Raw genomic sequence first — 68940 nt, forward strand, 5'->3', positions numbered from 1 at the left:
GTGGTAATGCATGTGTGGAGGGTAGGAGAGTGTTTTTAATTGCAAATAACACTCATTTCACAATCATAATTTCAATGGGGTCCTCTCATGCCCCTATTTCCGGGGCTTTGCCTAGGGGGGTGTCCAGGTCGGAGAAAAGTGCTGCCCAATAGGCCTGGGTTTGGGCTGGTTTGGCTGGGGGAAGGAGCTGCTGGTTTTGAGGGGTGCTGGGTTGTCTGCATTTCCGGGGTGGTGTTGAGATGCTGCAAGTTCTGCGTGTGACAGCCATTGAGTTTTCCTGTAGGTTTATTTACTAACAGCAGCTAGTTTTCTTTCTATGTTTTATGATTGAACTTGTTAGTTTCTGGTGCTCCTGACAGTTGTTGGCTTTGTCCTCCTGCAGATGGACAATGAATCTATGGCTGACTTGTATTTGCATATGAGTTACATTGTGTTATTTAGGTGTTCCCTTTATTTTTTTTTTTTTAGCAATACATATATATATATATATATATAATCAAACATCAAAAGCAAAGATTGGTATAAGTAACTTACACATTTATGAGGAGTACCCTTTAAAAGAGGCCAATTAAAAGTGTCAAACTTACGTAACATACGTTACATAAGTAACACATCTGAACATGTACTGTGCCAAGATATTAACACAGCATAACTAATGTAGTTTGAAAAGAAAATACGGGCTAAACTGGAGGGCCCAAGTTATCAAGAACTAAAAACTACTTGTACCAACAAATACAACAATGGAAGTCCAAACTAACTTTCTTGTTTAATGATGCTAACACAATTGTAGCATGTCCCGTGAGAGTAGAGCTACCTAGCTTTATACTTAATGTTCAATCACTAGCAAATTAGCCAGTTAGCTTTTGTTTGCCAGCTCTCTTATGTTATGCAGCATCTATGTGAGATTAAGCTTGCTGAACTCTATAAAGTATGAGGCTTGAGTACCAGTTTTAGTCACTGTCACCAACAGTTACATTTTTGCATAAATGGGAAGAGAGGAAAGTTCTTTTAGTTCACATTTGAATTTGCAGTAGTGTGCAGTGACACCTAGCTCATTTAATTGTCACTTCGGTCATGTATAGTCTCTTCTGATCATAATAGCAAAACTGTACTGTTAATGACAAGTATACATTTAAATATACACTCATGCAGCTGCAGAGTTGGCTGTTTCCTGTGTGCCGTTCTCAGTGTGTCCACATTACTGCTCCATCTGCACAGGCATTTCCTGTCCGACCTTGAAATCAGCCTTCATTTCACACACATACACACACAGTCCCCATTTCCCTACATACTCATCCACTGACAAACACAAGAGCTCCATATGTGCACGTAAGCATTAGCAAGGCTCAAGTTAAAGAGCAAGTTGGCAAAAAAGTTATGTTAAATGAATAAATGCAACAAACTTATAATAAGTTATGAAAATGAAATTATATCCTTTGGGGAAAACTTGTGGCATCATTTTCATTAGTAGAAGCTAAAATACAGCAGAAATGACCACTTTACAAGCACCTGGAGTAACTCTAATTTGCCACTTTCACACTGGGAAGCAGTGATGTCATCTATCAGCAACCTAATGCTGGAGCAGCGGCCAGCCTCCCCAAATCAGCCACATGTGTTTTTGTTCAGCAGGAAACTTATAGCAGAAAAGGTTAGGTCACAGATAGTTTACCATAATATTATTCATGTAAGGGAAAGTGGAAATGATCCCTGTATGTGACTTCACTCTGTTTACACAAGCATGCCCCAAATACACTGATATCGTCAGCCACTAAAACTCACCACCTACACACACAAAGAAATTGGATTTCATAAGGTGATGGAAAGGAACCAAGCCAAAGTCCAACAATTAGCGAAGATTTAGAATAACAACTGAGTGCCTGAGGCGCAGTGTTAAAGCAGAGGAGACATATTAAGGGTCATAGTTATGATTCCAACTTACAGGAGAAACAGAGACGCTGTTGTAGTGTTCAAATATTCAATGCCAAGTACTTACCAGCTCTCGCATGGATATACTCTCTGATTCAGTTCAATGCTGACTTGATGAGGAACATTAATTAAAATACACTCATTTAGGTTTGGTTCTAGGTATTTTAACAAATCAATGTTGGCTGAGATTTTACAGAACTGGAGCACAAAATACAAATAAGCAAACCATAAACTAAGATGAATTTAGTTTCAAACTGTGTTGTCCAAATTAAAGTTTGAGCTTATTGTTTTAGTGCAAGTCTTGTGGCATCCATTAATTGTATTGTATTGTGGAGAAAAATCTCATTATTTATTATGAGGGCTTCTTCTTATATTGGGTTAAAAATCTGGCATGTTTAAGGTCAATTACTATAGTTCCAATATGCACCAATAAAGAGGTTTATTGAGCAAATGCACTTCTATCTCTGTACCATGTAATACCCCTACGTCAACAAGCAAAATACTCTGCATGGCTGCCCCTACTAGTCATGGGATTAGGAGTTTAAAGTAACACTACATATGTTTACGACCACAAAACCCCTGCTTCTGACTCATTGTGATGGCACGCTGACATTAATCAAGTTCGTTCCTGAAGCTGTTTTTGCATCTTGAGCATCTTGAGACTGAGACACAACACTTCACAACTTTGCTTTCCAGCCCAGGACATTATGTGGCAGCAAAGTTTTGCTTTACAGCACCACATCGCACACCAACAACTCGATATAAACATAATTGCCATTTTCATCTATACCTTGGATGATTCAGCAAAGAAACACTACAAGACATTAACAGATGAAGCAAGGAGAAGAATTAGAAGAGGTGAAAGAACAAGACATGAGAAGAGAGTCAATACAGACTTTTATTTGAAGAAAAGAACTCAGAGAAGAGACAGGATGAAAGGCATGTGTCTAATTAGCCTTTGTAAGAAGGCACCAAAAGTACATCAATCTGTAAAAGTTTGTAATGCAGATATACAAGTAAATATTTTAAATAAACCCTTTCATGTAGTCATGTGTGTGAGATTTGATATTTACTGTATTAGAGGCTTTTTCCATTACTTTTTGTAAAAAAAAAACCTTTTTATTCTTAGACTTTAAAGGCCTCTAATCCAAGCCTTAATCTTAACATTTTTCTGACGAATGGGCTTCAGATAGCAACATATAGCCAGAAATCATAATTCCTTATTTTCATTTCTATGTTTTTTTTAGCAATCCAATCTGGGAAAATATAGCAAATGTTTTTTTTTGTTTGTCGAAATTCTAACATACTGGAAAGATGTTTTAAGGACCGGATATCGGTTTTCTCTGGCCGCAGACACATATTTTCTTTCTTCTTTTCACGTGGTTTTTTTATTTTTTTGTTTGTTTGTTTGTTTAGTTGCTCTAATCAACAATCCTCGTTACCCGAGTCAGGGGACTTCTTCTTATCTGTGTGTTACATGTATTTTGTCTGTTGGAAGAAATGCAATATGAGATTCATAAATATATTTTTATTATTAGAATCACATCATGATTCAACTAACTGCTTGTCAGAACTTTTAGGTATTGGCTGTAAATACTGGTAAAACATTTCTCTATCATTTTTTGCAACAAACTAGGTTCTCCTACATGCTGGAAAGCGCAGAGCGAGACTGGGATGTTCGGTTGGTTGCCATCTGCAACTTTGCTAGGCATCATTACAGCCTGTCCATTGAGTTAGTAAGGGTTAAAGCTCAGTTAAGTTTTAGTTAATGGCCCAATCCAAATGGCCACTTTAAGGCCTGATTGCTGAACCTTGACAGACTTAACTGATATCACAGCTGTTGTGTTTCAGTGTGTGAGTTCATGAGGTTTTAAATAATATGGAAAAGGGGAACATGGCACCACTGCCTGGAAACAACCCATTGCTACTCAAAAAAAAGGGAAAAAAAGCATTCCTCAGTTCTGTTTCACAATCACCGCTGTAGGACTTGTGTTGCATCTATCAACCATTTCCTCTTTGTAACATTTTGGCTGAACATTATTCATAATGGCAACTTTCTAAAAGTAAAAAAACACAGACTTAATCTTTTATTAATGTTTGACTAAAGATATAAACAACTCTACAAGCATGCAATAAATAATAACAGCCAATAGCAAAATGCATTACCTTACAGATAAATGATTTAGTGGATTTCTTGATGATTCCATGCAAAATATTTTGCAATGAATTATGGGCAAGCCCTGCAGGCATGTCAACATGTGTAACAAACAAAATGGGTGCATAACAGTGCTAAAGACTTCATACTAGAGCTTTTTGACATTTGACAACTTGACATTGGGACATTGCTCATTCCCTTTGCTGGTGTGTGGAAGGAATTGTTAAGGAGCAGCATGTGTCTAAAGGATTGTTGAAAAAAACTGTCCGATCCAATGACAAAATAGTTTTTTGTACATTTTCATGCAAACAAACAAAATGATTTACTTCAAACACTACTGTTGTTTTGTTGCAGTTTATGAAGTTTGATTTGATTTTTTTTATTGGTCTGTTTGCAATGCTGTTTGATTCCATGTTGGGAAAACTTATAGTTCACATGTTTATTCAAACAAACAATTTAACTCTGCAGTCCATATTGTATGTCTGGTTTTGTTATGACTTGATCAAAAGCTGAACTTAAAAAATTTGGAGAGTTTAAAGATAGGCCAAATCCACATTAGCATCTTAACTAATAGATCCATATATGCATGAAATTTTTACTGTTTCCTACCAAATCCGAGTTTGTCTCAGCTTTCATACATACAGAAAAATGGCAACAATCATGTTGTGCATCTTCCTCCACATCCTTCATTTAATGTCCCTGTTGACAACCCTTCTCAGCAAGACATCCACAAAAAATCACTGTTTTGTATTTTGTTTTGTTTTCTTTTTTCTTTTCTTTTCTTTCCATTGAATGAAATGAAGACCTTATATGATAATCTCAAAGAGCTTATTGTTTTATCAGTCCATGTGTGCCCCTCACTATTAAAAGTAATGCAATTGGTTTGACTCCAGTTTTGACTTCCCAATCTGAGGTATATTTCTTAAAGAGATCCAATATACTTAGAAATTGCTCCAGATGCTGATTTTCTCTGCATCCCAGTAATTTAGCTGTTTTTGTATGATGACTGTGTTCAAAGGGACACAGTCACAATAAATCAAAGCAACAAACTGGGTTTTTCTGTAATACATATTGATGAATTCAATTAATAAAATGTTGTATTCCTAATTTATATTTGAACATTTTGAAAGAGTATCTCTCATGCTGATTATGGGACCAGTAGGAAGATAGTAGCTTTGTCCAAACGTTCCTGCAAAAGCTGGAGGTATTCAGTGATTTGCTTTTTTCATTTCTCAAGAATGTCATTATGCTCTTCATTATGGCACATTGAAAATGTGTTCAACACATTACACCCATTGGGATTAGAATGATATCCATGAACTGAAGAAGATCTTTCTTTTGTAACAGTTTATTGAGGCCAGACTGAGGAAGAGGAGGCTAAATTGCTTCGCTTTAAGTGCCTTTCAGTGGCATGGGAGAACAGATGCAGTGCAGCTTCATCCGTTATCTTATGTATTTATATTTTTGCTCCACTCAAAATTTGCACTTCTGTAAGCATTAGACAACAGCTGGCCACTTCATCTGGTCAAACTTTGTTTTAAAAAATGGGTGAAAGGGCCTTTTTCACAAACCCACACACTAATAATAAACAAACCCTTTTCCATAAAAGATCAACCTTATGTCATTTTCCCAGTGGAGTGAAGCATCTGTAGGAGATCAGCTTGCTTCCATCTATCCTTCAGTCCTCTTTTCTCTCTCTCCCACCCACTTGTTTCCTCCATTATTCCTCTTGTGCATTTTTCTCTGATTAGAAACAAGTGTAATCGTAAGAAAAAAATCATTTCTCTCTGCCTATTTAAACACACACAGGCGTACATGTACAAACGCATACACTCTAACCCCTGATTACTCAAATGTACAGGTGTTTATTTTGGTTGTCACACAGCTGTTCCAGCAACTGACCAGAAAAGTAGAATTTTAAAAAAAGGATTGTATTCTTTTAATTGCATCCTCATGGGACATTTGCAGCTAGTCTTATTTAATTGATTTATTTTACATTTAATTGAAAAGTGTGCTTTCATTGGAAGTCTTTGATATCTTTGAAAGTCCAACAAAAGTGTGTAGTTTGTGCAAATATAGAATTAGGAAACAACTTCATTAGTAAGCTTTATCACTGGCTGGCAATCTGTCTGTTTGCCACTATTTAAATTCAGCACATGACTTTTTGGACACCCCAGAAGCTAAAACTCCTTGTTCACTCAGTGGAAGTCCCCCTCTTGTGCATTTTGTTAATGGAGCAAACGTGTCCAAGCTGGGCAGCGGACACAGAGTTTCCCATGGCTGATCATCATCTACAGTCATCGGCGCCTTCCACCCCCTCTATCTCGCCCACCCTCCATCCCAATGCAACAAAGAAGGAAAACAAATCAAACAATTCACAGTTTCCCATTATTCTCTCTGTCAGCATATGGTTCTAATCAGCAATGTGTGTGTGTGTGTGTGTGTGTGTGTGTGTGTGTGTGTGTGACAGAGAAAGAGAGAGAGTGTGTGTAAGTGTGTGTGACACCATGTGAATGTTTTTATTTTCCATACATTAGTTCTCAGATACAAAGCTCTTTGTTCACACTCTTTCTCCATCCCAGGCTCCTCCTTCCTCTCACGCCCTCTCCATCTTCCATCTCTCCATCTCTCTCCAAGATCATGTCTTTGATTCTCAGATATAAAGTCTCTCTTTTGCTCTCTCTCCCTCTATTTTAGTCTTGCTTTTCTTGGCTGCAACTCAGACCTCAGGCAGACCTAGAGGTCTTTTTCCCAAGCGATCTTCAGGGTGGACTCCAGGGAACAGAACACACACTCACAAACACACAGGCTCTGCCCTCACATGCTCTGTCCATTTCCTCTGCTGTCTCCTCTGCTATCCCATATCAGTCCCTGTCTGCACCTCCTTGTTGATTCATGCATTGGTACTATGTGCTAAAACTGTGTTTCACTCACGGTTTCCTGGAAGCATGAGAACATAGTGTTCAAAATGCTTTTGACCAAAATGAACTTTTTGCATTATGTGTACTCATTTATACATTACAAACTTTGGACGTGTTAAAGTTTGATTTTCCAGTTAAATCCTGGTCTCACAACAAATGTAGTTGTTACTGCTGCAATTATTTAACATACATGCAAACCCGCTGCGAATACAAACACACATGGCTGACAAATATTATCTTTTTAGATATTTTAGGAATATTTTATTTTGATGCTGAATGAGCCTCAGAGTTGTGTCTTTTACCACACCGTGGAAATTGTATTTTAACATAAACTGCAAAAGTTATTGAATGGATGACACAGTCTCTTATTGAAATGGTCCGAGTTGAGTTTAATTCTCCGCCGTGATGCCATTCAGATCATTTAAAGTAAATTAGACAACATCCCATAGACAAAGTTTAAACAAACTGGGTAAACCTCAGACGGCAAATGCAGGTGAATGCAGAGCAAAATGTCAATTATGTTTGACATTAACAATTCGGCGTTCTCAATCATAATGCAGCATTTAAACAGCATCATGTTTCCAATATTTGTCTATCACACTGTTTGTATTTTATGAAGGGGATGTAAAAGTCATGAATCATTTTTTAAATCATTTATAAATGTCTTAATGATCTTTGGTCTTCTTACATATCGAACTAGATTTTAAATTATGAGCTCTTGCAGACTCTGAAGTCGCCTCTTGATTGTTCCTAAAGTCAGAAGTAATACCTACAGCAAGTCCTCTTTCCTGTATGGTGGTCTTCATCTTTATAACAGCCTGCCAGAGAGCCTCATGGCTGCAGGGACTGTTGTTGTCTTTAAAAAGATGCTCAAGACCCACCTTTTTACCTTGGTTTCTAACTGAATCTTTATTGTAGTTGTTTGTGATTTATTTATTTAATTTGATTTGATTCATTTATTGTTGTTATGGTTTGTTTTTCCATTGTCATTTTAATTTTTTTCTATATTCCTAACTCCAACCACATCCAGGACTCTGTCTGTCTGGTCTGCAGGATTTCTGTAGCAGCAATTGCTCTGTCTGGGGTCCTGGAGGGGGGGCCCTGCACTGCAGCCCTGTGGTGGGGACCCATGCCGGCCATGATCAGGACAGTTCTTGTAGTGGTGTCTGCATGTTTGTAGATGGGCTGGTTGATTCCTGGTGTGCATGAATCCCTGAAATACCATTTTGTAACAGCAGCGTCAAACCAGATGTTTATTATCATTTATTCGTTCATTATCTGTACCACATAGTCCAAATAAGGTTGCTGGGGAAGCTGGAGCCAATCTCAGCAATCATCAGGCAAGAGGTGGGGTACACCCAGGTCAACAGTCCATCAGAGATGTTTATTTTTTATATTTATGCTTGCATTCAGTTAAGGGAAAGAAAATAGAGGTTAGAGTCATTGTTTGGGTAGAATAGGGCGAGAGGGAGGAATGGGATATTTGGGGGGTGAGGGCGTTCTTGTGTTCAGTTTACCTGTGTGTGCATGTGTAAGTGTGTGAAAGGGAGTAGAATATTTTTTAATGACTTGTTTTATGTTAATGTGCATTAATTGTTAACTATGGAAAGCTCTTTGTGTTGCTTGGTCTCATGAAAAGTGCTTGATAATTAAATGAGATTTAAACTTAAAATTTTTTATTTAAAGCCACCAGACATGAATAAAAGGTAAATAAATAATAGTGCTTAAGAAAAACTGATGAAAGTGTGGGATTTAGCTCAAATCATGTTTGTCTTATTATCAATTAAGTATATTTTTGTGCAGCAGTAATTAATGCCATATAATGCAGGATCAAAAATAACATTGTCTTTTTGCTTTTACAAAAACTTTTTTTAATTAGATTAAGCTGTAAAATCAGTTAATTATGTCAAAATCTCTAGACTCTTTATTACAAAAGTCTCATGTGTGTGTTTTTTCCTGGTCTGTGCTTCTGCCTGGCCCCCAGTCAAAAATGTTCTAGACCTGCCCCTGGTTGCTACTTTCCTCTGCATAACCCAATAGTTTCAGGTCTCAACAAATGCATTTACTTGTTCATTTCTAAACCGAAATTAACTGAGACTGAAAAGTAGACAGAGTGACAGAAAACAGACATCATTCAGAATAAAGTTTAAACATTTTTAAAGTGTTGGCTCAGATGGGTCAAACGCAAATCTTCTTCTTGATAATATGATGTTGTTCCACAAACAAACCCCTCAAACCTTCAATGTGTGGATTTTTCTAATTACATGTCACAATCATTCTTTTATGACTTCTTCATAAACTTTCCATCTATTGATTTACTCATTACTAATCAAATGATTCATTTCTCCATGTGCAATCACTTATGCTAAGGATATTAATATATTGCAGTTCACCAATAAGCAACAGCAGGGGAATATTCTGCTGTATTTGCTCACTGAGAGCACGGCTGAGGATAGCTACAGAAATGTAAGAAAATTCTCTTAAAAATGGTCTTCATTACTTCAGCATTTTTCTCCGCCACAGGAGTTTTTTTGGTTTGTTTTTTTTATCTTAGAGACTTCATCAAAGCTTAGCTCATATCTCAGACCCTGTTTGCTGGGTGCATTGCTAAGGAAGGGTTAACTTTTGACTGTTTGGTCATTTGAATGTAAATCCTTCCATTAGTTAGAAACCATTAAACATTATGTCAAACACTGAAACTGCTTTATAACATCAATAAGCCTTAAACAGTCTTGTCATGTGGACATTAAAGTGGCAGATATGTATGATGTGCCAGTATCCCCACAAGGCTAAAATAAAAGCTCTTTCTAGAGGACAAGAAACTGTTCAGCTCAGTTGCAGGTTGTACATACCACATCCCCACTGATCAGTCAAGGAAGTACCACAAGCAGCAGACTCTCACAGACCTGTACGGTGTGAGCAGCAATCATTAATGCCAAAATTAAAATGAGAAACAGTTTTAAAACCTGCTGCAGATCAGATGGCTAATAAGGACAGCAGGGATTAAGAGGAGAGAGAGCAAATGCTCCTGCAGTCAGAAAGAGCCAGAGAACCAAGAAGCTGGCCTGAAAGCAATCCATAAGAGAAAGGAGCAACTGATTCAACACCTGCAGCAACATATGACTCACGAGAAGCTATAAACTGAAAAGCTGAGACAACTAAGTGCATCTCAATTAAATATAAATAAATAAATGCATTACTTTTCAAGCTGTGAAAAACATGCAAAAAAGAACGAAAGAAGGCATCCAAAAAAGTAAAAGAAAAGAGTAACCACATGAACAACGAAAAGGAGACAAACCAAGTAAAAAAAAAAAAGTAAGGGAGACATGAAACAAAATACAGGATAAAAATGATACAGAATCAAAATAAAATATAAAAACTGTTTTAATAAGCTTTTAAATACATCTGCTCAACAACTAACAAGGATATCCAGATATTTTTTAACAATGTAATGATCTTTGTTTCCAGCAGTAAAGGAAAAACCTGTGGAGATGACTTTAGGATGAAGATGCTACTATTTGGTTAAAAAAAATACAATAACAAAAACAAAGAAATAAAAAACATTAAGGCACACTATCATGAGAGAACAAATATTAGCCTTTGGTAACTTTTGGGACACTTAATTGTTTGCAAGAAACCAGTCTGGTCCTTTACTTTCACAACAGTCCCAAAAACATGTGTCAAACACCAAGTGCATGCTGTTCCAATAACACAGTAAGGGGTTTTGAACATTTCTAAGTAATCAGTTTTTTAGCTCTTGGGATTGCTCAATCACATAAATTAAAAGAAAAAAAAAGAAGACATAGCTGACCAACCTTTTCCTTTCCTTCAACTCTAATGTTTTACTTTGGTCAAAATGCCATTTTTGAAGAAGATGAATAATCCCTTTATTAAACTGATGGAAATCTAACATACAAAAATTACTTCCAAGTTTTATTCATTTGCAGTAAGATTACTTCCACTACAGCCTGAAAGCAATGTTTAGTGACCACTATCCACTGTCCACCAGCGTGTGTGAAAGATAACATATAAAAATGAATTCATAGTTCTAAAAGCATAATGCATGTTATGTTTCATATTGAAAAAAGTCAGCATTTTCTCAAAGCTTTAAAACTGCTTAACAAACTGCTTAACATATTACCAGTCTTGGCAGTGAAATAAAACATTGACTGAAATGTAGAAATAATGGAGTCATAGTGCCTCCTAGTGGTCACACAGGAACTAACTGTTGCCACCCCCAAGTACTGCATTTCATAGATTGATGCATCTCATTGTTTTTATTCATTCTTTTTTCTTGCTTTTTTTTTCACTAAAAGGGAGTTTTGTAGTGTTTAACATGTTTTCTCAAATTTATATAAATAATTATGACACCATCATGTTTATTATAACTGTTTTGCACAGCAGCACTTATAGATTACTTTACTTATAGCTTATATTTTATGTTTACTCATGATGCATGTTCTTCTTCTTAAATTAGTCTATTCTTTATACTTTAAGTATTTACGGCATTAAATGTGGACGGCAATATGAAAATTTCATTGTACAGGGAAACCTGTTTCCTTACTGTGCATATGGGACGATAAAATCTTTGAATCTTAAATCTTATCATATTGTACTTAGGCTGTTGCAACAATGCAGTTTCCCAAATAATAAAGTTTTTCTTATTCTTAATACATAAACAAGAGATTCAGACTGTTTGTTTTGCTTTTTTGCAGAATTGTATAGTGACTGAATGATCCATAAAAAGTGAAGCTAAAGGGTAAACCTTAAAAAAATTAGCGATGCATTGCTACTTTAACTGTTTTAGTTCTGCTTTTTGTTTGTTTTAAACTTGCGTATTCTGGTAATGAATTATCCATCAGTAAATCTAAAGTTATTGTTATAATATTAATCATGTGAAAGGAAGCACCTATCAATATCAGTCTTAAAAAAATGTTACACAAAAATATACATTCTTTATTGGGTTATTAAATTATAGGATCTATTTAGTTTTTCACAGCTTTTGTATTTACTTAATTTTGCTAAATAAATAATGAAACTGTGTCAAATCTCATGTGCAGTCATTCATTTGGTATTTATTTACCATCTTTTAAGAGCTGCTGAAGACTCAATGATTTTGAATCAGGTTCTTTGTAAAACCTTACAACTACAACACATTTGGTTGTTGCTTTTTACAAAGGTTTCGGTGTGACTCCTCTTTGAATCTGCATGCTATGAATGGCAGTGTGTGCATGTAGTGTTCTGTATGCATTTCAATCCAAAGTACCCAGATTTTCTGCATTTAATTTTTTCTAATCAATAGGTTGCCAGAGACCTCATCTGTCTGCGTTTCTTTTGCAGCAACTTGCAAAAATGTGAGTTTCTGACTTTCTAACAAGCTTACGTTCCTCCTCTGTTCTTTTCCATGAGATTTGCATGTTCGTGTGTCTGTTAAAAGTGACGCTGAGCCACTGAACGCATGAACTCCACATCAGCGCTGCTCCAGATAAAATCTTTTTTTGGTCAGAAGGTTTATTTGTGCTTTAGTGTGTAACTGCAATTAAAACAAGAAGAAAGAACATTTACATTCTTCTTCTGGATGACTTGAAAGTCAGCTTGAAAATAGCTGAAATAGCATTAAAGTTTAAATGTTGTGTCTACACAACATTCCCATTCCCCACACAACATTCTATAAATTCCCCAAAACTGATTTGGTATGGTGGGACACACAGCAACACTGAACCAGACAGAAACAACCTAGTATACACTTTTTTCAGCAATTACCTTCATGGAAATTTCCTCCAGTTATGATATGCTGATTGTCTGCATCAAGAGTTAAAACAATTTGGACGGTAAAGACACTCACTGTTATATAAAGCCTTACAAATTAAACATAAAACAACCAAACATCATTTACATTGTGTTGCTCAGTCACAAGGGTCATGTTCCTCATCCCAGCACATAACCTGAGATCACACAGAAATGTGCTCTCGGTTTGCCGTCATACATATTTAAGTGTAAGATCTACTTATTTAGTAAATTAAAGTTCACTGGTTTTGGTCAGATTAGTGCTTTTGCTCTTCATACAGAGGTGTGCATGTTTTAAACTATTCAGTCAGTTAAGTTTAACGTTCTGCTTTTATTTTCCATCTGCAAAAAGCAACATGTGTTTGTGTTGGGGGGGGCATTACGACATTTATTGCAATGTGTGCTTTGTGTTAAAGTTTAAACTGGAGCTACTGGTCATCCATACCATGAAATAAGATCAGTTTGAGACTTGTCTACACAAGGCTAAATGTCCCTTCTGTATCTATGCTTGTAATAGGAGGAAACACTTCACAACAAACCATATTTTATGGCTATTTTTATCTTTCATGATCTGCTTTTGATAAATTTGATTTTATTAAAATGTTAAACCTTATCAGACCACACAGCTGGAAAATAAAAAAAAAAAGACAAAAACACATGGTATTCAAACTCAACAGAGTTTAGTCCCACTAATTCACAGATATCTCCAGTTATCAGCACTATGATGCAAACTACACTGTAAATAATAAAGGTGTTTTAAAGGAACAACCAGGTTGTTGAGTGGAAATCTTTTTACAGTGTAAACCATAAGGATGGAAAAAAGGTTGGAAAAAAAAAGTTCTTTTATTTTTCTAAATTACAAAATGGCTCAAGCTGTCCAACCCTCCCTACCTCCTCCCCCGCCCGCTCCAGCATCACTGTCCTGGTTGATTTCCACAAGGTACTTTGATAGCAGCGTCTAGGCTTCCTCATCATCACTTCCTGCCAGGCTACTATCAGTCGAGTCCACTTCCTCCTCCTGTTGCTGTTGCTCTGAGGACTGTGGTTCTGTTTGTGGCGGCTGCTCGGGCTTCGTGGTTTCTGTGGCCGTACTGCTCTCTGCTGATTTGCTGCTGTTGTTTTTCTGTTGTTCTTTATCACCTTCTTCCAAGAAAGTGGACCACCCCTTTAGCCGCTCCTCTCGCTCACGGGTTGTCTCTTCAATCTGCAAACCCAGAAATGAAATAAAAGATGTTCATGTTTTGTTATTCAACAAACAGGCTTCAAACCACCAACAAAACATTAAATTGTCTCCAACAATCAAAGATGATATTTACAGACACACATTTATTACACTTACGTTATTTAATTATTCAGCCTCAGACTGGGCTCATGTTGTTTGATCCAAAATTTGTCAAAGATGTTTGGCAACATAAAAGCATCTCACAGCAGTGCAACATTTAGAGGCAGATTTTTGCTGCAAACTGAGACTCAACAACTTCAAACGATGTTTCTCTGCTCATTTTTTACAGCATAGTAAATAAATCTGTCACGCAAAGCAGATTAAACACATCAACGTATGTAAAAACTTTGTTTTGTTACCACATTCCTAGAACACATTTTACCACATCTCACTGTTTACATAGTGACTATGTATTCACAAGAAAGTCTCACCTGATAGTCTGTTACTCCGTCCCAAAGCAGTGCAGACAGCTGCCTTCCTCCAAACCAGCGACCATTGAAGGAAAGAATACAGGCATCAGCTTGCTCAGGCTCCTTGAATGCAACTGATGCAACGCCATCTGGGTGTCTCTGAAGCACAAACACAGCCAACTCTTTGTCATTCAATTAAAACCATTCGACGTAGCCTTCGAAACAGCGCCAATTAAACTCACATCAAAAAGGATGACCTTCTTGACTTCTCCAAACTTCTCACACTCTGTCCGCAGATCGTCACGATACTCATTCAGCACCAGAGGGTCTTCCTGCAAGAGCCAACCCGCAGGGAAAAGAGGTCAGCACCCGCAACATAAAACTATGTGTAGAAGAGTGTGTGTTCACGCATGTGTTCCTCATTGCACCTCAAAGTCACTGGGATGGAACATATTCCTGATGATGACAACTTTTTCATGCCTCTTCCTTGCATCTCCTTGCTTCTCAGGCCTCCAGTCCAACTGTCTACATGAACAAAAGCACAGGCAAGAACTCTTCATTTAATGAGTGTCCAATTATCTACCAACTCACTCTGAATATGCATGTCAGCACCACCACACAGATGTTGACTTTCCGTTTTTATCATCAGTTATTGAACAAGTTTTAAAGGGTTTTTTGAAGAAATGTGGTATTCTTTGACTTAAGTAACAGATGTGCACAGTAGTTACAAGGCTCAATATGGCACATTAAAAGGATTAATCAGCACCTTGTATCAGATGCACAGCAAAGAATCACAACATCCCAAAGTCACAATATTTTCTTTCATTGTGAAATCCCAATTCAGCTTAGCTCAATATCTTTGATACTGAAAACACTAGAGGAAGTTTTAACTTGAGCTGTTGGTACACTTCACATTTTACACATTGAAAAAGTTTTCACCATAACATAGACAATGTGCTCATGCATATGAATATAATTTAAATAAAATATCATTTATTTTATACTTTGGAGAAAAAACAAAATCACTGTGAAATCTGAATTAGTAGTTTCTGTGCAAATTGAAATAAAAGTTTTTACATGAGATACTAAATAGCCAAAATCACGTATTTTCAGCTGCTGGTTAATTTAGACTATGGGTTAATTAACTATTAGACCATTTCTTTTTCTTTTTTTTTTAGACTAATAACATTTTGTTGTTTATTGTCCCCTTATGCAACATGATTACTAAGAACACCTCATTTAATATATAAACCTATCTAAACGTAACATTTTCTAACATATGGAGTATTGAAAATAACGGTTTAAATGTTAAGTAATCAACTGGGAAAGTTTCATCAGGATGAAAGCTTTAGACTGTCCACCAGCATCTACCTTCACCTTATTATTCTTTAATATTTTCTTATAAGTACATAATTGTTCATTGAAAGGTCAAAGGGTTTACATTTATTTATTTACTACTTCATTCATTTATTTGATAGGGACGATGTATATTAATGAACATCTTTTAAAGGGGTGGGCAACTCCGGTCCTTTAGGCTCATGTTGGGAGTTTCCCTGCTACAACACACCTGACTGAAGTTAGTGGGTAATTAGCAGACCAATGCTTAGATGGTGACAAACTGCACATGACTATAATTAAGTCTAATGTGAGTCCGGTGTGTTGCAGCAGGGAAACTTCCAACACTTGCAGGACTGCAGCCTTTGAGGACCAGAGCTGCCCATCCCCGATCTATAGCAACAGATGTAAAACATGCCTGATTAGAGCTAACAAGCTGTAATCCGTAGTCCCGAGGCAGGTAAAGACAGAATATACATTACAATAAAGAAATAACATTTTTGTACAATACCAAAGAATAAAACATTAAAAATAACATCAAGAACATCAAGAAAAAGTATTGAAATGCTAAAAGTGATCACAAAACTGGTTTGTTTTTTATCCAGTGTTGATGTTTATTTATTGTTTTGTTTGTTTTGTTGTTGTTTTTTGTTAAATTTACACTTTAAAGCTGAGGTAGATAATGTCAGGGAGCAAGATTTGAAAGTGGCACCCTGTTTTGGCTCCTCCCCCTCTGGTTTTGATCCAAAGCTTTTTTCTTACCTCTGCCAAGGAGGTTATGTTTTTATCCGTTAGTGTTCAAGATAATTCAAAAAGTTATGGATGGGTTTTAAATCATTTTTTAGGAGTTGTTGAAAACGTGAAAAGGAAGAACTGGTTTCATTTTGGAGGCGATCCGGATCACCGTTTGGATCCAGGAATTATTTAAAGGCCCTGGTGGAGGTTTGTGCTTTCAGAGTGCTTTTCTAGTTCTCAGCTTTTTCCACCAACGATTTTCTCTTTCTCGGCTGTTTAGCGGGAGGAGGCACATAAACCGAGTGGGGTCGGGGAAATCCTTCCTGCATTTTCTCAGCCATGTTTGCCTTCCAAGTTTCTTCTTCACTACTTTGTATTTTCATCCTAACATGCTATTTACATGCAGGGTGTGGCTATTAGGTATGTGCTGTGGGAAGGGGAGGAGGAGAGCCAGGTTTGATTGGTCACAGTTTTTACAGATTTACAGTAAACTGAGGAGTCTAACTATATTTCTTATTGTTAATCATTACAAAATGTACAGGCTATTATCAGGACATAAAACCACTTCACCCATAGTTAAAAAAAAAAAAAAAAAAAGAAAAAAGAAATGTCTCTGAGCAAGATGACCTACCCCAGCTTTAACCATATTATTTTAGCAATGACAATACATGTACATACATAAATATGTATGCATACATGTATGTACTCATATAAATGCTTTATAGTAGTCTTTGGTGCAACTTGGCAGATAAATCCCACATTGTTCTTTTAGGTAGAGTTAAGTGAGACAACTTGGATATACTTTAAAATATTAACTAAGATGCCAAGTGAAAGGTTAAATAACAGAACAGGAAATTGAGTTTACCTTTGCTGCTGTTGCAGCTTCTTTTTGTAATCTTTGCTTTTCTTCTTCTTCTTGCTGGCATCATACTGACCCTTTAACTCAAACCGCGCTGCTTCCACATGGAGTCTGTAACCTCGAACCTCTGACTCGTCAATCAGACGCATGGCCAATGCCACTGATTCTTTCTGCAAGGATCCATAAACCCACAGACAGGGACATTGTCTGGTTACTGGAGAGTAATGTGACATAAAATATTACTTGTACTTCAAAAGAAAGGCTAACCTTAAGATAGCAGCAGAGGCCATCTCCCTTCAGATTTCCTTCCTTGTCCTTGTAAAGTTTGATTTTGTACTCTTCTGTGATGGGGTCCCGCATGACAATGCCACATTTAGACATTAACTCAGCAAACTCATCAGGGGTGATATCTGGAGGCAGGCCTAGTGGGAAAAATCAGGAGAGAAAAAAAAAAAAAATCAGAAAATAATTGGACAGGCTAATCCAAGTAAAATATTCCAATAATAGAAGTACAAACCTGACACATAGACATTTGTGTTTTTGTCATCATCAATGTCAAACCATCCTATAAGCAGAGAAAAAGAAAGGAAGCACTTATTGAAATCACTGCTAATTTCAATTTAACCATAAATCTATACAGCTTAATGAACAAGGACAGACCTTAAGTTTGCTAATATATTTCTTACAGCACTGTTTTGTTTAGTGTTTTGCATTTGCATTGGTTGTGGGTGTCGGTGTACCTTGCTCTGCTTTCCTCTTCTCCCCTTTCTGCTTGGCTTCTTTCGTGAATGTCTCGTGCTGGTCTGGGACTGGATTTCTGATAGACTCTGTGGATTTCTCCTTTACTTGTGGTTTGCTGTTTGGTTCAGGAGCAGGTGGATCTGAGCTGCTCAGTGTTGCCTTGTTTGCATCTGAAGCTTCTTCCTGAGTAAAGCCATAGTTGGCCTGGTATGCTGCAATAAAGTCCTCAGTTACCTACAGAAACAAAGCAGACCTGCTTGAGATGAACAAAAAAATCAGATTTGACTAATTTTGCTTCATCTTAGAGGAGCTATTAAAATGTAATAAAAGTAAGGTTGAAAGCTAAGAGGAGTCATTACTTTAGGAAACCAAGCTTTCTTTTCAGGATCCCAGTCATACACCGTCCCATCCTCTGAATCAGTGTAAGTGAATGGATCAGAACCATCTTCATTTCTCCGTCCATAGAGTTCCTGCATCCGCAGCTGCTCCATAAATTCCTTGTTTGCTTCTGATTCACCACTCATCTAAAACAACGATGTGAAATATCAGCTCCCTCTTGTAAACAAGCTATAGCTTTTGATGTAATATTATTTAACAATATTAAAATAAAAAATGTGGAGCATTTAATTGGGCAACCGTGCACACATCAAAAGTAAAGGATATAAAGAAGAACATAGTGTATTGCTAAACTCTAAGTAAACTTTTAAAGTTGGTCGAATACAATTATATTAATTTAATTTATATATTTACTTGGGTATAAAGACGATATTATATCGTAGCTTACACTTGTTGTATGCTACAGTCATACAGTCATTTACCAGGCAGTGACTTACTCGAAACTATGGCTAATAAATATGACAATTTGGCCCAAACTTAGTTAAATTTAAGGAATATGTGGCACACTGTGAATGTGCTGGTTAATTTCTAATTGTAATATTTAACTCATTCACATTTACAACCCATGAGCAGAGAGGTTAGTAGGATAGTTTATGTTAGCCATGCGGCTATCGGTACCTTTAAAAACAAACGAAGCAACCTGCGATGAGGAAAAAAAATCCCCTCTAGTTCGACTCCGTCACAGATCCAACTAAATTGTCGGGTGCGTTTTGCAATGGTTTAGAGTCTGAGGAATAATGATAAGATTTTATTTCCAAAAACGATTTTATTTACAGCCTGCTAACGTTTGGATTCGCGACCATACTTGAATTAAGTACTTCCGAGGTCATATTCTAAATGCGCATGCGCAGACAAGACTGAAACGTTAGATTTGTTTACCAGAATCAACCGATTCAACTCTACTGATTAAACTCTAATGTGCGCGAGTCCAGCTCTCACGTCGCAAGCAGCTTGTTGTGAGTTATGAATCGACTGCACATTTCGTACGTCTGTTGAGCTAGATTTCTGTCAATGTAGCTTAGCAGGTAAGCAAGCAGATATCCAGTTGGGCTTGGGATGGCGGAGGGAAGCGGTAATGTGAACGTGAATTCGTCCGGCCTTCCTCCGGGGGACCCGCAGCTCATCGCGATGATCGTGGAGCATCTGAAGAACCGGGGGCTTTTTGATGAGTTCCGTCGGGACTGTTTGGCTGATGTTGATACGAAGGTATTCAACCTTTGCAACGGGAACATAAGATGCTCCTTATTCGCAGCTGTATCCATACACCTACACAAAAACAGAGCTTTAATTATTGATTAAAAACACTTGACTTTGTTTTATCTGATAACTTGTTGCTGACTGAAATTGGAATTTAAAAATCTCTTTGCTTTCCTCTGTTACTGTAGCAGTATGATGACTGCATTGACACAACTGTTGCTCTTTTCCAGCCTGCCTATCAAAACCTGAGACAGAAAGTTGATAACTTTGTCACATCCCACCTGAGCACGCAGGACTGGAACCCGTCCATCAACAAGAACCAGATGAGAAACGGACTGAGGCAAAGTGTTGTCCAGTGAGTGATACCCTGAACAGTCTCTACAGCTTTTCTGAGCTGGTGTATCTAAATAAGGGCTCTCCAGATGTTTAGCATCTTCCTGAGCATAAACAGCAATATAATGCAGGTTCAGTGTTGTGATCTGCATTCAAGTCTAATGATTGCAAGGCACCACAGACTCATGGTTGTTATTTATTGCTGTTGTACCTCAGATGTCACTACACAGATAGTTTTTGTGAATAAATAAGTGACACATGAAGTGCAGTTTTTCTAACAACTCATAACTTATTCTATCTTGGATAAGACATGCCAAATTAGGTGCAGATAGTATCCCTCATTTTGTGGGAATGTTTTGAACTAAAGAAGGTGTGTTATTTGTAGATGAAAAACTAAGACTGTGCTTGGCGTGTGTGCACTGTGAGTGTTCATGTGGTCACTGCTGGACCTTTTTGTGACAATAGGGAGCTTAGGAAAACTAGTGCACGACAATATCTTTATGTGGCAGGTTGTTTGCTTCTGCTTTCCAGTTTAAAATCATGTAAACTGGAATTTTAAGACCACTTCTTAAAAAGCCCACTTTCCCCTGATTGTTGAGCTGGTTGGTTAAAAAAAGAAGTGTGAAGGACAGTTATTTATCTTTTGTTTGACCTACTTAGTTAGCCAATTGGCAGGTATTAGTATAATGTGTTAGCTGGTAATGCCAGTTCAGTAAAAGGAAGTACAGGCCGGTCTAAAAAGAAATGGCATTTAGATATTTTGGGAGCAGTATCTTCTTTTGGAGAAATTATCCCTACTGTGTTCTTTTGGCTGTATAACCTATAGCTGTTTAACATGCATAACATACAAAAAGAAAGAGAGGAAAAAAAAAAAAAACATCTTTAGCTATCAAAGATTTGCGCAGGGCTTTCTGAATATCACCCTAATTTTAAAAAGTGGATGCAGTGTAAATAGAAATAGAATGCAATTATGAGACATTCTGCTTGGTAAAATATCAAACTTTCAGCACATTTTGCACATTCTGTAGCGATGAATGATAAATATTCCTGAAATTTGGAAGTGATTGCATTTTGCTATTGCACAGAATCCCAACTATTTGTTAATATCCAGTGTATACTCATATTTTATGTTTTTGAGTACCTGTTTTTGAGTCTCTTAGCACCGGTTTGTTTGTTTTTACTTCCAGATCAGGCATGCTGGAATCTGGTGTGGATCGAATCATAGCTCAGGTTGTGGACCCCAAGATGAACCACATTTTCCGACCACATATAGAAACTGCCATTCACGATTTCCTTTCAGGGGAAAGGAAGGAAGAAAGCACCTCAAGTTCTAACTCAGCACCATCTGAACAGACCGACACTCAAGAGGCCCCTTGTCCCTCTGGCCCCAAAACTCCCTGAGATGTGTCTAAAAACTGACATTATTTGTAAGTTAACAATTGACGAAGAAATGGAGTTTAGACGTCTGTATTTTCCCTCTTGCTACAGGGACAGACTGCTGTTCACTGGTGTGCACATAATTCTGTATGACTGCATTGGCCTTTTGAAAGTTGCAGCATCAGAGAAATGGAGGATGAAGAAGATGAGTGTTTCCTTTTGGCCTATCTTGAATTGATTAGAGGCAGGGGTGTTTCATTGCCCATGTGTGCTGCACAAGGCTACTGCTGGAGGGCTTGTACTATGCCAAGAGGTGCATTGTCACTGCACTGCTCTACCTTTTGTATGTATCTGACTCATACATTTTCTTGTACTGGCCTTTTTTTGTGTGTTATTACACTGATTTTTTTTTTTTTTTTTTAGTTGTCAGTCTTGTTCTTTTTATGCGCATTTTCCATGAATATGCTGGCTGTTAATATTTTAGGCTTACAATTTGTATTCACTGATTGAAATGACAGCGGAAGTCGATTGGGTTGCTGATTTTTCTGTCTTTAGGATTAGAGTGCACTCCAAACAGGGTGTCTCAGATTCAGCTAGTGAAATGTTTGTCAGTAAGTTTTCAATGAATGAGTACAGGTCTCATCTTCCATCACACCATTTCATGTTTTTATTTTCGCATGTATTATTCGTAGAATTGACTGTGCATCCTGATGGCTTTAATAAAATTGGTGAGATCATGTTCTTCTGTTTTCTTTTATTTATATATATGTATATATATATATATATATGTATATGTGTATATATATATATATATATATATGTATATATATATGTATATATATATGTATATGTATATATATATGTATATATATATGTATATGTATATATATATGTATATATATATATGTATATATGTATATGTGTATATATATATATGTATATGTGTATATATATATGTATATGTATATATATGTATATGTATATATATGTATATATATATATGTATATGTATATATATATATGTATATATGTATATATATATGTATATATATATATGTATATGTATATATATATATATGTATATGTATATATATGTATATATATGTGTATATATATGTATATGTATATATATATATGTATGTATATGTATATATATATGTATGTATATATATGTATGTACTTGGAAAATAATTGATGATGATAATGACATTAAATTAAAGTTCCACATGCCTTTGTTTTCCACTCATTCAAGACATGGACGTAGCAAAAGTTTTACTGTTGGATGTCAGCATGTCACAAACTGGTTTCAGAGATCGTTGACCATCAGTTTTTAATCATGAAGAAGAAGATTGTGAGGTTTACTGGAGTTTCAGTAGAACCCAGTTAAACAAAAGGACAGAAGTATGACATGGAGTTTCTGTGAAGTAAACTGATGTGACGTTTGTGGCAAAGGTGAGCTTCTCCGCTCATAAGTCAATACATGAACCGATATAAGTCTAATCTTTCCAACAGAAGTTTGTAAAGATGTTACATCTTTGGAAGAGTTGCTGATGTTCTCAGAGTTTAGTGTCTACCCAGTATCTTGCTGTGTGTAATGACTAACCCCTCTTACCTCCCAAATTACACCTTTTTTTTTTTTTTTTTACATGGAATTAATACTAGATGCGAAAACAAGTGAGTTTTAAACACACTTTGTAAAAATAAATTTAAAAAATGACAATAGAATCTAAAATACAAATGTGACAAATTCATTTTGTCTTATCTGTTTATTTAAATTTTCTACACAAAATTTTAGGACTCTTGTAAAAGTAGGTTTTCAGGTTATATTTATGTGTAAATATAGATACTTCCCTATTCTAGTTTGTCCCGTTTTTTTTTATAAAATTAGTCTAACCAGGAACACAAAGAAGGAAATATACCATAAAAGGTGTTAAAGCTTTAATGTATGTTTCCTAACAGAAAATCATCTCTGGAGAACTGACCTTCTGTGTCCCCATTTCAAGTATTTCTGTTTTTCTTTTTTTTTTTGTTTAGGATTATTTTGGAGAAAATCACCTTCTGAAAAAAACAGGTTTTAATTAATATGTGTAACATATTTAGCCAAAGCTATTTTAAGTTTCTTATATTTTTCAACCAGCAGTAACGTTCAAGATAATATGCACATTTGGATCTCCACTTACGCTCAAAGCTGCAATGCCCTTAAAAACTGATACCATTAAGACTTATCATTTTAAGCAGATGAATGGAAACACTCCCCCTCTCCCTGGTGGATGTCACAGAGGATGTAATTAACTCCAGAGGGCAAAACATGTGCCCTCTAGATACATCCTCTGAAAACATACTCTAGAGTTTGAGTTTTGCAGCTTGTTAGCTTGTTGCAGCAGAGGAGGCAGCTGTTCATAAAGGCAAATTGTACTGTTAATGTTAATGTGTGTTAACTTTCTCACAGCAGATACTTGGGAGTCTGTTATGTGTATGAACATACAGATACAGACATGCAGAATGTTGTTTACACAACATGAACATGTGGAGTACAAGAAGGTCCCCCATATGTACTGTTTGCACATTAGTGAGCTATTTGGGGTGTGTGAGTGTGTGTTTGTATAAGTGTTAGGTGAAGGGTCATTGTGTGGGTGGTCATTGCAAGTTGTGTGACTAAAGTTGTGGGATGTTTTGAAGCAGGAGGAGGCTGAACAAGCGCAAAGAAAAAACAAATCTTTCAACATCCAAACATTAGCCCCCATACAAGTATGTCTTCCCTGACTGGGCCTCCATATGAACACATAAATGCTCCCTGTCCCTCTACCTTGACCTCCCACTGACACTTACACATACAAACATACACACTCCTGCTTTCAACCACAGTCACTGACGGCCCCATAAATAGAGGTAATGATGACGGAGAGGACAAATAAGATGAGGCTTCACTGTTGCTTCATCACTGTCTGTGTTGTTCAGGTTTTTGAAGGCTAATAGTAAGAACTCTTTATATCTACATTAACATGGTTACATTACTGATGTTTCCTCATGCTAGGAGTGATCATACTTAAATATTTCCTAAAAATATATATAAAATTAGCTACAATTTCTGCAGTTGCAACATAGAGCAGGAACTTCCTCCAAACATATTTATAGGAATGAACGCTGCATATTAAGAGTTTCTCCATCACCATCATGAGTAAGATTGAGTTGAGCCATCACAAATACTGTATCATACAAAATATGAATGACTGAGTGTTGTAGTTTTACAACTGATGAAGCCATTAATGTGAAGTGTCAACTTTCTATGACTGACACAAATTAACTTTGTGCCAACTCTACTGGTTGTCTTTTTATTCCCTCGTATTATATCTATTAATGAAGTATATGAGCAAGAAGCACCTTCAGTCATACATAGAAATCTTCACAATGAGCAGATTTAAACCTGGCAATACTCCTTTCAGACTGAGAGATGGGACAGCTCAGTCTGGGACGACGTACGCTACTTCATGTCCCTCACACTGGTAAAGTTCCAATTCTTAGGTAAGAGCTTTAAAAAACACATGTAAAAGGTGTTTTTCAGATGATTGGAAAAAGTTTTTGGTACAGGCACCAAAAAGATGTGAATATTCCTCCACTATCTTTAAGTATTGTGAAAAAGCTCCAACTGGTCATTATGACACTTGTTTTGTCAACCATTAGAGTTTTCCCCTTTAGACCTCTAGATTGATTGGAATTACATTCACTTCTTCATTTGGTTTCATTTTGGAGAGTGCAAAACAACAGCCATCTTGTATGCATAGTTAATTATTAACATGTTAAAGGAAAGAAGACCCACGCGTGGCATTAACTTGGTAATATACAGCACAATGCAAAGTTCAACTTGCCAATAAATAGTCTGGTAGTCCTTTTACATCAGCCATCATGAGTTTCCATTTAGCATCAATAACCTCAAGTAATAGGACTCAGCTGCTTGGCGGCTGATGACTTAATTTGAAAAGAATCTAACATTTAAAAAATGTCATTAAACCTCATAATTAACGTTTAAACTGAATCATTTCAACTGGAATAAAAGTTTTGGTGCAAGACATTCAAATTTAATCTATGATTGAGGTAAGAAAAAACGGTTTAAAGCATAAATTTAAAACCAACCCTAATTTATGGATAGTTTTGTGCAGTTTAATCTAAAGATAATCATCATAGTAATACTGTAACCGTGTAAAAGCTGGATGTTTAACGTAGCCTTTGCTTCATAAACACTGGAACATGTCTTTGACGAACATAATCTGACAAACTTCAGAAACATTTTGGACAACTGGGGCCTACTGGTATACATTTCTCTGTTTGTCTGCATCTTACGTTCTGCGTTGCACGTCTCATCCCCTCCGAGAGCAGCTGCGAAACATCAGAGGGGCGCGCGCTCTCTCGTGGGTTAATTAAGAGTAGCTTTTTTTTTTTTTTTAAGTTAGACCTTCTTTTCTTTTGGGTAGCTATGTTTTTGAGAGCCTCGGCCTCCCACTTGTCGCGTAATAAATCGCAGTAAAATTACTCAGAAACCTTCGTTTTTGCCACTGTGTCACACAGTCATCTGTTTCCCCTGCGATAAACTTTCAGCTCCACGTGTGCTGCGCGTTCACGTGGGCGTGCTGTGATTGGTGGAGGCTCCAGGTCTCACTCCGGTGAACGCGCAGCTCACTTGGGGGTTTTTATGTCCCAGTTTTCATGTCGATGCCACATTGTACGGCCAGACTCCCGCAGATTCATCCCACTAAAGCAAGCTACCAAGAAAACTAAGTTTATCCCACAAAGAGCCAACGATCAGCTGATATGCCGGTGTGTGTGTCCGCTGGTTTGTTGCTGCTGGCGTGTCATCAGGTGCTGGCTGTGGATCTGCGTGATGTCCAAGAGAAACAAGGCAGCCAAGTAAAAAAACGTCTCTCTTTGCAGAGCACAGGTAAGTTCAACCCGCAAAATCACCATTAAAATAAAGATGTCTCTTTTATTTATATATATATATATATATATATATATATATATATATATATATATATATATATATATATATATATATATATATATATATATATATACAGACAGCGTGCTAATAGAATATGATGAAAACGTGTCAGAAGAACAGGAGGAGTTTTAATTGTGTGCATGCTTCAAATGTCTTTTCTTCATGCAAAGTTTAAGAAAAGGCTTTCAGAATCTTCTCACGCTTCTGTCCGCCTTTTAAACCCCACGAAGCGACTACACACTCTGAAACCGTATCGCACCGCAGTCGTGCGCCTGACCCGGCCGTGCCGTGCCGGGCCGGTGGCGCGCTCCTCTCTGTTTGCTCTGCCGCTCTGTTGACGACTCCGCTCCATGCAGCTCCTGCAAGCTGTACATCAGTAGGATAGTATAGGTTTGGAACAGGAATAACGCGGTTAAAGCTGGTTATAGATGAAGTATATGACCTCCAGAGATGATTTGTTTAATAGCTGACCCGTGTGTGCAGAGAGCAAGTCCTCAACTTGCATATCTGATGGAGTAAATGAAACATAAAACTTCCAGGTTTCACCCTGATGTGATGTTTGTTTTTTTTGTTGTTTTTTTTTGCATTTGATTTCTCAAACGTGTTAGCTGAGATTCAGAGCTGCCTGGTGAGTTCAGGGGATGTCGGCTGTGGGATGTTTCAGTGTTTCAACAACAACTCCTGTGAGATCCAAGGCCTGCACCATATATGTCTCACTCTGCTTCACAACGCCGGGCACTATGACTCGCAGGTGGGAGGATCAGCACAACAGCCACTCTTCATTACACACACTTAGATCTCAAAGTGAAGACCTTTGCCATCAGGTCTCTCTGCACTCAGTGACCCCAGGGCCTGAAAGAAAGTTCAGAAGGAACTTTTGGGGTGGGTCAGAGAAGACATATCTGGATACATATCTTTATTTCATTTAATCCCTATCAGTCATTAAGGTCATTTGTGAGGAATGTTTCTTCTATAAGGATCAGTGTATAGTTATGCATGGTAGCATTAGTTACAGAACAATCTGAGACTGGATGTGAAATGAGAGAGGGAACAGCTTGTTCACTTTACTAGAATAGAAATGCGCAAGAAAGAAATGCATGATTATAAGTCCAAAGAGTGAGCCGGAATAGTCGATGATGTCCTGTAAGGATCGTTGAGGGATGAGATTTGTGCTTTCCTATTAAAATAAAAAATTGTATGCTTGCTTTGGATTTACCAGAATCTTTTTAATGGATTGCTTGATTTTTATCTGGAATCTGAGTAAAACAATAACATTATCCCAGTGGATGAAAAATAAGTAGACCTCAGTGCTAACAAGTTCTCCAAAGGTTTGCTGGAGTCAGCTGCTCAATCCATGACTAAAGATATAATCTTCCATTTTTAAGAAGGATTAGTTGGTGTTGAAGATGCCTGAATAACAACATTTTCACATGACCTTCGAAGAAGACTGCATAGTGATGAACTGACCTAGAAAAGGCTACTCAACCATTTCTAGACATCTGGTAGTTTGTGCCAGATGGTGAAATATTCTACATGTGCTGTATAGTTGACGTCCTGTAAATGTTTACACCCACTGCTCGACATGCAATTTTTGAAAGAGTTAAAAAAAAAAAAAAATTAAAACTAAAATTCAAAATCTGCAGAAATCTCTAGGCCATCATAAACCCTGTTTTTATTTGTACACTAGTTCCTCTGTCTAACTTCTCTGTCCAAGAAGTTTTTTTTATAGATGGAAACCACAGATGGAAGCTACTAATGCAAAGGCAATGACTAATTACATCACATCGTGTCATGGAGGCCTGACACATATATACTACTAGTCAAAAGTTGAGACACACTTTTCCATCAAATCCTATGGGAAAGTGTGTCCAAACATTCGACAGGTGGTGTATGTACATGAAGCCCAGCCCCCTTTGCAACCGTCGCACATAAGACAGCTGATTCCACTGATTTTCCTCATCTCATCCCCAAACCTTCCAGGGCAAATCATTTGTGAAGGACGCGTTGCGGTGTATGGCATTGGGACTGCGTCAGCGCTTCAGCTGCGTGAGCCGGCGGTGCTCTGCGGTGAAAGAGATGGTTTTCTTGCTCCAGAGAGAGTGCTACACCAAACACCATCTCTGTCTCGCGCTGCAGGACCACATGGACACAATGGGAAGCCTGGTGCAGTTTCACTTGATGTTTCCCACAGGGTGAGAAAGACTCACACACACACACACAAATAAGTAAGTGCATAATGGGTTTTTATGAGGATTTTAGAGACAAAGAGGCCAAAGTGAAACCAAAGCAGAAACAATGCCACCTCTCTATGATAAATCACAATCTACTTAATTCCATTTTTTCTTTTTTATTAATTAAAGGTTTATCCTGTCAGAGATGGCATCATAAGTGGCGTCAAAGCCTCTATAGTATCATCCAGTAGTAATGGTACCTTATGCTAAACAGTTTCATGTCCTGCATGCTTTACTGCACGCTCACACCATCATGGATTTTAATCTGTGTGCAGATACAAAGCTGTATCTTCCTTTATCTTCAGCATGCTGGAGCATTTCTTATTTCCAAAAGCAATTTCACATTGTGACTCTTCAGCTCACACAGTAGTTTTCCACCTCTCCTCAGTCCTTCTCTAATGAAATCTGCCTTTAAAAGGTGGCAGAATTTCTCAGTTTTATTCTTTTTTACTCTATTTATAGATGCAGCAACAAGTTGAGTTCACTGACAGCTGTTTTCAGAAGTCTTCTTGAGCTTATGAAAGGATTTCCACCCATCTTGCCTAGTTGCAGATGTTAAGATGGGCCTGAACAGTTCTGCAATGAAACAAAACGGAGTGCTTAGCCTAAACATTGTAGATGTGTTGATTGTCAACCTTGTCTTTTACTCACACACTTTATTAAGATATAAATACATTTTAGTGATATTATGTTGTGTAAATGTTCAAATCTACACAAGTTTTATGTAAGGTTAAGAAAGCCCATTCAGTTTGTTACACAGTAGGAGAATTCCTTCTCATCATTGAGTCATTTTATGTACATTTCTGGTTTTATACCCAGTTGGGTTCCTAACCTGTGTCCAGTTAACAAGTTGAGAGATGTTTCATCAGCCCTCATCTTTCTTTAAAACATTTAGGCTTGCTGTCCCTGTCCTAACTTTTTTCTCTTCCCTTTCATGTGCCGTCATGACTTCCTTTGGAAACAGGTTTGTCTCTAAGCACTTTATGTTCAGCTCGTTTTCTTTTTCACTGGAACTCAGATGAGTCCCGAGTCAGCTGTCAACTTGTGCTCCAATCCCACCAGGCCGTATGTGGAGCTGATGAACTTCCTGCTGAAATGTGGAGACGAGGTCAGGGCGTGGGTCGGACGGCGGCTGCGGGGACAATGTGAGCAACACTGGGGTGCGCTGTGCAGCAGCTTCACCAACTTTTGCCCTCACAGTCAATCAGACGGTCTGCAGCACGCCACGACTCCACAGTCTATTGTGCCGTGGCCTCTCACTGCTCAGGGATCCCTGCAGCTGCCCGCCAGAGGGGGTGAACTAGAAGACAGGAGCGAGGTCAGACAGATCGACAGCACTACTCCATCAGGTCTCTCTCAGTCTGAGCAATCCAACACCACTGCTTCTTAGACAGATGAGTCACACAGAGGTGCACACAGGGTAAACACACATTATGCACTTATTACATTAGAAGTAGAAATAGTAATAGTAGTTGTTTAAGAGTATTTAGTGTAGAGTTGAAGGTAAAAGCAATGCAGCATAACTTATTCAGTTTGTTCGATATTTATCTCATATTTTTCTGAACATATGACTTCAAGCAAGAACAGTCATCTACCTCACTAAGTATTACCGTTAACTACAAGGACTTTATCCCACACAAGTCAAACTTACAGAGGGTATCTATAGTTCATGTGCAGCTGATGGCACTAAATCAGTATTCTACTTATTTAAGTCTGGTTTTGTATTTATGAGGATTGTTATATTGTGTACCATGCAGTCGACATGCTCCGACAGTTCACATGCAGTCTGCAGGAAGGGAAGCACTCTTTGGTCATGTGTGTTTTGTAATGTACTATTTTAATGATCACAATTCACACCACGGGTTTAATTTAAGTGCATCTTTTAAACTCAAATGTTAACCGTTTTAGATGGTATTAAAGTACAATTATGTAATTAAGCAGAAAGAAGTGTGTTGAGACAGTTTTATTTATTCAAAATGTCTTCTCATAAATTCACAGTTTTGCATTTGAAATTGTGATATGTTCGATATTCTGAAATCTCCAGTAATGCATCCCTCAGTATGTTCAAAACTTTATTCAGAAAGAAGACCTTTACAGACGTGATCTGGGTGTCATCAGGATCCAGTTCAGGGGTTTGAGGAAATGAGAAATCCTCATTTCCAGATTTGTGACATCAGTCTGTAGGAAACTTCCGTGTCAGATTGAACTTCAATCCTTCTCTTCAAGTTAGCCTTCAATCGCTTTGTGTCTTCAATGTGCATTTAAAAATCAAAGCTGCTGGTAAAAGTAACAGTTTCCAAGTTGAGGAAGAAGAGCAGACATGAAGAAAGTTAGCTTTTTGAAAAGCATCCTGGATGTGAGACTGGAGGGAAGACGGCACGTCGCCAACTTTAACTGCATCTTTGCAATAATCATCCAGAGCAGACTCGACATGTCCAGTCCTGAGCACACAATGAAATGTAACAAAAAACTAAATAATTAAATAATTAAATCTAAGGTTTTTGCATACTCTGGCTGTAGTCAGTAAGCGTCAAAGTGCTTCTCCAAAATCATTTCCTAATAGCCACAATTTGGCAGGATCTGAGCTAAGCTTCAACTTCTGTAACACTCTGTCAAGATGGCAGATCCATCCAAAAGTCCTTTGGAACAATCAGGCAGTGATTAGCTTCAGTTTGTGTAGCTGAGGTTTACTTTCAAAATAAACTTCATGGCTGAATTTTTTTTTTTTTTTTTAACTTAAATTTTGCATGTGGTACAACGTAAACGGCTTTCACTGCCTCCAGTACTCCATGAGGTCCAGGATTTACTTTATATCGTCACATGGTGACTTCTTACATGCCAGAGATGGACACAGCTCTCTAGATGAAAGGGAAGAGGCGTTTCTTGAGGATGTAGAGGACAGTAGCAAAGAAGAGAGCCAGAGCCAGAAAGATGAGCAGCTTGTCTGTAAGTTCCCGTCGATTGTACTTGAGGATAAGCTTCCTTCCCAGGTGAATGGTTCCTGTCATGCTTTTAAACTCCTCGTTAGTTTCTTGCACTGTTCTGGAAGAGGTGGCTGTGTGGGAGAGAAAGGTGTGAATTCCTGGTTTTCATTGGAAGGTCAAATTAGATTAAGCTTGAAACCTGCTAAATATACATGAATGCAAACCAAATAAAGTTTCTCTCACCCAATGTACCAATGGTGTCCTCACTCTGCTTCACCTGCTCAGACATCATCCTACAGATAGACATCAGACTCTCTGTGATGTCGCTGCTGCTTTCAACTAGACTTTCCTTGGTTACTTTCCTACACACAAATGAAATTGTAATTTAGAGTCCAGAGATGTACCAGTAATTATTTGTTTTTACTACCAAAGATTGCAGGAGTTTAAAAAAAATCTATTTTGTTCAATAAGGGATAATACAGTAGAGACAGAAACAAACATTTCTGCTCCTCTCTCACAATAAAGATTGTTATCCAGAGCCACAACCACTGTCAGGCTGGGGATCAAGCTGCAAACTGCGATTAAGACACAACTTGCTAACCACCTGAGCTACAGCCCTCACTACTGCTGAGCTTTGTATTATTTTAAATACTAAAGTTACTAAAATTGTATTAAATATATACAGCTAAGCACGTTTTTGCCTTGTAACATCAAAAAAAGATTATCAAAATAATTTCTAACTTCTTGAGTTGGGGACAATGAGCTTTAAAAGGCAAAGTGAAATGGGCTTAATACATGCAGACAAACAACACATTATAGCTGTAATAATTAGTAGCACAGTGTTTCCTTCCGACATACAGCCAGACTTCAGTTATCAGAATTTGGCTGAGTAATTAAACGGCAAGCAAGAGCTGTAAATAATGCATACCGGTTCATTATTGGGGCATTTTGGGGGGGGGGGTGTAGGTGAATCATCGCCTGCTTTTCAGCAATCCAGTCAAAAAAAAAAAAACCAAAAAAAAAAACATCCCAAAATGTAGAAAAATCTAGAAATGACAAAAATACCAATACTCTGGCAGAAGATGAGCTTGACGCTAACAAGGTAACATTACATCTCTTTCTAAAAGCCCAGGCGTGTCCAAAGTCAGAGGGCTGCTGTCCATCAGGGTTTTAATGTTTCCTTCTTCAAACACACCTGACTCTAATTAAATGGATCCTACAGCCTATGAAGTTTTGCACAATTACTCATTAATTTGAGTCAAGTGTGTTAGAAGAGGCAAATGTCTAAACCCTTCAGGATTGTGACTCATTCATCAAACTATGCGTAGCAACGATGACTACAGGTGGCATACGTACAGAAAACAGGAAATGTGGCGCAAAACAACTTCCCGATTTATAAACCAGTGCACACGTACATCCCACGCCTGTTTCGCTTCATAAATCAGAATCAATACTAAATTTTGTTCATGTGAGGGAACATTTTGTGACGCCCACATGTTGGCTATAAAATGTCAGGCGAACGCCCCTGATAAATAATAATTGATCTCATTTCTATGACGGTTCAGCAGAGAAAGAAGCAAAAAAAGAGGGATTTTCTAGAATATGAGGCAGAAATTCTAAGGGATAAAATATGTTTACTTTTTACAACCTTATTTGGTGGAAGCGCAATGGACATCACCACCGCCAGAAAGGCAGAGGAGCGTCAGCAGGTGACAGATGCTGTCCACGCGTCTCATCAGACCATCGCGCTTGTCCAGAAAGTAAAAATAAAGTGGTCAGACAATAAAATGTAGGGAGAAGGTGCATCGCCGTCCACAGGAGGAGGATGTGCTGCTCACTCCCACATATTAGAAGCTGGCGGAGAAAATGAACAAGCAGCCACACAAATGCGCCAAATGCTCCTTTGTTTTCACAAAGGAGATGTCTCTGACTCCAGTTTATTTATTGTTAAAGTACTGGTGTTCCTGTGAGTCTCAGCTGGGTAACAGCGCAACAACTGTGGTTGGAGAGGGGGAGGCCAGTGATTCCAAATTGTGCCGACTCTCTACCTCTATTGTGTTGAATGACTCCTAGACGCTGCGTAAAGCAACAGTTTGGTTCCAACATGAGGATGTGTTTGAGATCCTCTCAGGTGAACATGACATGTTCCCATTTAGTACCATGTTATGTAGCGCCTCCACTTTCTTGCACACATTTGCAGCTGTACAACAGGTTTCCTCCCGTGCAACGAGGCACCTCCACCTGCACTTCATCTGCCCGATGGCCGCTACACCACGGTGTGTATGGCTGTGGCGCACAAAGTTCTGTTACTCTGCGCTCTGGGTTGGGAAAAGGAGTGAGCAGCCCCGTGAGCTGTCAGTCATTTCCCTTTGGAAAGTGTCGGGCTCGACTCCAGAGTCTCCATGCGCCATGTTCATCATCAGGGGCAGATAAGCCACCGTGCGCCTTTACGTATTTGGGTGCATTTTATATCCAACCATCACTTCATGTTCTGTATCTGCAGGTGAGGGAAAAACCCTGATCATAGCCTAATGATGGGCGACCATGTTATTTTAATTGCAATTATTCATTTAGAGCTTTATTAGTAAGGCAGCTTCTGTACGACTTATTGTGGGAAATCGCTTTTATAATACGTAGAACTGCTTTGTTTCAGAACATATATTAATGGTTGACGTTTTAGTGGTGGAGTAACAATATCAAATACACATTTTCTCAATTTATTTAAGTGTTGTTAATGTACAACATTCTGTGTGAAAGTTTATATTTGATTTTGAACAAATGCCTCAAATTTGACATAATTTCTTCGGTTTTATTTTTTGCCTTTAGTGTCGCCGTTTCCTGTTTGTTCAGATGTTGTGCGTACGCCAGGGTCGGAGTTGCCATGGAGATAGGGACATTTTACCAGCAAGTCGTTTTTAATAATCCCAAAAGTTGACGATTATTGGCGTATGCTGGGTTTAGTGCATGCAACAGCTTTATAAATGAGGCCCCAGAGCTGGAAACACCTGCTCTATACCATGAAAACTGTAGCTCAGCCAATTTTTTCCACTTTGATATGAAGTTTTTTTCAGTACCAGCAAAACTGTTCAAACCTCTGTCTGGTGGTCTGGTTTTCTCCACCATGAAGCAGCTCATTCTTCTCCATGTTGTCTATGGCCAGTTTACAAGCCAAGTTAGCTTTCCTCCAAGCTGTCTGGTTACTGAAGTCATGAAAAGTACAGCAGAGAGAATAAATGAGTGAGCTGCAGTTTTTGTTTTCATTTTCATTTGTCTGCATGTTATATATGCTTACTGCTTACAAATATAAATCCCAACACAAAAGTTGTGCTTATTTCATTTTAGCACTTAAATTTCTAAGGTTCAAATATACTTTTCTTGATATACAAGATACTATTAAAATATGTATTGAAATAGCTTCCTTTAAGATTTATAGTAAGTTACATGCACTTAAAATTGCTCACAAAATGCAGTAAAAAAAATTAATTTCTGTATTTTTAATCTAATTTATCAGTGAAATATGTACAGTGATTATGTTGTACCAGCAACAATTAATACACATTACTATCATAATCATAAACAATATCCACCAAAAAAAAAAAACATACACCATTAAGTCGCTCTCTTGGGATTATTGATATAAAGGAAGTCAAGAAGGGAAGTAAACGTGTAAATATCCAGGCACCTCAGCATTTCCCGTCGCTGGCTTTCTGTCTCTGCCATGATGGCCAGTCTGTCCGACTCTCTGTCCTGCTCTTTGGCCATCTGCTCCAGATCCTGTCAACAACAAAATTAGGCATATCAAATGCCACATTTTATGCAAGAAATAAGTTAGATGCAATACAGCTTTCATGTGGGAAATGGTCCAACCTGTATCCTCAGTCGCAGCTCACTGAATTTTTCTTTAACCAAATTGTTCAACTCCAGGAGAGCAGATTGTGGTCCAGGACAATCTCTGATGTCCTACAGATAACACACACACACACACAGATAATCAGATATAATTATATTAGAGTTATAAGTACATGTTTTACAACAAAAAGAAAAAGAGGGAGAATGAAAAACATAACTGTCTCAGCAAAACTATCTATAGAAAGGGCTTCTCAGGCCTAATGTACAGAAATACATCTTGTAATTAATTCAACAATATAACAATAAATTACGTTTGTGATGTAAACTAAAATGGACAGTGTTTTACTAATTACATAGGTTCTGTCCTCTATAATTAGTAGCGAATTTTAAAATAAAGTTTTATTTATCCCCCGATTTGCTCAGATGAGCACTTAATAGATTTTTCTCTAGTTTTGAGAATATAAAAGAAACGCTCACAACCTTTTAGAAAGCCTAATTAATTTTTCACTCATTATTTGGTCTGGCAGATCGCTGGCATACTGCCCCTGCATATTACATAAGAAAGAGTAACTACAATGTGCCATTTTATAGCAGAATTTAACGGCTTATCACTGATATTTTTATAATAAAATAAATTTAAAAATAAAATTTTTTAAAAAGTTGCAAGTTTCCTCTCTGATGCTAAGCTAACGTTAGCTCCACTTCCAGACTTCCTGCGTGTTCCCACGTTTTCTTCTCTACAATACTGACAAAAGAGCATTATAAGGAATGTAAAGATAATTTATAATGACTCGTACCTGTATGAGAGCCTTTATTTGCAGGTCATATTTTATTATTTCTTGTCCGCATATTCTTACATGAACAAGTGCCGAAGACGCCATTGTTGTTTGTGTACGGCAAGCTGGGAGGTCAAAATATGACTTGTCAGAGAAGGCAAGGCAGCCAAGGTAACCTCAGATGAGTAACACCCTTACCGACAATTATAAAATGATTTTATTATCTCTAATAAGGAGGTGTTTGCAGAGGAATAAAGACAGCGTTTATCTGTTTGTTTGCATGTTTGTTAGCAACTTTATGCAAAAACTACAGTGTGGCTTTTTGTGATTTTATTTCTGGGTATTGGTCTTGGTCTGAGTTAGATTTCATTCAGTTTTGGGAGGTCTGGAAGGAATTGTGGACACAGGAACTTTTAGAAGGATTCTGCACAGCATGGCTGGAAATGAGCTGCTTGGTGAAGATTGTGCTCTGTGAGTGCTTCCCTGTTGGAAATGGAATAAATTGTGACCACCAAAGCTGATTTTAATTCATTTCAATTTAAGTTCATTTTCAGCATTGTTCTCTCCATTACCAGTGTCAGTTAGTGGTCTTTAAAAGCCTTTTTTAGAGTAAATTTATACAAAACAATTTTTCTTTGACAAAAATCATCTTGTTGTTGTTAATTTAGTATTGATATTTTTAAAGATTATTTGTTGTTTAACAGGAGATAGTGTTGCTGTACATTAGTTTACATAAAAGTGGCACATTGTTATTTTCAGGGCCTTTTAAATAATGCTAACTACTTTTATATATAACCTATAAAAATATAGGTTGCTTAAGTTGTAAATGTATAGATAGATAGATAGATAGATAGATAGATAGATAGATAGATAGATAGATAGATAGATAGATAGATAGATAGATAGAGTTTAATATATATTTGTTGTTCTCAACCACATTTTCATTGTCATTGTCCAAACCCTTACAAATCTAAAGGATCAATTGAATCATGATTCTAGCATGTGCAAGGTTTTTAATGAATTCCTGAAGCCAACAAAGGCAATAAAAGAGGGAAAACATAAACCCATACAGATATAGTTAGGAAATGTCTGTAAGTTTTAGAACTCAGTCTGTTATGCTGCGTTGCTCAGTCTTTAAAAGTTTATAGTCTTTCAATGGAAAAGATCAATGATCAAAAGTCTTGATTAACAGAGATAAAAATTTTGAACATTTAAATGTGACATGTATAGTACTTTTGTTTCTTTTTGCTTTCTCATTTTGAGCAGATTTACTTGAACATAAAATAAGCAGGAGTAGCTTTCCAGCCAATGCTAGGGAGATTGTTTTTGCTCTGTCTAATTCTCTTTAGATCAGAACACTATACTATCAGCAGATATAGTCAACAGGTATTTCTTCAATGATGTATGTAAGTACCTGTCGGATCCATCTGGAACCAGCACTGATCAGGCTTTCCTAAAGATTATGCCACTATTCTTCTTCTACTGAGTGGAAGAAGAAATGTTCCACAATGCAAGGCTCAAGAGGGAAAATGAGCTCAAATTGATGTCATAGACTGGATGAAAGGTGCAGTATTAAGTGTCAGTGTCACACATGTACGGAACTGTTCTCCTCACTTTATCCCCCTATATCTAGGATGTCAAACTCAAATATAGGGTTGGCCAAAATATACATTTGGAAAAACTACTCATGTGCCAACTTTGATATAGGTTTTTTTTTTTTTAAATCACTTAGACAGGACAGTGAACCTCAGAGTGGTAACTAAATCACATGTGCGTTCAGCTAATGTGTTTTTGCTCAGGCTTTTGTTTGAAAATGCTTGGTTTTTTTTTTGGTTACACAAGCACATAAACTTTCATCATGTACTTTTTCACAAACACTCCCTCATTGAAGACCAGGCTTATTTTGCCATCTCAGCTGCAATAGCTTGAAGTTGCTATGACTACTGTCAACTGAGGACAGGGTCTTTTCCTGATTGACGTACCAAACCAACACCATCTGGGGCTTATAATATTTGCAGTACATGTACTGTATAGTACTGGCAGGCCAGCTCTAGTAGTCATTTGGTATTACCTTGTGTGCCAAATATAAATACACTGCAGGACCAAAATTGGACCAGAGTTTTACACCAATGCTTTATATCACAGTGTTCAAATAAAAGGGACAAATATTTATCATTTTTATTTATAAGTCATTAAGTCAAGTAAACAAACAAGAGTCAGCGTGGGGTGCTAATGGTTTTATTGTTTTGATATTAAAATTAATAAACATAATCAGACTAACATGGTTACAAGCAGAGCTGCAGTACCAACTCCCGGCTGATACAACAGAGAAAGAATGATTACAAAAAAAAAAAAAGAAAAAAAAAGAAAGTAAAATAAAGAGAGGCACAATAACACAACAGAGATTCAGGGCATTTGTCTGTGGGATGTCGAGCAGCCAGAGACAAAAACTGTCAGAAGCTCTGAAACAGAACAGACTGTTACAGTACAAACCAAGAAAGAATGGAAAAAAAAAAAAAAAAAGACTGACATCTCAACGTCTGTGCATAAAGCCACCAACTGTGCCTCCAAGAGGAAAAAAAAACATAATGTAAAAGAAAGTTAGTCCAAACAAAAGTATAAACCCAGCACAACATTTATTACACAACATAAATATAACAACTGTCAAGATATTGTATTTGAACAGGCATATATGTGAACTACAAATATAGACGTCATTGCTAAAGAGGATCAAGTTAGTTTCAGCAGGATACACTTTCTGCAGGTTTTGCTTCTTTATGAAATTAGAATCACCAAGAGATCTATTATAGAGCACTTAGCAATGAAGTACAGCCTTCCTACTGAGACTGGGGAGAGGAACACACACAGGACTAACTACAGAAAGATCCCATGCTGTTGATCTCGTCAAATAAGTTACCATACAAGACCAGAAGCATAACAATAGCATGTAGCTGTGGAGCTCAGGATGATACCGATACCTCCCACATCCTCTACATGTTTGGGCTTGTATAGATTTCCTATAAAATTACTGTCTGTTATCGTTTGACTATTAAAAAAAAAAAAAAAAAAAAAAAAAAAAAAAAAACCGAAAGAGAGAGAAAAGAAACCAAAAAGAGATTTTAAGATAAACATTTTGTTAAATGCCTCTTGCTCCATGCTTTTTGGCAAGTCTGGAAGAAGATGTAGATGATGGGTTTGACATGTGCAGAAATAGAAAGAGGAGTTTTGTTTTTATTGTTATTGATAGTGGGTTGTTGTTGTTGTTTGCTTTTGTAAGATCAGTCTGCAGGAGAGGAAACACAAGCTTCCCTCATCATTTACTGCAAGGGAAGGTGAGGGATCTCTGCCCACCAGCCTTTAATGACCCCTGGCTAATCTCAGGGGCTCCCTGACAAGACAACTTCAAACCAAAGCCCTTCTACGAAAGAAAAAAGGAAAAAAAATAAAAACAAATTAAAATAAAGCACACAGAAGGGGAGGAAAATCTGTCGCAGTGAAGTTTTTCCACACAAAATCTCCCCACAGAGGATCAAGACAGCATTCGAGCCGACTTCTAACCTGAGCTTCAGAGCTACGATACACCTAAATCTCAGTCAAGAGTTATGATGTAAGAGTTGTGTTAGGGTGAGATTCAGTTTGGTGAGCGTATACACCTCGGACTATATCAAACCTCAAATCACAGAACATTTCATGGGTCTCACAGACAGGAATCACTCAAACCCAGTTGTAAATCTCCTGATTTCAGTGATTAAATTTCATTCTGGGAATTTTTTGGTCTCTGCATTTGTTAAAGAGCAGACCCAAAAGAACCACGAGGTTCAAAAAAAGCAGTAAGTCCTGCCAGGAAATAGTCTGGACCATAGTTCCTTCAAGTCTTTGGACAACCTTACCCTTTTCTCTTTGTCCTTTGGACTAAGCTGAACTTGCTGACGGCATCAAGTTCATCCAGCAGCAAGAAATTGCATAAAGGAATTCCCAAAACATTACTGGGAATGTCAAAAAGAAATAAGATGACTTGTTTAAAACCTTACTGATTAGTTTATCAACACTTTTTCTGGTGAACATAAATTTTTGTGACTGGTTCCGTTTTCATTGTATAAATATTTAGTTGATCATATATATATATATTTTGTTACAAGTTACATTTGATGATGTTTTTAAGATTTAACATTTTCATTGTAATTTTCATTGTTTAACAGATCAACTTAAACTACTCACAAAAGTTAAGCATATACAACTTTATGTATGACGTCAGAATGAACCCAAAATGCACTAAATCTTCTTAACTTGCTCTTAATGCTTGAAAGCACATGTCCAAGTGTTCAATGTTAAATTATTTTTTTAAATAAGGTGAATAACCTAAAAAAAAGTGTCCGAACCACAAATCAACAAGTAACTGTTCTGGTTACATAATAACTTGGATAGAAACGGTCCTCTTCACCTCTCTTAGCCAGAGACACATTCCTGGGACATTGACATTTTTGTGTTGTGGCATCCTTAGTACTGTGGTTAACTTTTCCCTAATAAATAATAACAATAAATACTTTAATAACCCCCATTGGGAAATTCTCCCTCACCATTTGGCCTGTCCTAGTTGGACAAGGAGCAGTTTGCAGACACTTTTTTTTAAAAATTTATTTATTTTAATGGCACCCAGGAGACAAGATAAGATTAAGGGCCTTGTTTGGGAGGCAATTGTGGTCTTTCCTTGTTAACAGTTTATCAAAAACTAGTTGGAGATTAAGGAATTATTTTGTATGACTAAACTAAAATACCCTCCATCTGTGATAAATGATCATTGGAGCATGAACCTTTTTACATTATCAGTAAATTTCATCCAAAAGCTGAATATACAAAACATTTAGTGAGTAGTACATTTTATTCTGCGATGCATCAACATCACAGACACTAGAACCAATGTATTTGCATTTTCATTTAAAAATGAAACTGAAAAACTTAACTATAAATTTGTGCAACGAATAAAACTAGAAACATGATTTTGATTTCTGTCTGCGAATCTCATGAGAAGTCTGGCTCGTGAACACCTGCTTCAGCGGAAAAGCTGTTTAGATTTAATAACCTGTCTCCTTACAGATAAATCCTAGGACTTCACAAATAAATAGCAAATAACGGTATGAACACAGGGATCAGAGAAAAAAAAAAACATAATTTAGGGGGAATAAAAGAAAGAAAATAAATGTGCAACATTTTACAGAGTCAGAGCACAAATATAAATAATATTAATAAAAAGATGTTTAAACATACAAGCAAAGACAGCAGCCATAGAAAGATTCACAACATTCAAGATCTTTCTGGATCCTGATGACCAAAGTCTCCCTCCGAGAGCTCCGAACAAACTCAAACAACAGGGGAAAAAAAAGCTCCACCAGACACTCTTGTCTGTCTGTGTGATCCTGCTGAGGAAGACTAGTCTACATTCATCAGCAAAGCAGCAGCAGAGTTATACCTCGCTACGTCAGCATACAGCAGTGCAGCAGTCAGAAACACAAGACTGACCAGTCATCAACAGAAAAAAAACAACAATATGGCTAAAATTCAACACAGCCATGTTACTGTAGCACCCAGCCAACGGACAGATTAGCACCACAGTTTACCTCCATGCTCAGTTTGTCGCTTCATTCGCAACCTGCGACTCAGTGCCAACACTGACTTCAAGGAGGGTCTGGCACTTCATTATAGCAAAGTTAAGAAATGGAAAGTTCTTTACAGATTTTTTTTTCTTCTTCTGTAATGAAAAGGTCTCAAGAGGCAGCAACACGGTGCTCCACAGAAAGAGAATGCATTGTTATCGACCAGTTATAAAGCACGTCCAAGTCTCCCTCTGTCACAGACACAGTGGAAGTTTTTTTTTTCATCTTTACACAGACACACCAATAGTGATAGCAGCAGCAGCCTATACAGAAAACACAATAATGTGGCATAGTGGGCAGAGAGAGAGTTAAAAACAGAACCAGGTTTCCCAAAACATCAAGTTCGAACTGCAAGCCGTCTCTTCTTCTGTAATACTAAAGGGAAAGTATTGTATTATGAAGACATGACGGCTCTCACCTGCCGTTAAGGACTGATTATGATAGAAATTGGGGTTAAGGTGAGTTTTTCATCTCAGAATTGTTCTTCAAGCTTCCGTTTTGGGAAACCCAGTCCCTTGTTTCTGTAGGGAAACCCCTCCAGACTGACAGAAGGTGCAGATTTGTGTTCTCATATATTTGATTAAGGCACCTGGTTCAGCAGGCATCGTATCTCAAAATATTGTTTTGGTTTTTTTTTGTTTGCTTTTCTTATTTTTCCTGGTAAGTGTAAAAACCAAGTGCAAGGTGAATAACGCTGTTGGTCATTTGACTGTGGTAGGAAAAAGATGTGGAAAGAACAGGAGAGGGGAGTGTGTGGGACATATATATATACTGTAAATATGTCATGGGGACCCTTAGACCAAAATCTGAAGTCTTTTTGTGCTCGTTCAATAGCAGCAAGTTGTGAAATCATGTGACTGAGAGTACAGAGAGCTCCAAAAGCCATGCAACAACTTTGTGACAATTATTTCCCTAATCTCCAAGGGACTCCAGATGTCACTTGATTCTCTCAGCACTAATGCCGGGAATCAGCATGCAGAAACAGATCTCCTGCTGCTTTCTTTTCTCATGGGGAAAATGTGGAGGGGAGGGGGGTAAGCACACAGCCTCTGAGGATCAGGTGTTTTTACAAGCAACGAGAACATGGGTTCAAACAACTTAGGAAATATTTCAAATGATACAAAGGATACTCAAAGCCAAACTCAGAGGTCTGACAACACAGCCAGCAAGAGGTCTTTGCAAACCAAATCATTAAAGGATACTTGGTAACATTTTTACAACTGTATGCTATCCTAGGAAGTTTCCTGAAACAATCGCTGTTTGTAGCTTGGTAACAATTATTGTTCAAAAAGAAAAATAAAAGTCCTTCAATTGTCCTTATCCTTCAATTTAAAAATCTCTGTCACACCAACAACTGTAATCCCAACACAGACACATCCTTTTAGAAAGATTTCACAATTGTGAAATGTTAGTCATGTGGAGCAATTCCAGCTGATAACACATTACAAGACGGTGAAGCTGGATAGGGCTCTAAGTGCAACTGATTAAAAAAAAGTGCCAATCTATAATACACCAGCTTTCTCTGGTTTTTACTCAAGTAGCAACTCTGTTAGACTGTCAGGTTGGGTTTTACAGTCATAGTTCTCTGTGAAGTAAGAGAAATCATTTTCCTTTTAGCTGTAAATAACAATGGTTTTTATTGGCTTTTGCTCCTCTTTTGTTTTTAAATGTATCAAAGAAAACTTTCACAAGTTGGTACCAAGATACATACAGGAAGGAAACTCCTGGAGGTGTTTCTATTTTAATGTTTCAGGTGTTTTTTCTGCTGTGACCATGGCCGTGGTGTCAAAGCTAGGAGACTGGCTTTTACAAAAGAAGTTATGCTTTGCTTAACAACAGCGATCATACAGGTCAATAAAACAGAAATCATCACTCTATTGTTGTTTAGAGCAAGAATCTGTGTAATTCTTCCTCTGATTGGTCCAACAGTAAAATCCTGCCATTAACCAATGAAAATGACCTGGGGGAGGGGGGGGCACTACTTCCTGTGTGATGAACAGTAATCAGCACCATGTGACAAACCCCTGTTGGATCACTAGACATCAGTCAAATCCTTCATGAGGGGAAGAAGTTGCAGATTTTTTTTTTCTCCATGTTTTCAATGAATTTTTACGCGAGTCTGTTGGCCTTTGTTTTTACTTTGTGTAGAGCATTGCACCATAGTAAATGACATTTATAATTCATAACACAAACACACAGACAATATTTTGTACAGAGTAAAGAATGGCGACAATAATTGGAATACATAAATATATTTTCTTTTTGAATGTCACCACATATGTCCGATAGAAGAACGATATTACCCTGATTTGCTGAAGAAGAGCTTTATGGATCCACGTAGCTTTTATTGGACAAGAGTAGCACAAAATTACACACTCTATTAGCTTAATAGATGACTGTATAGGATTAATGTAATCAGAAATAAAAAGAATAAGGAATAGTTTTACTGGCGTGGATTTCCACTCATGTCCTTGACTGTTAAAATGCCACAGAGTCTCCTGGTTTCAATGTAAAGTTGCACAGCTTGCGCCTAAATGCAAAAAAACCTTTGAGGACTCTTTCTTGAACCAGCCTTATGATCGACAGCAAAACACGCACAGCTCATTCATCAGCCGGTCATCAACCAGCGGCCCTTTAACCACTGTTGACCCTCTACCAGACCTGGTTTCAAATCATAGCTGGAAAAAAAATGCTTCAAATATTATCCCAAAAGACGCACATCAAGTAGTTCGGACCTTTGAAGCCATTTTTCCAGATACGTTTCACCATGTCTGCTGCTTCGGTCAAGGTTGTTTTGAGCCAATCAGGCTGAATGGTTTTGTTGTTGTTGTTGTTGTTGTTGTTTACCGTACTGGCAGAACAATGTCATAAACACAGGGCATGCCCATTAGCTACAAACCACGTCTGCCATGTTGTTATTTTTGTTTGTGTGAGTATGAAGTTATTTCAGAAGGCAATAAGTGTCCGGATTGATTCTCCATTTGTAATTGGCTTGCCATACAGTACAGTGATATAGTAACTTCCCCCAAGGCAGCCAGGAACAACATCTTTCAAGCGCGCTCTTCCTGGCCGCCCCAGGCTACACCCCTCCTCATTAAGTCACAAGTAGAAATCAGTTTACAAATGATAACAATATAGCTCTCTGAAGAAATGTGTCTACACTGTACATCACCCTGAAGAGGAAGCCAAAGCAGAATCAGTTTTTCCATAGGAAACCTCTACTGAAGGCAAATGATTCATGACGCCAAAGGAGTCAGCATCAGGATCAACGTAGGGGCCCTGGAATCAAAACCCTCTTTTTTTTGTGTGTGTGTGTGTGTGTGTTTTTTTTTTTTTATGTCATGTTTTTGTTTTAAGACCACAAACATTCCATCACACCATCCCTGACCAAGACATAGACCTATCCTGTCAAGACACTGGGCTTCCCAAAGCCAAGCAATGATGCGCTCTCACACAATAACTCATATCATTTCTCAGCTCCAGAAATCTGTAGATCTAATCCTCGTCAGGCCACACACCTGCTCCTTGCTAGCTCATAGACCTAGCCCTGTCAGGTAATAGACTTATCCGAGCAAGTAGTCATCAGGTACACTTGCAGCATTCACACGAGGCCATTTAGCAGCAAATGGAAGAAAAAAAATGCTTCTTTTTGTTTGTTTTTTTTCTTTTTTTTTTTTTGGACAAAGTGCTTTGTTTTTAAACATATAAGATAGAATAATCTACGCATATATCTAACATTTAGAAGATACATGTTAACTCATAGTTTATTTACAAAAATGAATCACTACTAAGAAAAATAGCCGAGGACAGCAGGGGTGAGCAGGTCTTTAGGCTACAACTAGTCAAAGAAGTTATATAAGAGCTGCGGATACTTGTCATTCTAGTTTCAGAAAAAGCACCATTTCTCCCTTTTTTTTTTTTTTTTTTTAGATGGAACGGATAAAATACAGACAGACAAAACAAACCAAAACCTCGCTGTAATCAGAAATCTTTCTGTAAAAGGAAACGTTCATCACTTCAAACTATCTGGAATTCAGCCTCAGACTATAGTCCTGATTATTTTTGGCTGTCAAATGACTGAACCTGGGTTGAATTTTCACACTTCCTATCACTTCCTCTGAGCGGGGACAACGGGAAAATAAAATACCGGGCATGTTATTAGGTTGCACAGTGTGCCACTTCATGGCCTGAACCATGTATTTGGAGAGCTGTTTTTTTTTTATGCTGTAATCAGTCAGAAAGGCTGCAAAGTTAAAGGCAAAGTGAGGCCAGACAGGTAGATTCAATACAGCAATGCAACCCCAGAGAAAGCAATTCCTGGAAATGCAAAATTCAGCTGGCTTTATGGTTAACTAGATAAAGTATGGGAAACCGATATGACAGTGCACAGTGCTGCTGGATCCAGATCAGTGTGGGACAGACTCAAATAGCTTTGGCTTTCTTACAGCATCTGAGGCAACACAGCAGCTGGTTCCTCATCTGCACACACATCTCCACGGTGTCTGTCCTCACTAAAGACAACATGTCCTCATTCTCCTCACGAACCGAGGCTTTGCTGCACTGTTTAAAATAAAACAGCCCTGGTTCCCTGTCTTTTACTGTTAGAAGAACAAAGGGGTCACGTGTCTGTATTTGTATCAAACTATCAGATTTGGATCAAGAAATGTTTTCTTTTCTTCCTCGACGTCTCCCTCTCTGACCAGTAAATGCTTCCAAACTGACAGGATAACTAGCAGGCAGCTAAAATACAAAAATATAATGAGAACTTTTTTTTTTGTTTGTTTTTGTAATTTTTTTTCCCTCCAACTTTCTCAATACAAGGATAGGCTTTAGAAATGTGTCATGCTTCAAAATGAATAATTGTCATGAAAAGTGGCATTTCACCATTGATAGGTATATCATTAATATCTCTATATACAGTACTTTAAACACAATTCAGTTAATATTTTGCTGTGAACTAGACCTTGTCTACATACAGAAAATCAAACAAGTGACACAGGAACATTTTGGTTATTGTTGGTGACATTTTGACAAACAAGCAAAAATGTAACATAGCTTATCTACTTAGCGCTGTTGGCTTTTGTCCTAGCTAGCGCCATTAATACACTCATCATGTGGAGGGAGGAATCAGTTCAGGAATGAAGTGCTTCCTAAGCAACAAATCTACAGGAGAAGCCCATCGACAGGGTTAATTTTCAGATTCAAAAACACAAATGAATGTTCCTTTTCTATACAGAATTGGACCCAAGCTAATTTCACAGTTCTATGAAGTTCCCTGACCCTCCCACATTCCTTACATTCAATACGGCGTCAGGTAAGCTGTGCAAAACCTTACTTTAACTGGCTGGTCGCCATTTCGTTGCATGTGTCTTTGGTACAAAAAAAACAATCAAAATATAGTGTGCAAATATTTTTTTTTCTAACTCTGAACAAAAATTTTTGTTAGCCCAGCCCCCGATCCCCAAACACAGAGTACCAAAAACCAAAAGTAATCTATTGCAGAGCCCTCCTATATACACAGACTCTGTGGCATCACGCAACAAGAGCTTCCATTTGTTTATGTACATTCAGAATATCTTTAAACAACTGAAACACACACCAAACCCCACAAGTTTGTCTCTCCTAATATTCACAAACACGAACCTCTTTTAAGCTGGACCACAAGGAGTTCTGATCAATCATTTTCTTCTTGTTCAGCCCTTCTCACACACACTCACTCAGACTTACAGAAAAACACACATACATACACAAGGCACAATGAATAGAACTCTGATCAAACACTAGTATGAACACACCACACTGTCATCACCAAAACTGCCTGGTCAACTCTTCTGTACACAAAAGGGGAGCCGGTGCCTGGGAGATGCTTTTATATACAGTTTCCTGGAGGAAATGGATCACTGTTTAAGTCATCTTTATCATTGTCATATTCCTCACAGTCTGTCTGTTCCCATTACTGGCAAAATGCCCTGTTGTCACCCAGTCCAGTTATAACCAGCACAAGGTTATAAAGCACCACGCTACAATCGCTTGCTCCCCACATGGTCAACCACCTCCTCTTGTTTAAGGTAACATTGTCAATATCAGCCATGAAAGCTTTCTCCTACCCACCACAAACTACAAAACAGCAGGATGTCTTTCACTCTGATCTTTTTAACTGACCATTTTCTTGTTCCACCACTTTTCTGTTTGCGTTGAGCATTGATGTGCTCAACGTATTCAGTCGAGCTGATTGGCAAACGGGATGGCATGAACATATTTAGGCCATCACCACAAAATATCTCCTGCCAGCCAGCTTTTTTTTTTTTTCTCTGCAGCTTTCTTGGCTACCAGAGCCAATTTTATCAAAGTGCTTAAGTGAGTGGGTCAATTTAACAACCTGGAATATTTTTTTTCTTTTTTTTTTTTTTTTTTTACCATTTGGGCTGAGTCTCCATAAAAAAATGAAAACTGGAACTTAATGTTTGACAGTGTCTGGCATGTAACAATCTTTCCTCGGTCATCATTACCACCTGGAACAAATCACGTGAAGTATTTCAGTGGTGTAACCAAGTCCTGCACACCAACCCAACACAATGCTATGTTAAATACACCTAATATTCACCAGTGGATTTAAGGATGTGCTATTAGCTGTACACCTAACCATCACTTGCTTTTAGACGTGCTTCTCCCAACAGGCGGTCATGATGGGTTGGGAGACAGTGATGCGCCGACTCTACACGCAGCGTGCAGAGACAGGAAGCTAGGGTGTGTGCCATACGGGTGCATGGCAAATAACAAGCACACATACATACACACAGGGAGTGGTATGTGTGTTTGTATGACTAACAATGTGCATGTACTCTGGGTTGGAGGGGCATGCAGAGAGGACCATAGTTACAATGGGACATCACGGTGGTAATGTTTAGTCCACTCCTCTCAGTGGGCGGTGGGTTGTCTAGATTTTGGAGGTGGGGACTCGCAGGCCGACCAGTCCGCCGGTGGGATCGCCCCGTCCTGTGTTCTCCAAGATCTTGTTAACAAAGTCTGAAGTCTGCCCAGCAACAGGTGATGGCACTGAACACAAAGAAACACAATGACAGATTCAGGACTACTATTTGTTCAAGTATTTGTTTTGGGGGTTTTTTGTTATGAACACTCCAAAATTTGTAAAAAATTAAATAAATAGATAAATAACTAAATAAATAATAATAATAATAATAAAGAAAGAAACAAAATAAATAAAATAATGACACAATATTAGATTATTTTGATTGACTACTTTTTCAAGTGCATCTATAAGCATAAGCACATTTTAGCTGCACAGCTATGTTGTTTACTTCTACTGAGGATGTCTATGTAGGCATTGTTTATCAGAGGACAAGCTGCAGCCCTCCACAAAAATCTCAAAGTCCTACTAAAGTAAGTTATTGTTGTTTAGAACATGCAGAAAAAGAGTTTGAACAGCTCTGTCATTAATACAATAATGCCATCTGTCTGTGAGGTGCCTCTAAACAACTGATCACAGGTCACCGTGATCCATCTCTCCTTTGTGCACCTGCCCATTAATTTCACTGGAGCAGATCACACATACTGTGTTGAAAGCAACACTTAGATCTAACATAGTCAGTTTCTAAATGTAACAGAAAAGCACAAAGAGCGTAATTCACACATGACAGCTGCATGTTCTTTTGGCACCAGGTTAATGGGAAGCAGTGCATGTGCAAAAAGGACTAAAGGAATATTAGAACTAATGAATAGTCAGCATGTTGTTTGCAGACAGAGTGCTTTCTGTTTGAAATATCAGATGATTTTCTAGCATTTGATCTACAGCTTAAAGCTATTCAGCCAAATCTCCATAAAAGAAAAGTTATCACTGTCTGAAACACCTCAAACCAAAAGAAATTCATCTTAGTTTTAGGTAGGAATAACAACAATGTGGATATTGAAACGTCCTCTGACTGCCGATTCCCTGTACTGCAGTTAATATACTGACTAGTTTTTACAACCCCACAAATAAAGAAATAAATAAATAAATATGCTTACCAAGTGTCTCCTGGATGAGGTGCTCGAGAGTGTCTGTCATGTTGGTTGCACGCGGAGAGGAGTCCTCCACTCGCATCATTATCTCCTCCTTGATGGCATTGATCACAAACAGCAGCTGATCTGCAGGATGACATGTTTCATAACCAAACAGCCACAAGCAGGAAAAAAAAGACTGATTCAATATACAGCTCAGGTCTCAGACTGGTACCTACCATACTCTGTACTGAGTCCCCATAGCTTCACCTTGTTGGCCTCATACTGGGCCTTCTTTTTTAAACGACAGGCCCTACAACATGAATGATGTTTTACTTATGGAAATCTAATAATCTTGCAGCTCTTATCATGAACAGATGAGTGAATGCCTTACCTGGATGCTAGCTTGTTCTTTTCCTTGCGGGACCGCGGCCTTGCGGTCAGCGGCAGCTCACTGACTGGGGTCAAGTCACTTATCACCTTGTTCAGTTTGCGTAGCTCTGTGCCAATCTGCAGCAGTTTCCGAGGATTGGGAGTCAGGTCTTCCACGTCGGTGCGCCGAGACTTCTTTAGCATGTATTTTCCTTCAGGTCAAAAGACGAAAGAAATGTATAATATTTGACTCATGTTAGATTTAATTTATCAGCACACATTAAAAGCTCTACAAACTGAAGGTTCTACTGCTCTGTGAGACTGTAGCACTAACGCTGACGAAACCCATGATGAATGAGCCGGGCTGGCTGCGTTTATGGGGTGGCTGCTATCCTAGGTGATCTAAACACTGTGCACACAGAAGCATTCAGCAAAACCAGCTGTTTTCCTGGTCTTTTGTTTGTCATGATGTGCAGCATTTCTGTGAGGGTCTAGTAATCGTGCTGCTGTGGTCTGTTGACTCCACTATCAGTGAACACTCCTACAGAAACAGCTAATACTTTTCTACTTCAACCTCCAAACCAAGATCAGGAGGTGAAGAAAAAGAGATTACTCCTGGGTGATGCAGCAGCAAGGTGTGGGGTAAACTCCCTTCACTTAGTCCAGCAGTGGTGAAGGAGATACAAGACTGTTTTTACTAGAAGAGCTGCTTTTACAGCCAAAGCTTGCGGGAAAAGATTCACCACTAAACAGACAGTTTCTCACGGCCAACTTTCTCTGCTAGCTTGGGTTCTCCTGCTATGACTCAGACCTGTGTTGTGGCAGACCATCTGACGAGCTGTGTGACCCCCCGCCCCCTTTCTAGCTCAACTTTAAAGGGGCCACGCTGTTCTTTTAATACAGTGCTGTAAACAGCACCATGTCTCTACAAACGGACACGTAAGTGTCGCATCAGTAATTTTTTTTATTATTATTATTATTATTATTATTATTATTATTATTATTATTATTAATCTTTTAATCAATATAATCTGGCAGCCAAGTATTACTGGCGTCAAGTCAATTTTGGCCCAGCCGATCGGCAATTATTGTTATAGAGTTTGTAAAATGATGTGTTCGCATACGTACCATGGAGAGGCCCGTTCTTCTGATACAGGTTGCTAGGCAACGTGTGCCTATCCCACTCAGATGGCTTCAGCATACGTTCTTGTTTGAAGGGGGTGAGCTGCTCGCTGTATTCCCAGAAGTAGCGGCGCTTCGCTCTCTTCCGACTGGAGACCCCAGCTGTCAGGCCTTTAATATCCTCCATCAGCTCCATTTCACAGCCTGGATGAGGTTGAAAAAGAGGGCAAACGGGGAGGAGTTGGAGCATCACAAGGAAAAATGAAAAAAGAAGTATAAAATTAGGGCAACTACCTGGTTCAGAGAAGGCATCACTCATGTCGTCATCTTTGTCTGCCTCATAGTCTTCATCCTCCTCTTCTTCTTCCTCCTCCTCATTTTCAGACAGCTCGTGCTCACTCCCGAAACCCTCATCGTGGTCTTCATCGTCCAGCTCCAGCCCATCGCCCTCACCCTCTTCCACCTCATCCTCATCATCTTCATCCTCATCTTCCTCTAGCTGGGAATGGAGTCTGCTAGAAAGTCCGGTTCGGGTCAGGAACAGTGAGTAGTTGTGCTCCTCCTCCTTGCTCTGCTCCGAATCCTCGACTACCAGAATGCCAGCACTGCTGCTACCGTTAGCCCCCGCCACGCCATCACTGCTCACCAGTCCAGATGTGCTGCCCTCCAGAGCCTGGCTGCCCTCGACCAGTTTAGGAATAGAGGCAGACCAGCTTACAGGCACCTCTCTCTTCACCATTCCCTCTGCTTTCCTATCGAAGCTCACCAGGCTGCTGGAGCTACTGGCTGCAGCAGAAGGAAGTCCCAACAAGGTGGCACTTGCTGAAGTGGAGGCCTTCTTAATTTGAGGCTCGGAGAGAGACAAAGAGGGGTCTGACCTTTCAAACTCTGTCTGAGGAGGCATGTCAGCTTGAGCTCTGTGTATCGAACTCACACGCACTTTAGCTTTCCGCACAAAGTCAGAGCTGTGAGAAGTCGGAACAGCTGTCTTGGTTCCTCGCCCAAGGGGTTTGGTTTGAGCCTTGTCCTGGGTGGGGCTGAGGTGGTACTGGGTCATAGCCATAGTCTCAGTGCTGGAAGGAACAGGTCTGGTTGCTTTCTGGAAACCTTCGGGAAAGTCTGGAAGGAGGCTTCGGGAAGCACGGGAGGAGGTTGTCGGGCTTGGGGAAGGCCGTACAGAGCCAGGGCCTGATCCTTGACCAGGGACCAAAAGTCTCTTGCTGTGAGAGGGGAGCTGGGGCGACTGTGGCCGAGGCTGGGGAGCAGGCATGCTCAGGTCAACAGGAGGGTAGAAGGCCTCACAGACGGGCAGCGAATCCTCACTGTTGAGCTGTGCCAGCGTTGGGGTTCGACCAATCACTTCCTCATCTTGATAGGGACTGGAGAAATCATCCAATCCAAGGAAGTCCACCTCTTTGGTTCCCCAGATGTCACAGCTGGCCAGTCGCGTGTACCTGGTAATGACAAAGAGATGCAGTTGTCTCAACAGCGAAACATGCCATTGCTGCATCACTAAACATTATTATCCTCTTTATCAGAATATCTGCAACATACTCATTGAAGAAAATAAAATTTCTCATCTTGTTGTTTTTTTTTTTCCATTTGAAACTCACGGGACACATCAATGCAAAACAATGCCTACAAATGTTTATGTCTCAACAAGCAAATCGGCTGACAAGCTCCGACTGAACAACTCACAGGGATGCTCTAGTTTCAGAAAAACAAGGGTTTGTTTTGCTATACACATCTGTAACATGTAGTGGAATATTTGGGCTTTGGTTGGTGAGATAATTTAAGACATCGCTTTAGACTCTGGGAAAATGACCAAACTTTTCATGTTTTGATTTTGTTGTACAAACCAAATCAATAACTAACAAACTGATCAGGTTCTCAGCAGTCAACAGTAAACAGCTGTTTGCTGTAGTATCAACCTGCTTGCTCCTGCGCCCTGCTATTAATCGCTACCCATGCACCAGGTTGCATAATGACACCAATATGATAATTTACACCACGGCTCAATGCAGAAGGTTTTTAAGTGTTCAAAGTGGGGTTTATGTCAAAACCATTATTAGTAAACATAAGACAATGTCTAAATCTGGTAGCTACAGTTTTGACAGAGGCAAACTGAGGCCCTGATCTCTAAATACAAGAAGCTTATTGGGTGAAGAAAAGTGCAGTTTGGTAAAACAACTGACTGCAGCTCCATGCACAAATAAATTGCACAACAATTACAGCTCTATCTCTTCATTTAATTGTCCCAGTATACAAGTACTGGAGGAGAAAAAAGTTATTTACAAAACTGCAACACTGTAGACTGAAAATAAATTCCAGACATGTCATTTCAAACTTTCTCTTTAAATGTACAAAGATGTTTACATGTTTCTATTAATGTGTGTACAAGTTCTTTTTCTTAAAAGATGTCTTGAAGTTGCTAGAATGGGGATTTTGTCAGATGATGCTGTAGCAATAGAAAAAGGGATCTCACTGGAGTTGGGAAAACGTCTGAAAGTGTGTAGATTGTGAGAAGACAGTCTCAACCTTTTGCTTTACAGTCACAGATAAAAAAAATAAATAAAAAATTGGTATTTAGGATTATGCTCAACGTGCCTTGGCCCATTCAAGTCTAAATGATTGTACACATGCAGGAAGGCTACAACCTCACACCACAATATTTGGGTGTGTTATTCCAGTTTTACAAGCTTTGATTAAGTGAGTTTTACTTAAACTCACAAGTATACACGTGTGGTTGCAGCAGGTAGGTTTTGCAGACTGTAGTGTAGTTCTTCAGCTTTCCATTGAGGTTTCCACCCGGGCTTTATTTCAAAGTTCACCGGCTGGGCTTATTTTTTAATCAGACCTACATCCGTGTTATGTTTTACCACAGCACAGATGGAACTGCAGAAAACCTCTCCTGCATGAGGTTTTCTGCTGATTACAGCAAACAGATGGGAAAAGTAGATTCACAAATACTGGCTGTCATACAATACATCTTCACTCTCCCACACTGCTTAAGTCTCTGTGGGAATGAACTTAACTTTTTGTGACTCCAAAATCGTAGGTCAAAGATATTTAGAGTCAAAGTCAGAACTGATTAGTAGACTCACATGCAGCACACTTTCAGAAACATCATATAATTCATACGTAGTCATTGATTTAAACTTCCATTGCGGCTATTTGCTAACCAGTTATGAAAGCTTTTAATTTTAGCTGTACCTGCTTTGGCTGTCCCTCTAACAGCTCTTCAGCTGCTACAGAGCATTCAACTTTAAAATATTTAAATGTCTGGTTTGGTTAAGGCTACAAAAGCTACAGAAAATGGCCCCAATCAGGAAACCACAAGTGTACTGTATTTTCTAATCGGAGTAACAAACAAGCAATGAAGTCTTCTCAACAACTGTACAGCTGACTGGTGTCGAGGCTGTTCCTGCAGTATTGAAACCATAAAAAAGCACTAAATAGTACTGATAGAGAATATGGTCAATAATGAATAACTGTTATTATTTTTAAAGAATCAAAGATATAGCTTACAATTATTGTTACACCAATATAACATTTGAAATTAGATTAAAATCTAAAAGTGAATAAGCTTTCTTAGTACTACTACTACTACTAATAATAATAATAGTAATAATAAGAATAAGAATATTGATGATAACAAAAATAATAATAATAATATATATCTTTTTCTTTTAATAAGCAACAACTTAAACCTTCCTAAAGCCACCATTTTTTTGTTCACATATCCAATAAAATCAAATATAAAATGAAAAAGTTTTGTAAAAAGACAATAAAACAACATAAATGCAGCAAAACGTGAGAAGAACCGATTTGGAAACTACAACCTGGTCCTGCAGTAGAAGGATATGTTTGTTTTGTTTTTTATAATTCTTTTAAGAAGCCACAACACCAAATTCTCAAACAAGATCTGAGACAATCTGAAAGAGAAGAAAACCATAAAAGGAAATTCTGCAACAAATAAACTTACACACACATATGCACACGTCTCACCCGGCTCGTAACACAGCGTTTGATCATCTGAAGTAAAAACTCTCAACCTCAAAGTCCCACCAGACAGTCCTGCTCGTGGCTGTTTCCCTACCCCTCTGAGTGACCTTTACCCAGCAACTGAGACAAGAGCCATACACCTGCGCAGGAGGTGTATTTGCGCAGCAAAGATGAAAATGCCTGTAACGCCATATATGTGGTTGCAAAATGCAGCTTATTTGCTCAGATTGAATAACAGAAAATCTAGGAAGACAAGTGAGCACACCGGACCCAGGATCTCTTCCTTTTCTACCACCTGATCAGGGCTGACAACAGTAACTAAGAGATATCAAGCTGTGGGTCCAAACTCAGCTCTTGCAACATATTTATACGCGGTGCTCTACGTCACTTTCAGACATCCTCCCAAGCGAACACAGGGAGCTCCTCTTCTCCAAATATAGACATTCTTCCTGCTTTTCTTGATATTAGTCCAACTTCTGAGCTCTAACTGCGCCATAAGGCCTACTCTCTCCCAGGCCTGAACGACCTCAGCAAACAACATAGGGGTGCATAGTGGAGAAAAGGTTTCTTCCCATTAACATATACATCTACTACACATGCATTTAAAAGTCCAGTTTTAGTTTAATTAACGCAATCCTTTTTATTTCTAATGCCACGTACAAATATTGTAACAACCAGAAGTTCTGCAAAGCAGAATGTGACTTTCATCAAACCAGAGGGACAAAACACATCAGATCAAGCAAACAGCAGTGTGCAGGACTCACTCTTTATTACACAAAAGACAAAGAGCTTCTATCTGTTTCACCACAATCACCCCTGTAATCAGCAGAGTCCTTGAAAATCGCCACCATTCCTCATCAATTTAAATTGCCTTCAGCTTTAACAGTCTGACCTCAGTTGACACTCCGCACTGTGGGAAACATTACAGACAGCTTTTCAGAAGTACTCTGGCAGCAACACATCAGAGTAGCTGCAGGAAAAACAAAGAATCACCTGAGACCCCAAGAGACTGCGGCAACTAGTCGTCGTGTTGTTCTCTGGCATCTTCAGCCACATTCAGAGTAAAACTAAAATCTGCCTCCACTGCTTCATGGTGACCTGTCAGTGACAATAAACTCACCATGTAAACCTTTGGGCAGCTGTCCTACCTTGTAACATTCACAGACTTACTTCAGGTCCGATTCCAGATTTCCTTTTCGAAAAAATGTCACCCCGATCCTACATGGTGCAGAAAAAAAACCACTACAATCTCCTTCCAGTTTTATTTTTTTAGTTGTGTGTAAATGGATTATTTCACATCTGGTGAGGGACAGCTATATAAAACTAGACATTTGGCCAAAACTAGCATGTGAAAATAAAAGTAAAAAATGCTCAGGGACATTTGTATCCAATATAATATATCTGGTCGATAATCATAACAAAACAGTCTAAAGAAACAACTTTCTGACATTTTGAGACCAAACTGTTATAAATAAAAAACAAATGTATTAGTATGGTATTATAAGCAAAATCATTATTTGTCAGTTTAACTGGTGTCAAAAGTCCGACAATCAGTGATTGTTTTCTAAGAATAAAAGTTCTACTATTACATCAATTTCTAGTGTAGGAAAGATTTTACATGTCAAAAATTCATGGAGTTTATTCACATTCCTGCCAGTTTACAGAACCAACTCATCCTGCAGACAGGTGTCATCGTCAGCAAGTTTATGACTTCGTTACTTTCTGTTGCGTTTTATCCTTTAAAATCTAATATGTAATATTTGATTCGTACACAGATTCTGAGGCCCACAGCATTACTTTCTGAAATTTTATCATGTTAAACTCAGCACACATGTAAATTTTTTTAAATGCAAATTTTGAAGTATTATTTTGAATTTTTATAACATTATTAGTCATTTTCCATCCTTGAAACTCTACATCAAGGTCCACAAAAAGACAAATCAAAAGTCAAGATAAGACTCTCCTTTACTGGATGAATATAGTTTACAGAGGTAGGATGCAACGAGGATGCTGAATTACCCGCTGACAGGGGGCGTGTCACTGGAAAATGGCAAAAGTGTGTCTTTAAAAAGACCAAATAAAGTTTTCAGGTTCTAAAAATTAGAATGTTCTGCTTATTATTTCTTGCACCAGGTTATATAAATGGTTAAGATCAAGTAAAAAAGAAAAGGCTATGACTTATAAATAAATAAACCCGTACCTGGTGAGGTCCTCCCAGGAATCCCACTGTTCAAATGCTGAGCTGCTGCACACCGTCTCACACTCTCCCAGACCCATGAGCTGATCAACACCTCCCTCTACCTCCTTGCCAGCATCTCCGACCCCCACTAGGCTGTCCCCACAGGGACTCTGCTGGTGGGTTATGTCTCTGTCCTGCAGAGGACAGAAAGAAAAGTGAAGATGAGTCAAGCAGGTGTGGGGTTAGAATAAGTTTTGTCTTGCAAGTATAACTTTTATTCCTACAAATGCAAAAATGATTAAAAACGCAAATCTAATCGCAATAGTCCAAATGAAACATTCTAAAATATGTATATATTCTAGATCATTAATCCCTGAGCCTGGTCCATAAACCCCACTATCCTCCATGCAGTAGATGTTTCCCTGCTGCAACACACCTGATTTAAATTAAATGGCTCTCCGACAAGGTCTGCACAAATCTATAATTGATCCATTAATCTGTGTGAGGTGTGTTTAGACAGGGAAACATCAGAAGTCTGCAGGACAGTGGGCCTTGACGAGTGACGCTGTGGCTCTCTGTACTATAGTACAAAAACTGACCGGTCATGAATGCATCATGGACTCAAATAACTTTAGACACCTTTCACATCGATACTGAACATGTTGCATCAGCAACGACGTGTCTGATGAGCAAAACTGCAGCAGGATATAAAATCTGGTCACAAACAACAGATGGTATGGTTTCCATGGAGACCTGATCTAATCATCATGTTATCAGTATGAGATTACATGAGTAGAACAACGTTCTTCAAAATGCTTCAAAGAATCCATGTCTTTAAAACATACTGTGGCGAACCAGAGCAGCTTTAAAGTCACACATCAAATGAAAACTACCCAGAAAACCAAATAAGATAACACAAACACTACTACTATGTTGTGGGGTGGGTGACTCAATGACGTGGCAGTAAATCACTATTGTTTGTTTAGTCTACAGCAGACAGTAAATTGAGGCACCTGAGTTTGACAGCATGTGTGGTCACAGTTTTCTGTTTAAGGCTGCCTATGAGACAAATGTAACAAAGATGTCAAACAATAACAAAGTAAAATACAACCTGCCTCATGTATAGAGACAGATAGTACTTTAATATGACATCCGAGGTTTCATATTTAGCCAGCTTCCCCAGCTTCTGGTCCAAACAGAAGCTTTGGAGATCACCCTTCCCACCATTCCTCATCAGAAATATAATAATTTCATCTCAGATTAATTGTTACATTAGAAAATGTCTAACTCTTTTTCAATACATGATCAAATCGCTCTGAAAGGACCCACAAAACACCTTTTTGTCATTGTTGGGCCAGATATTTGCACACAGGAGCTGTGTAGAACACAGCACATACAAGCTGACGATGGTTGAATAGAATCTCAAAACTAAACAAACCTCTGCATGATGTCAATTTAGTTTCCAGTGTGATTTTTACCATCTTACATAATTATCAGAGCCAAAACTAAAACACATGTAAACTTTAAGTAAATATTTTTCTTCTTAAACAAATTATTAGAAACATTCTGCTGAGTGTAAAATTATGCAAGTTCTTATAAGGCTTTTTTTTTTTTAAATTAATTTACTTCTACCCTCATTATGTGTAGTTTACATGAAGTCATTTCTGTGTTGCTGACCCTGCAGATTTTTTACTCTGTCAGTACAGAAAACTCAGCTGTTACTGCCAACATGAATGATATCATTGTTTTGTTTAGATGTCCCAGAAAAACAAATCGTCTTCCATTTTTTTGTTAAAAGGCAAATCCCTCCATGTTTGAGTCATTTAAATGCTCTGTAACACAAAGTGACACATTTAAGCCGTTTTTGTAGTATTGTGTTTCTGTTGTTGACCTTAAGTATGAAATAAAAAAAATGAATAAAACACCAGAGTGCTATTAGCTGTACTTGGTAAGGTGTGTAGTTCTTGCTGGGGAAAGCTGTGTATCGTGTAACATAATATTGGTTTTAGATACGGGTGGGGACATTTACACCAACCTTGAGCAGCTGTGAACATTTAGGCCACGCCAGTAGAGTGCAGACTCAAGTGTTTCATACGTCAAAGCAGGGGAAGGTAAAACACCATGTTTGTCTTCGATGATGTTTGGACGATGTGTCTCAACCTCCAAATGCCACTTAGAGATTTGTCTGTTAGTATCTGTCACTGTTTCTGCTTGCTGTGTACAGCGCTGCGTGTCCATGCAACATTTAATACTATGTGCTGACCAAGTACGTTGCAGAAATCTGGTTGAGCAGACCTCCTTTAGCATAACAATAACACCACCAAGAGAGCACTGTAAACATTATAAGTTAATAATTGCATTTTTTTTATGACTGTTTCAACACTTACTGCTGGTTTGCTAGTGGAAATTATTTAGGGTTTTTTCTTTTCAAATGTTTGTGGGGTTTTTTTTTTGTTTTTTTTAATGAAGTGGGGTTTTCAGAACATGTTTGGGTCGTTAGTGTCTAACCCGCATCAAAAAGCAGTCACAGTGTTTTCCATTTGGACAATCTAAGCTAAGCTAACAGCTGGTTACAGCTGAACAGCCAGTATGTATTTTGTGTTTTCTAGCTGAGAAAATTGAAAAAAAAATCTGTGATGGACTAGTGACCTGTCCAGGATCTACCCGCCTCTCACCCAAAGACTGCTGGAATAGGCTTCAGCTTCCCTGCGACCCTTAATCGGACGAAGCGGTTCGGATAATGAATGAATGAATGAAAAAGTTTGCTCAGATCACTTTCAAAACACAATAACTCGTTAATGTGAACTGGCAACAGTAGTCACATGCAATAACATAGCCTACCTCTAAAACATCCATATGAAATCAGGGTGGATAATAAACTAAAACAATTTAATGTATGAGGGTTTACCTGCATTTGGTAAACAAACCGGCACGTCTCATAACTCTCGTCTTTCTATCTGCCACACATAGCACTGTTCTTTCAGAGGATTAGTCTGTGAGGAGAGCCGAAGACTTGATCATTCATGGTCTTATAGTCTTATATATAAAGGACATCGCTGAGAGCAATACAATATCTTTACTATCAAATCTGGAAGGCTTTAGAAGACTTTTGTAATGTTTTCCTAATGTCTGCTTCAGTAGGACCAAAGATACAATTTCCCTCGTGTCCATGTTCAGTAGGCAGCTCAGGTCTTAATGGATTCCACTTCATTTAGATGTAACTCAGGGACAGCTCAGTGTGAAGCTGTAACTAAAGATGGCAAACTCAAAGGATGGTTAATAAGGCCTAATTTCTTTTTGTAGCAACGTTTTGATGAGAGGACTGTGTGTATATGTGTCTGTGTGAGACAACTCACCAGTTCGTACATGAAATCTGGGTCAGAGCTGGTTGCCAGCAGCTCAGTGCTGGTCAGGGCCTGGTCAGCGAATGAGTAGTTCTGAAAGGCGTCCCCAAAGGGAGGCTCCATCCCACTGACGCTGGGCTGCAACATAAAGAGAAAAAAAAAAAACAACAACAAAGAAGTGAACAAAAAAGTACAGTGCATCACCAATACGATACATCTGATAAACAGAATTCACCTTTGACTGTCTTTACACTTTATTTGTATTCCATTTCCCTCTAGTTCCTCAGGTAATATCTGGATACTGTGTGTTATAACATGCACTTCCATGACTCGTAGTTTAATTTTGTGGATTTCAAACAACATATCAAACTAGTCAAACAGAATCATCAAGCAAAATCATCCTTTAAAGTTCACCATACATTTCTCTAAGAGATTAAAAAAAAAACAAAAAAAAAACCACACCCTGATTTCCAATCATACTGATCACCCAAAGCGCTACAGACCATGTTACATTCTCACTCGCACCCCACTGTACTGTAATGGCCCTTTAACAGGACTTCCCAAAAAGAGCTCATCCAGGATGCTGCTGCTAGAGTTTTAACCAGGACTAAGCAATCTTTACAGTATACTGGTTTCCAGTATGATATAGTTTAATACTCTGAAATTCTAGTGTAGATGCAGCATTTCCAGACACCTGCACCTACAAGTCTGATGGGGAATGAGCTGCTTTGCAAATCTAGCATGTCACTATGCTAATGCACCTTATACTCAAGTATTTAAACATTCACAACAAACAGCTTCATTTGCAGGATGTTCAAACTAAACAAAAAGTTCTTGCAAATCAGACGTTCCAGTGTTGTGCTGAAAAAGGAAGCGCAGTATTTTCTATGATCAGCAGTCAGAGGCGAAACAGCAGACCATAAAATGCTTGAGAGGCTGTCAGACTATCTAGTGTTCCCAGATTATATACAAATGTCCTGCTTTGCTTTCAACACAATTTTCGTACATCAAATATATAAAAAAAGATCTGTTCACTGCTAAATTATAACTTCCTTTGTTTTTATTTGTTATGAAGCTGGTACAGACATTTCCCTCAATCCACTTAAGATTTTTTCTCAGAAGTTATTTGAGAAAAACTTCTCTTAATAAAAATGGTGTGTGGTTTACCAAAGCCCACTGAAATTTTCATGAAATTACAAATTCCCTAAAAAAGCACATCAATGCATCTCTACAATAAAGTCATCTCAAAACACAGAGGAACTGCTTAATTAGAAAATATATTTCACATTTTACAGTGCTGCATCTTCTCCGCTGACTCGCTGTCTCATGTTTTTACTGATTCCACACACAGGAGTGAAATTTAAACACTAAAATTATGTTTTTATCTCGGGTCTTCATGGTTATTTTTAGAGGACTTAAATAAGTTTCTCTCTCATGTATTCATTTGTTATATCACTCACTGTTAGCCCATCTGCATCAGCAGCTGTCCGGATGCGGCATCTGCAGACGTCATACCAAACCAGGGTCAGCCTCTCACCTCTTTCAGCTCATCTGAACCGAGTTTCACATCTGTGATCCTGTCTGTCTGCATCTGCTTGTTGAAAGGCTTTTTTATTTCTTTATTTTTGTTGGAATCTGACTAAGCCAATTTAGTTTTGTATCATTTCTATTTTCAATAGATATATTTCAGTGGGATTGATCACACGAACAAAAGGATTCCCCAGACATTTTTCAGCATATAATAAGGGACAACCCTGTTAGCTATTTAACAGCAGCTGTCTTCTTTTTCTAGTATCTCTTCTTACCTGAGGCATTGCCAGGCACAGCTTAGAGCTCCAGCGGCGGGAACCTCTGGGTGTCCTGTCCAGTCCCAGTGGTGTGAAGTTATCAAATCCGCACAATGAATTACTGATGAGGGAGACAATAGCAGAGTGGTGGGAGGGAGAGGGGGAGGGAGAGGGAGAGGGAGAGGGTGAATAGCTGGGCTCAACCTGGTCTGGTCTGGCGTGGTTTCTTGCCGTTCTCCGTATGCTTCAGGTCTGTGGTTAAAACAGAGAGAGAGTGCAGTGAGATAATCCAGAAAGATTGCAGAGCTTCAATCTATGAGGGCTTTTTGACTGAAGCTGTTTGGTTTGTTTGTCATTATCACACTGTGCCACAGGAGGAAAATCTGTGACTTTTACTAGTTTGAAAACAAAACAAAAACATGGCAAGTAAACTTTCTGGGATACTCAGTGAAAAGTTAAAGAAATGGAGATGTTAGTGGGGAAATCACCAGGTTCTGTTGAACTGGTTTGTTAATAAAGAGAAAATTTATTTGGCGACAAATTTTTGGATATTAGCTAATAACGAAGAATAAATTCAATAAAATATCAAATATATAAAACTGTTCAGAACATTTTAGCCATCATTTTCCTTTTTGTTTTGAGGTGGTGCTGCTAATTAAAATATTAAATTTGCATAACACTTAAAAGCTATAAACAAATAAAAAATATACAGATTACAGGGTAAGCATAACGATATAAATCAGTTACAGCCTCAGGTTCACCACAAGAAGCATTTCCATTTCCTTTACATTCATAGTTTATATCTTAATATTAAGTATTGGGAATAAGTAAACGTAAATGCATGAAACTCTTACAAATATGTTAATTGTTCATTCTGCAGTACTTAGGGAAGGGGTGCCAAACGTTGGTCCTCGAAGGCCGCTGTGCTGCAGGTTTTCGACGCATCTCTGTTTCAACACACCAGGCTTAAAAGCATCCAACAGCCAATGAAGTTCTGCACAGAGAGTGATTAGTTTGAGTCAGGTGTGTTGGAACATGGATACATGGAAAACCTGCAGGATTGTGGCCCTCAAGGACCAAAGCTGGGCACCCCTGATTTAGGGTTTCCAATATGTACATACGTAAGATCTATATTTGCAGAATACATCTTAATTTGTTATGATCACATACTGGGACAAGGACTGAAATGCTTAAACATATCCCTGATAATATTACGGTTCTGTTTCAAAGTCACTCAATGCCAGAAATATCTTCATAAACAAATGTGTATTTTAAAAGCAAAATATGCAACATAATCCCTGATCATTTTTACACCCTTAATCTTACACTTGACTTCTGGATTACTGCAATTGATACAACTCAATCGATACCATCCATGTTATGAAGAATCAGAAAAACACAGGTAATACGATGACTTCCTTTTGTTACCTCCCTAAAACCTGTCCCACTCAGAATTGTGTAAGAATGATCAACTAATCACCAGACTAACCGCAGTCAGATTGCTTAATTTGTTCCCATTCACTTGCATAAATACAGCAGGATAAAACTAACAAAAATTTCATTTTTAAAGTCCGACAAATGATCCTTAAACCAACTGATCTTCTTGTTGTGTTTTTTCCATTCTTTTACATTTAATTTAACCCGACAAATTTTGTGACGCAAACTTTCCTACAAGCACTTTTCAATAAGCTTCTAATAACATTAACATTAGGGATTTAGTTACACATATAGTTATTTGTTTTTTTACTTTTCCTGTCTGGCTTATTTCTGAACCAAAACATTTCACAGAACTTGTTTAGCTTCTGATCATGAGTCAACAGCAGTGCAATTTAAGTAGAACTTAAGAACTTGAATAACATTTTTCGCCATCTCACCTGTTTCAGTCTGTTTTTCTTTTGCTCACTTCCCTCTTGACTAATCCACATGGACTAATATTGGTCCTACTGCTTTTGCATAGCAAATAAACAAAATCTGCATAGAGACATGACCCTAGCAGTGATCACATGACACTCACAAAGAGGACAAGAAAATGCTAACTACACCTGCTCCTCTAGAACTCCCCAGAACAGCATCATTTTCTCTGAGTGCTGAGTGACACACACAAACTTCTCACCTCTTACACTTCTAGCTCTCTGCATGCAAACTTTGCATAGAAACAGGAAGTAGCAGAAAACACAACAGTGCATTGTGGCACAGCTGTAATTAATAAAAGCAACATCTTAAAACAGCAAAGCACATGCATGCATCCAAAGTCATGCATTTGCATATATACTACCTCGTTAATTAACATCTACATATTTAGATGCAGTACAGTTTCTGTTATACAAATTGTCGCTATGATCAAATCTCAGTATGCACTTCCGTCCTAGCCAGCTGTGTCTGGTTTCATCGGTAACAGAGGCAGAATAAGGAAACATATGGCCTGAACAAAACAAAACGAGCAGCATCAGGGTGGCATCTAAGCTATCTGTCATATAAGGAAACAGAAAGTCTGCAGCCAGCAGCAAGGATTTTACAAACAGAGATAATAAGTCATCACTGATGTACAGAACATGCACTTTCCACTGGTAGAATTGAATAAAATCTGACTGACTACTCAGCAGATGACACAGACTATGATGCAGAGCCAAAAGATTAAAAAAAAAATTTAAAAAAATGGCTAAGTTTAAGGCTTCACCAGCCTGAGCTTAGGTCAGGACTTTTGTACAAGGTTCAGTTATTTTTTGTCCTTAGCTGCTTTCCAAGAACTTTAATGCTTCTTGTTAGCTTGTCTTAAGCTTCAACAAATGCATAACTCTACAGATGTTTGCCAAACAAGGAATCAGCAGAAGATATAAGATGCTCAAGTGAACTAAATTTAGGTTTATTTAATATTTCAGAAGTGACATTTTGAAGTGTCTGAAAACAGGGTTAACCTTGCAGAGTTAATAACAATGCACTTGCCCTCTGTAATTTTACTGACTCGTTTTTCATCATGATGCACTACAGCTGCATAACTTGACTACAGCTGCTCACATTGTGCATATCATGTCTTCTCACAACATTTAAAAGATTTTGTGCAATTAGAGCCCCCGTGGCTGCTAACTTTAGCAATTGCGGTCAGAAGTGTACTTGCAATTTAAATGCAGGGTTTCCTGTAAAACTTTCATACAAATTGATGTATGTGACAAGCTGAAACAACAACAGTTCTTTGTTTTGTTTCGTTTTAACTGCATATTTTAAAATGACAGGGTTCAAGAGAGGATAAAAATGGATTTTCCACACCTACTATAGTTAAATAATCAATTGATAAAACAGCAGAAAAGACAAAAAGAATTCGTTTTGTAATCAATATGTTTTATAACAGGATTTCTGTACACCATTTTTTAGGGAATAAAAGAACGAAAAGAAAGATTAAATTAAAAGCATGTTGCACTTGTCTCATAACTTCAACTATCATGCAAAAACCTGACAATCTCCACTTCACAACACTGGATGTGATCCAAGTAGGCCAATCAGCAATGTCTGATATTCAGAGTGAGTGACCCACTGATACCACTGAGACCCTGAAGAAATATCAGGCAGCCGTTGCCAGTGCATTTATGAAGAGACATGTGAGAACAAACATCACTAACATCATTAATCCACAAGTGCTGAATGTGTTTGTAAAGTGCAGGAACAGGCTGAAAATAGAAGCACACTTCCAGTCGATTGTGTTTAAAGGTTGAGCATTTTCATTATTTATTTAAAAGACACGGAAGTATGAGCATGCAGGTAACAGTAGGGCTGCAATTAAATATTAGTTACTAAAGATTCTTGTACTGACAGATGTAACATGCAGTATGGTATGACTATTGCATCATAGTCACCTCAGCATATTACAATGAAAATAGTTGCGTTACCATTTTCAAAGCATTGTTTTATTTTTAAATCTGTTAAATTATCTTATATGTGACTATGCTTTAGCCATGTTACTGACTTCAGTTCACTGATCAGTCCCATCATCGGTACACTGTAATTAATGCTATCTGCTTAACTCATTAAGAAACACTGAAGCGTACATTAAGAACTCCATGCAAAACAATATTTGATAGCTTTATCATTGCACTGCCTTACTTGCAAGTGTTTTGGCTCATTGACCACCTCAATTTTGACAAAATCCCACTGCTAAGAGTCAAGAGTATTCTTGCATTCAGCATTTGAAAAACAGCAATGACTATTAGATCAGAACTGCTGGCTGCTGCATACTGCTTTTCGAATGTGTGGTTCTAGTCTACAGCGATTCAGTGACACAACTAAACCCACAGGGAGATTAGGGTAAGCCAGAAGCTCCAAAACTGCAGAGTAGCTAGCATTGGGGGTACCTGAGTCATAGTCATATTTTTTTAAAGGGGAAGAAAATGTGGAGTTTATCTGCTTTTTTAAAAGTATTTAAACAAGTCATACACAGGTACAATATTAGAAATATTAACTGCTGCCCCGCACAGCAATAATTTCTGTAACTGTGCAACACAGGCTTTCCTGCTGAAACAGGTCTGAATGCCTGTTTGGTTAATTGACTGATTTAAATACTATACAGACACAAGAGCAGTCTGAAGGTCACTAACCTAAAAGTAGGTCAGCAAGGTTTATTCGGACTGCAATATAGCATGTTAGGTTAACATACAAGAAAAAGTCAAATTTAAAATACCCATATTCTTATTTTGATATTAAATTCAAATCAGTATCACAGAACATTGTGTTTGTATATGGCTCAGTTTTGAGAAGTTTTATTTGTTTATTTTCATCTGATTTAATTTGGCCTCTTTTTGTTCTTGTGGTAAACCTAGTTTCTGGGTTCTGCAAATCATTATTTCTATAAATTAAAAGTATTGTATCATTTTCCTTTGTGTGAGTAAGGGGATGACTTGTGTGCAACACCTAATTACATAGAAAGGGAATGTGTGTGGTGGTGGTGTTTGGCGGGGGAGGGAGGGGGGATTTGTGTAAATTTTTATGATTTTTCTTTTTTTAAATCACTTGTAAAAAGAAATAGCACAAGATAACTGATCACTCAGGGTTACAAAAAAAAACTTATGATAAAAACAGCATTCTATAAATAAATAAATTAAAGTATATAAATAACCCCACACATAGCAGGGTTCATCTCCATTTTCATAACGAAATAGATCAATTTCTTTGTTTTGGAGCCTGAGACCACTAGCATCTGCATCACAACAATCCTATCATATAAAAGGCAGATATACATGACAAATGTCTCAATATATATACCAGTAAAGGTTAAATGTCACCAGTGCCTCGCCAGTCTCTGCACCCATCACAGATCCTCAGCAAAGCAAAACAAAACCTCAATCTAGCTATCTGTGCCAACACCCACGTAATCCTAGTTCTTTATTGGCCAATTCAAGATGACGTCCCGCCTTCCAGCGCGCCTGACAGGCCACAATGACTGTCAATCACACAAGCTGCTCCATCATAAACAGCCAGTTTCAATCTAGGTTGAGGCAGAAGATAAACAACTTGGAGGCCTGCATGTCCGTGGCCTAGATAGCTGTATTTAAGAGATATTTAAAGTAAGATCTACCGTCTAGCATAAAAATCGAGTGCACCACAGAAATTACCGTAAACCTGTAAAATTTGTTCGTACTTATTCTTCAGAAGAACCACACATTCGGGGCTGTATATGCTCAATTTGATTTGACAAATAACTGAGCATGTTTTAGGTGAAAAACTAACGAATCTATCATTCACAATAAACCAATAATGAGTAATCTTTTTAGTATGTTATTTACACTTCAGATCACTTGCACATTTCCGATTGTATCGAGCTTTTTTTCCAGCAGCACTTGCTTTGTTTAATGTTGGGGGGCGTGTACCCAGCGAGACCTCAGGCTGCAAAAAGTCAGTGCTGAGCATGACATTGGCCCACTAAACAGTTTCCTGCGACTATTACACTGCAAAAACAATTTAATAATGCTTCACTATATATATATATATATATATATATATATATATATATATATATATATATATATATATATAAAAGGCGTGCTTTCTATTGGTAAATTAACTGCAGGCGATGCAGCGCTATTAGGACAGTTATAAAGTAAAGTATAACCAAACCTTCTTACATAAGAGCTGTTTCTAAACAGACTAATTCAGAAGCTTAATCTTCTGACGATGTTGCACATTTGTATATACACGACTGCACAACAAATTGAAAAGAAAAATTGTGGTTTGTTATTTTGACAGATTATAATTCAACAGTGACCGAAATTTATTTGAGCACATCATGTAGCGTCAGCTAGCCCCGTATATGTACTTCTACTGAGA

General features: G+C 38.1%; 5 protein-coding genes across 6 annotated transcripts; 2 read left to right on the forward strand and 3 right to left on the reverse strand.

Annotated features, from left to right (window-relative positions):
* Positions 1-13421: 13421 nt before the first annotated feature.
* htatsf1 (HIV-1 Tat specific factor 1) lies at positions 13422-19279 on the reverse strand. The gene is made up of 10 exons (XM_079247271.1): positions 19106-19279; positions 18451-18615; positions 18091-18325; positions 17868-17915; positions 17618-17772; positions 17357-17520; positions 14850-14946; positions 14664-14753; positions 14443-14580; positions 13422-13993 (listed from the first exon to the last, which is right to left on the reverse strand). Exons 2-10 carry the CDS (start codon positions 18613-18615, stop codon positions 13748-13750), a joined length of 1338 nt encoding a protein of 445 aa, XP_079103397.1. The 5' UTR covers positions 19106-19279; the 3' UTR covers positions 13422-13747.
* A 71-nt stretch (positions 19280-19350) lies between these two features.
* Positions 19351-22131, forward strand: bod1 (biorientation of chromosomes in cell division 1). Its single transcript, XM_079248167.1, has 3 exons — positions 19351-19693; positions 19915-20039; positions 21205-22131. The coding sequence occupies exons 1-3, from the start codon at positions 19544-19546 to the stop codon at positions 21416-21418; spliced, it is 489 nt and encodes a 162-aa protein (XP_079104293.1). The 5' UTR covers positions 19351-19543; the 3' UTR covers positions 21419-22131.
* Positions 22132-26200: 4069 nt separating this feature from the next.
* stc2b (stanniocalcin 2b) lies at positions 26201-30011 on the forward strand (the record flags this gene model as incomplete). Its single annotated transcript, XM_079247339.1, has 4 exons — positions 26201-26327; positions 26999-27141; positions 28371-28582; positions 29684-30011. 4 exons carry the CDS (start codon positions 26201-26203, stop codon positions 30009-30011), a joined length of 810 nt encoding a protein of 269 aa, XP_079103465.1.
* A 618-nt stretch (positions 30012-30629) lies between these two features.
* On the reverse strand, positions 30630-47556 carry bnip1b (BCL2 interacting protein 1b). Of its 2 annotated transcripts, none has more exons than XM_079247184.1 (6): positions 47465-47556; positions 35413-35505; positions 35228-35319; positions 34638-34745; positions 31789-31907; positions 30630-31676 (listed from the first exon to the last, which is right to left on the reverse strand). In XM_079247184.1, exons 1-6 carry the CDS (start codon positions 47501-47503, stop codon positions 31480-31482), a joined length of 648 nt encoding a protein of 215 aa, XP_079103310.1. In that variant the 5' UTR covers positions 47504-47556; the 3' UTR covers positions 30630-31479. The 2 variants fall into 2 exon arrangements, with proteins under 2 accessions (XP_079103310.1, XP_079103309.1); XM_079247183.1 differs by lacking the exon at positions 47465-47556 and adding an exon at positions 36192-36277.
* Positions 47557-48758: 1202 nt separating this feature from the next.
* On the reverse strand, positions 48759-60988 carry crebrf (creb3 regulatory factor; the record flags this gene model as incomplete). The annotated part of the gene is made up of 8 exons (XM_079247928.1): positions 48759-48877; positions 49847-49966; positions 50059-50132; positions 50214-50403; positions 51320-51517; positions 51608-52767; positions 57519-57691; positions 60854-60988. 8 exons carry the CDS (start codon positions 60986-60988, stop codon positions 48759-48761), a joined length of 2169 nt encoding a protein of 722 aa, XP_079104054.1.
* Between the last annotated feature and the right edge of the window lie 7952 nt (positions 60989-68940).

Source organism: Telmatherina bonti (genome assembly GCF_933228915.1).
Source record: "Telmatherina bonti genome assembly, chromosome: 10".
NCBI lineage: Eukaryota > Metazoa > Chordata > Actinopteri > Atheriniformes > Telmatherinidae > Telmatherina > Telmatherina bonti.

Excerpts from the sequence above, each read along its gene's own strand:
- htatsf1 (XM_079247271.1), bottom strand. The coding sequence starts at position 18,615 with ATGAGTGGTGAATCAGAAGCAAACAAGGAATTTATGGAGCAGCTGCGG. Across the intron at positions 14,581-14,663 it reads AGAAGGTCATCCTTTTTGAT|AGACACCCAGATGGCGTTGC; the intron begins GTGAGTTTAATT and ends TTTGTGCTTCAG. Across the intron at positions 13,994-14,442 it reads ACGGAGTAACAGACTATCAG|ATTGAAGAGACAACCCGTGA; the intron begins GTGAGACTTTCT and ends CTGGGTTTGCAG.
- bnip1b (XM_079247183.1), bottom strand. The coding sequence starts at position 36,275 with ATGGCGTCTTCGGCACTTGTTCATGTAAGAATATGCGGACAAGAAATA. Across the intron at positions 35,506-36,191 it reads AAATAAAGGCTCTCATACAG|GACATCAGAGATTGTCCTGG; the intron begins GTACGAGTCATT and ends TGTTATCTGTAG. Across the intron at positions 31,908-34,637 it reads AACCAGACCACCAGACAGAG|GAAAGTAACCAAGGAAAGTC; the intron begins GTTTGAACAGTT and ends ATTTGTGTGTAG.
- bod1 (XM_079248167.1), top strand. The coding sequence starts at position 19,544 with ATGGCGGAGGGAAGCGGTAATGTGAACGTGAATTCGTCCGGCCTTCCT. Across the intron at positions 19,694-19,914 it reads TGGCTGATGTTGATACGAAG|CCTGCCTATCAAAACCTGAG; the intron begins GTATTCAACCTT and ends GCTCTTTTCCAG. Across the intron at positions 20,040-21,204 it reads CTGAGGCAAAGTGTTGTCCA|ATCAGGCATGCTGGAATCTG; the intron begins GTGAGTGATACC and ends TTTTACTTCCAG.